Source organism: Coloeus monedula (genome assembly GCF_965178545.1).
Source record: "Coloeus monedula genome assembly, chromosome: 2".
Lineage (NCBI taxonomy): Eukaryota > Metazoa > Chordata > Aves > Passeriformes > Corvidae > Coloeus > Coloeus monedula.
In genome coordinates, this window is record NC_138782.1 from 47378119 (window position 1) to 47450207 (window position 72089).

General features: G+C 41.4%; 1 protein-coding gene across 1 annotated transcript; it reads left to right on the forward strand.

The window, feature by feature from the left end:
- Positions 1-22282: 22282 nt before the first annotated feature.
- Positions 22283-54552, forward strand: KCNK1 (potassium two pore domain channel subfamily K member 1; the record flags this gene model as incomplete). The annotated part of the gene is made up of 3 exons (XM_082276957.1): positions 22283-22637; positions 50983-51378; positions 54293-54552. The coding sequence occupies 3 exons, from the start codon at positions 22283-22285 to the stop codon at positions 54550-54552; spliced, it is 1011 nt and encodes a 336-aa protein (XP_082133083.1).
- Positions 54553-72089: the final 17537 nt, after the last annotated feature.

Consider the following 72089-nt stretch of genomic DNA (forward strand, 5'->3'; position numbering starts at 1 on the left):
CCTGGATCTACTCCATTCAGTCCTGCTCATTGTTCAGTTAAGAACTGAAATGGGAATGTGATCATTCAACCCAATACTGAGGGCCCTGAGGCACTTGATTTCTCTCCTCTCTGTCGTAATGGCAAGTCCCCGCATTTATTCCCCTGGTGCTTTGCTGTACTGCTCTGGTGAGAAAGTCATTACCCCTTTCAGGAAAAAGCTCCATGGCATGTAGTTGTCAAAGGCCTGAAAAGTCAGAAAGCTGTTACTTCTGAAACAAGAAAGAAAAAAAATGAAAGAAATCGAAAAACAGTTTTTGGAAGCAGCAGCAGTTTTCTCAAGGACAGCTGTAAATGGCACTTACTGCATACAAATAGGAGCCAGCAATGATGAAAAGAAAGCAACAAATAAACAAATCAATGACAATGCCAACAAAAAAGTGTTCAGCTGCCAAGAACATACTTTATCTCTCATTAGCATAATTATTGCTTAGAGTTTCAACTCCAAATGCCACAAACAATTAAAAAGTTATGTTATGCTTAAATATTTTGTCATTTCTTGGCAAGAAGGCAGGCTTAGGGAGAGGAGGGTATGAATTGCATCCCTGCCTTGTTCTATGAAGTTATCTCACTCTTTTGAGGAATTACACTCTTGCACTGATAAGCCAATGGCAGCCAAACCTGATAGAAGCCAACATGGCCCCCCTGGAGCAGAGAGAGTAGAGGGAGCTGCTGCCAAACTGCAGCAGCTCTTAGATTTTTAAGATGCTGGAAACAGAATCAAGAATTTTCCCCAAAGAATATTTCACACTTAACTTTTTACTCCTAGGGAAAGGTTGGGAGAGGCAAAGGGCTGAGATCGGGTGAAGGAAAGTTGTTTCAATTGTTTATCATGGATATTGCTTCAGCTACCTCTTTCCCCAAACCTTGGAGCCTATATAAACAGAGCCTAGGGACCCAGATGGGCAGTGAGCAGAAGTTTGGTGTCAGCTGGGAAGGAAGCAAAAGAGCAAGCAGTTGGGACTGCCTCCAGCCAGAGAAAGGAGACAGGATGGCATTTCCTAGTCCTCCTCAAAGCACTGCTTTTAACTGTGTATAAAATTAACACATATCCCTCGAAATGTAGCCTTATATTTAGGCAGTGAAAAACCTCCGTGAAGACAGTAATTTCTACTCAGACTAGTCCATTGCATTTAACTAGGAAAAGTTACTGGCGTTTTGAGAAGCAATGACCTTCTTGAGTCTTTTATGAACGGATAAATTTGAACTGCATATTTCTGCCTAAATACTGCGCTTTCTTGTCTCAAGGATGGTCCATACTGTTTCCAAAATAAATTTAAGGGAGCTTTGCTGGTAACTTCTCTGGGATTAAAGTCCTGAAGCTGAGTGAGTCATGTATAATGGATCCACCTCTGAGAAGTCCCATCAATTAAAAACCAGGTGTGCTGCAGGAAAAAGTGCTCTGGCAGCAAATCACCATCAGAAGGACCTTTCAGAGTCAAGTCCACCCTTGTTTTATTGCAGGGGCCTGCTGGGTCATTACCTTCGGAAATCAATTCTAAAGTGTGACAGATGCTTTCAGCTTGCAGAGCTATGCACTGTGGCAGGCACCAAAGAGCTGCAGTGCTGCTGTGGCTTTTGTGGAGTTTGTGGATAGCTGGTGGCTATAATTAGCAGAGCCCTTTATGCAACTGTCATGTCCCTGAGAGAAATCAATGCTGTAGCATTGTTTTACCTTCCTTGCCTTACCTAGACTGCTCTAAATTGAAGTACAAATGCAACCATGAGCTGCAGGCTTTGAACTGCATTTTAAAGAGCTTCACTAATGTATTACAATGTTTCAGCCATAGTATTAGGCGGTGCAGAATAAAGCTTTTGCTCATATAATTGCCTGGGGAGACCTCAGGGCTGGGAATCTTTAACAGGTTGGACAGATGTTTATCAGGTATGACACAGTATCATTTATCCAGTTGGTTGGTTTAGAAGCCCCCCAGAGGTCCCTGTTTTCTTTTCTGTACGTGTAGGATGATTGGGTTTCTTACAAATTGGTTGGCAAACTGGAAGACCAATAAAGCTTAATTACGCTCCTGTGTGAATTCCCTTACATTTAATAATGTGGATGGTGTTTACATTTCTTTCAGGAAAAGCATGTACAGAAAATTTTCCCTCCACAGAGTTTTCTGTTGTTGTAAATCTTACAGGACCAGAATACCTCTGAGACCTCCAAAGCTTTGACTGAAACTGGCTGGTTAATACAGTAGTTATTAGACAAGTGCTGACACATCTACATGCGAGCAAGCACAGAAAGTGATAGTGAGAGCCCTGTTACACCATGAAATCAGGTTGAAATGTGAAGCTGATGCAGGAGCCTTATGAAGCAATTTAACAAATGACCACTCTGCGGGGGAAACAGGAGGAGGTACATAAGGTTTTAATTACACTGGTTATGGAGTGGATTTTTAGTGCATTGCAGCCATAATTTTGTGGTAATAAGGAAATTCAAAGCCATCAGATGCTCTTCTTAAAATTTTCTCATTTATTTTGTGTCACTGGTAAAGGAACCTGGGTGTACCAGTGTATCTGATTCCTTTATAGTAGTCATCACTGGTAAAACACTAAGGACTGTAATATGCACTAAGGGCACATTAAGTGGGATTAAAACAAAGCACAGATTAATAGCATGAATTTTATGTGGAATTTTATTTTCATATGCTTCAATGCCACCTCCTCCTGAAGGCAGAATAAGAGTTGCAGGTGATGAACTCATGCATGAGTTTAGTCCATGATTTTTACTTACAGAAGGTAAAGCTTTGGGGTTGTATTTGACTACCTGTGTACCATCGCAGGAGTGTATCGACCCTAACATCTCTCAGAAAACCACAGGAGAACGTACCAAGGAATGTTAGTTAGCTGTGTGTTTTCATAAAACTCACTCTCTCTTAATAGTGATGAACAAATGGGGGAACTCCTTTGAATCTCAGAGATTGTTGCAGATGATCATTAAAAGTGTGGGTTGGAACACTGAGGACATGGAAGAGGGAGCACATCAAGGAACAGCATCCTCATTAGGGCAGAGAGTGATGCATTCCACACCCACTGGAGGTAGAAACGATGCCTTTGTTTCCCTACCTGCTGCTGACACAAGAGGGGATAAGTAAAGTCAAAGGAATCACAGAGACCAGGTCAGAGGAGCTAATGAAAAACGGTGTGGATCTATCTAAAGAAGTACAGGGTATTAAAACAAAACTGACCAAGGAATTCAAATTTAACTTTCTGCTGTGGTCCTTGCTTTTCCCAGTTTGTGCACTGCTTGCTTTCTCAGTGTGCATTTTTACAGTTTCATGCAAATTTATCCCCAGGGTTTCCAAACAAGAAATGGCAGAATCGGATGGAAATATTTTGCTCATCTTTCATTTACCTGCAGTAGCTCTTCCCTTCTGACTAAATACCAAATACTGCCTGTAAAATAACAAATGGGATGCACTGGAGTTCAAGACTGCAAACAGGCTAAGGAAAAAATGTGCCATTAATGGATGCAACAGGCTAATGCTGTTAAAAATGCCACTCAAGCTTCTCCTGCCTTCCTCCGCACACATGCATTAAGAGGAATCATCCAGGGGAAGCCACTAGAATTTGATGAACCTAGCCTTATTCCAGCTGATTTGATGGGCAGGGTGGAGGCCAGTGGGAGCAAGCCCTGGAAGCACAAGTCAAAACAGATTATTTGTCCATTCTGTGGCTTGGGGTCTTCTGCTGTCAGGTCTTACCCACTGATGGCTTTTGCTGGTCTCTGAGATGGAGCGTGATGAGGGTCTATGCCTGTTTCCAGACTGCACTGGGAGTTTGAGACCTCTACCCTTATTCCAGGTCAAAATGGTGAGTGAAACATGCTGCCAGTGTGTTGCCATCCCTCTGTCCTCTCTAGGATGTTTATGCAGAGCTGGAAAGGTGGACACAGCATACTACTGCAAATGGCAGCATGCAGACAGCTCTGTCCCAGTCAGACTGCTCAGGAGGGGTAGGCTAGCAAAGAAAATATGTTGTTTTGTGGGGTTTTTTTTGCTTGGTGTTTGGGGGTTTTTTTGGGTTTTGTTTTGTTGTTGTTGTTTGTTTTGATTTGGGCTTTTTTGATATACTTGTTTTTAATTAGCAGCCTACAGGAAAAGAATCAGTATATGCAAAATAGTTTTTCCCTTGGTTTCTTAAACTCCCTGGTGCCACCAGTTTGTAGTGCATGGTGTACTAATGCTGGATACAAGAGTCCAGCAGCTGGGGTAGGTAACATTTTAATAATTCATACATGGTCTGCTTGTCAGAGCTGTTTTCTCTCTTTTCACACCAGCACACCAGCACTTTCCTTATGTGACAACTGGAAAGTTCCCTCCAGACTACTGCTGTGCACAGTCACTCCACACTGCTTTCAGAGCCCAGGCAGCAGATGATCAAGGATGCATAAATCTTCAGCAGAAGACAAGGCTGGTACGCAATGAAAAGATGAACCACTGATCTCTGGATATCTTCCTGTCTTATCCTGCTGCTGCTTATTTTAGCAATTTCAGCAGCTTTTTGAGGTATACCAACTCTACAGTTCACTGCTGGTTCTTATTAACAAAGATTCTTGCCAGGGATCATTTCTGATTAAAGGATTAAAGCACAAGGATGAAATTGAGAGAGAATCGATTTTGATTTCCAAGTCTTTAGATGCATGAAAGATGTTTTCTTAGCTCTGGAGTCAGAAAAACTGTATCTGTGCTGATATGTGTTATGTTTGCTTCATCCAGCTGCTGAAGAAAAGAGGCTTCACTCCCTTTGAAGTTTACCCTTCTGAGCTTAGTGCTGGTACAAGTAACTGAAGTGGCAGCTTTGCCCTTTGAAGATGACTCATTTCTGTCTCAGAGTTTCCTTCATTTTTTCCTTTGGAAGCTGATGGAGTTAAGGGAATACAGAGCCAGTGTGAACTCAATATCAGTAAGGCTCTAAAGTCCTGGTAATAAGAAGTGTAATAAGCCAAGTGAAGCAGTAGCATTATCATCATCAGATTTCATTACATCTAGCCCTGCCAGAAAACTCTTTATTTGTTCTGGTCTCTCCATGGAGTGTTGTGGTGTTGGAAGTGGCTCCCTCACCATGACTACAGAGGGGTGAGTCTTGTAACTTAGCACTGCCATTAGGTACATTAACCCAGTTGAAGCAAACACTCTACAGCACCCCATCAAATCCATTCACACACCACAATTCCTCTAGCTCCTCAGAGATATGTAGTACTCGACCCATTTCATCATATATTTTACATTTTCCATTTAATTTTTCTATGTTCTTAACTAGCAATTAATTTTACAGCATCATTCTGTCTTCTTGATTATTCAAACTTCTTTTCTTTATGTAATATACTATAGACAGATTAAAAAAAAAAAGTTAAAAAGTTCAACCTCTCCCAGCCATTTTCATTATTAATTTAATCCATTTCTCATTTTTAATTGCCATGTTATCTCTCTAGCTCCCTTCCCACTCCAATATGTTAGGGAGAAAAAACCCATCCAGACCAACCTTCTGGTTTGTCCTAGCCCCTTTGGCTAACAGTAACTCATTCTAGGGTTTTAATTGCATTTTTAATTAAGGCTGCTACAGCTATTGGCTTTGAGCCTTTCATCATGCACAGTATTTTTTAGCATGCAAAGCAGTGCACACTGTTCAACAGGGACAGCCTCTGACAGAGGCAGAGATACAAAGTGGAGCATGTTATGTTGTCTGCTTTAAGAGCCTGGGCAGGGAATACGGAGCTGTTATTAATTTCTTAGCTGTCTCACATGTTTGGGTTTAATTTAGTCACCTCATCACTGTCTCAGTTCTCTGCTTGTAAAATATCCTCTCTCTTCCCAGCTAGTGGCACAACTACTCAGAAATAACTCAGCCTCCTTCTGCCTCAATCATCCTACCATTAACCAGCAAGTTCCTTGGCACACGCCCTCACACAGGTACCAAATAGCCCCTGCCTCAGTACCATTATTTCTGGCATATGCAGGGTGCCAGGATGGCTGCCTTCTCTCACATGTGTGCCAAACCCCTGCATCAGCTATTTTCTCATATATGAAACTCTTATCTACTGCACAGAGCCCAAGAATGAATAGAGTGATGTGGCTGCCTGTCCCTACCTAAACCTTGCTCTTCCTCTGCACATTTGCACATCCTTTGTGTGATCCAGGATAGGAGTGCATGCTCTCTGCTGTGGACAGAGAGAAAATCCATCCTGTCCCTGCTGAGTGCTGCAGTTGTGCCACCTTAAGCAGAGCGGTCACACCCCATTAATGCCCAGCTAGTGTAGAGGACGCTCACCTAGCTGTGGGTTCAGTGATCTGCTGTTACTGCACTGTGTATGACTCATCTCTCTGACCTTGTGTTAACATAAAATCCAGACTGGTGCTAATGGGAGTCGTGTTTAAACAGTTGTAAGGGAACACCCTTGACACTGCAGTCATTAAAAATGGCATTATTTCATTTCCAAGAGTGCACTGATTTTAGTTTCCACATCCTAGCCAAATTCTAACTGAGTATTTATTTTTTGCATCTCAGAGTGGTTTCTGTCATTTTTTCTAGCAACCACAGTTTTGCTTCCTACCCTAAACCCTATTAGATAGCTCATGTACTGTATATAGTGCCACACAGAATGAAGCTGTTAGAGTACTTGTATATTGGAAAACATTCTGAGAAGAAAACATATAACATTCAAACATAAGAATGTATCTTATTAGTAATTGATACATTCTTCAAACTGTTCTGAGTGTTCATAAAATGCTCTGAGTTTCTCTGATGCAATGTGAGCTGTGAGAACAGTCATTGCTTACACAATGCTTACACAAAACAGTGACACACTGTGTAATCACAAATGAACCTGAGGTGTCATAATTGCTCTGCCTCCAGATTCAGCAGATTTCACAGTGCACTACAAAAGCATAACCAGTAATAAGACTGCAGGGTAATTAGTTCAGTAAAAGCAGGGTGGACTTCCTGTAAAACAAGCTAACATACCTCATTTATTTCAGCTTCTTCAGGAAAATCTCTTCAGGCTTCTGATAACCACTGAGCCAGGAGCTGACTCAAGCACAATGTTTAAGGAACTGGTATCAGATCAGCCTGTCCCATGATGAACCCCCCTGGCTAGGTTCTGAGGAACGACTGGTCAGGTTGGAGAGCACAGATTCCCCTGCCCAGTGGGGACAATCCCAACAATGAGAAATGGAGCAGCTGCACAGAATAATTCTAGGAATAATTCATTTATAACTTTCAAAAATTACTTGCATTTTAAAGTTAGTTTCCAGAAAAAAACCTACTCACTCTTGTATGGCACCCAGAAAGGTTTATTCCTATGGCTTCAGCTGTCAGAAGATGTTTGTCCAACTGAAGTGTCAGGTATTAGACGAGTCCCAAATACCAATTTTTCAGTGATTGTTGTTATTCCTTGGAGCCAGTCATACTCATCGGCATTCCCATGAACAGAGGGACATTTTTCCCAGACAGAAAGAGTTTCAAAGCCCAAACTTCCTTCCAAATGAAGAATTTCTTCTAGGCAGCAGAATATCAGGATACAAAATGTGAGTGAGGCTTATCTATTCATCACAGCTACTTTTCCTCAGATTGTGTACAGAGTAGGGTGCACTGTCACTGGAAACGAAGCACAGCTCTATGCTGAACCATGAATAAGGCTCAGTGACTACAAAGAGACAGATGCTCACCATGTTTTGGCTGTTCAGACTTGACGCTGCAGAACAGCATCCTATGGGTTGAGCTGGTCACAGGGAGACTTAATTGACAGTTCATTTGAAGGTCTTACAGGGTCAGATACAAAAGTCCTCTAAAAATCACTACACCGATTCCACACCCAAGCTTAACAATTACCTACATTCTGTTCAGTGGGAATCACAAATCACCAAGAATTACAAATCAGTCCTTGTGATGCTCTTCCAGATGGCAAATCCAGATGACAAGCAAAGAGGTGTTGTTCTGGATGTAAAGAATATTCCTATCTTCTGAGCTGCTGGGGCAGGTACATGACAGTGGTACTTGTAAGTAAAATTTGGGAGGTAGTTGAAACAGTCAGGCTTAGTGATATTTCTTAGAATTCCACCAAGTCACTTTTAGAAGCTTTTAATGTGTAATTATTTGTAGATCCCTGCTAGTGATTCATTAATGTAAATAATTTCTTTACGAATCCTTGAGTTTCACTATATTCGCACATACTCAGTTTTTTAAGCTGTCTCCTTTCTACTTTTCCTTGATAGTCAAAACCTTGTTTTCTAAGTGTTTTTTCTTTTTTTGTTTTTCATTACTTTTTCTTTTGAGAGTTTTAAAATAAATGTTTAATACAATGCTGTTTATTAGAAAATTGTAACCCTTGCAGGCTTTTGAAGCACTCTGTGGAGTTTAAAGGAAAATTGTATCTTCTGTAGAATGTTAGAAGAAGCCTCAAGAGTATCACCAAAAGATGCGTTTAACAGTTCAGAGGTTTTGATAGCAATTTTCAGTAGGACCTTTTGAATTTGTCCATAATTCTCCTGCAACTTTAATAAGATCTCTTGGTACAATCTCAGCTCACTATTTGTTGATGGATTTGCTGTACACCATTTCCTTGAAAGTTCATGGCCTGAAGGCTGAATTGTTACACATCCAAGACCCTTCCCTTTGCCTTATTTGGGCACTATCAATGGGCCTTAGTAGGAGCGTATAAGCAAAAATGGGAATTAGCTGCTATCTCTTTGTGCTTGGGAAGACACAAGTGATGTGTCTGAGAAGACTTTCAAAGTCACAGGAAGGAACCGCTCCTCTGATTTCAGTGGGTGTTGAGCTAGATGGTTTCCAGAAGGGGAGTTTCCTTGCAATTTTTCAGCCTTTCAGTAATCTCTGCAAACCTCTCTTGGCTGCTTCATGTGCTTTGCATTTTCTTTGTTCATCTATTTTTAAATAACCAGACAGACACACTATTATAGTTTGATTTATTCTTCAATATTGATTTTTTAGGGTGGCATAGGATTTGCTGCCATGACTGTTTGCAGTGACAGATCTTTGGAGTCAGGAGTTTTTGATAAAAGAAATTGCACTGTTTCACCAGCCACATGGTCTGTAAGCAAGGAGAGCCAGGCAGGCTGGATCACCTGAGCTGCTCACACTGGAAATCATGGCTGTACTTACATGACAAGTTAGTGAAAGTCCATGTATATGTCCTAATTAGATTTGAAATACCTGAACTCAACATTGTGTGGTACAAAAGGTGCCAAAATGGGACATGCTACCTTGCCTACATAATGTAAAAATTGTTCCTTTTTTCTTTTTATGCCAGCATTTAAAGTTCACAGTTTAATTAGGTTAAAGTTTCAAGTACAGTCAGAATTCATGTGGGCTGAAGCATGATTTTTACAGTTCATTTCTGGCTAACAAGGGGAACTATTTCTTCTGAAAATCAGAGGTCCCAAATGGAAAATATTTCCACTGCATTATACTTCAATTGATTTAAACACAAATCCAGCAGTGGCTGAACACCTAAGAACAAGGTGTACCTGGTAGAGGAGGGGATCAACTCTGCTTTTCTCAAGGATGGAGGCATCCACATCAGAATTGCAGGTGTGACAAACCATCTACATTGGTCTTGTTTACTCTGCTCAGTGCACCTTTACTTCCCATTCCCCTCACCCTGTCACTGCTCCGAGACTGATTTGGGAGGCATATGTGAGCTGGTCAAATGTTCAAAGTGAACTGGAAGACAAGGAGGGAAGGATCATGGAGGCTTGCAGCAGTGCAGCAGCTACTACATGAGTGCACATCACCAGGACACACAGCAGAGCTGTGAGGCGGCCAGGGGACACCACAGGTTTCTTGTGTGTCGTCCTCCTCTCTCCATCTCTCCACCCTATACATATCCTATGTACTGTAGGATATGTACCCAGAAGACACTAAAGCACAGCAATGTCTTGATAGCCACATGAACCAGTAATATGGTGTCAACAGTTTCTTTAGGAGTCACTTTTTATCTTCAGAATATTTTTCAGAAAATATGTCTCAATTTGGAAACACGGGTGGATGAGTAAAAAACCTAACCTAATAACTGATGGCGTTATTGTAGGCAATAAAAAAACCCAACAAGAGCTGGTCAGTTGGCATCTTTTCTACAAAAGGACAGCTACATAAATATCTTTCATACTAATAACTTCTTTTTCTTTATTTATATAGTAAGATCGCAGAATAAGAAAAAATATTACAATTGCTGAAATTCCACTGCTCTTTATGTAGAGTAAATAGCACTTCATATACACAAGCATCACTTGTAAAATACAAAATAGAGACATTTATAGTAAAATTCTGTACTATCCTTAGCTACAGATGAATAATTTTCCTCACAATCTTACAACACACAATACATAGAGAAAAGCAAATGAAAACAAATTATGCCACAGGAATGAGACTGAATCAACTATTAGATTATCTTTTACAGCTGATATAAAGAAATACTCTCCTAAAAGCAAGCCACAGGGTCATAATTTTCAAAAGGGGAAGGCTATACTCTGGAACTATATACTTCATAAGGACGACGGTCTGCAGAAATGCTGAAAGGCACTGAAAGGAGTGACATTTAAACCTAATTATAGACAGATTTTCTAACTCAGCAGACAATATAATTTCCTCTATAGTTTAGTGAAGCTATTTTAAAAATAGCTTTCCTGATTATTCTATTTTCATAACCAGAACCATTACAATATAAAATGATGAGGTGAAAATGCAGTTTTCTGCTCTAACATGAAGCAGAAGAAATATGTCTTAGGGAGTTCATTTGGGGGGCTGGAGGGGAGATCTTTTCTTGCTGCAAAGCATCACACCATTTGTCATCAATTTAATGTATAAAAGAAGTGCCTTGGGAGCAAAGTCACAAAAGTATATTGCACAATTGTACGTGAAATGCTGTGATATATATTTTTCATAAATATTTAATCTTTTAGGGTCGTTACATCCAGATTATCTTTCAGTCTGAACTTCCCAGAAGACAGGGAGGATTTATATGCTCCTGTGGTAATAGCCCATTTTGTTCCCCCAAAATAATGTCTATCTATCACAGAATATGAATGGGAATGTCTAAGCAGAAAGAAGCCTGTGGCTAAAAATTTTGGAGTGTCTATCTTCATGTTTCAGAATTGGCATTTAGGGAACGAACCACAAGACTCTTGGCTTTCCTGAGCTGTTAGAGGTTCTTTTGTGCAATGGTCCTTCAGGCCTGTTGTCCCCTTTGCCAGTGGAAAACCATACATGAGCCACATAATGCCACATGAAGGAGAAGGCAGCAAGCAGTAGCTGCAGTGTCCCTGGCACATGTCACACATTTCCACCACAGCCTGGACACCATGGGAAGTCACTCAGGCCAGCTCTGCCTGAGGTGCTACGCTGGAAGGTAAGGGCTGCACACCAGTAGGATTCTTCATCCATTGACATTTAAACTGGAAACAACTGTTGTTCTTTAGTGGGGAGTAATGTTTGTTGAATCTTTAGCAGGGAAGGGTGTCAAGTAGAAAGGGCTGATGGTGACTGGCATCAGAGTGGTTGGGACATGGATGAGTTTTGGACATGCCTGCATGCATACAAACATCCAGAAAATCCTGCAGGAATTACTGACAGGTAAAGAGTGTGGCCCAGAGAAGGAGCAAGGTAAGACCCTGCCAGGGAACTAAACCTTCTGGCAGAGGCCAGCTTGGAAATCAGACATCCCTTCCACATGCTGTGGAAAAATACTCTTTCCCTGTACTTTGCACACAGACTTATTTGCTGGCAGCAAGCAACTGATTCCATCATTGCTTTCTCCTCCTTGCCGTGACTCCAGTCACTGGGGATTAGATGTTTAGGAGGCAGGCAAGTCCTTCATGAGACTGCAAAAAATGTACTGCTATCAACTGTACATGTCAACTCCTAATGATGTCAGTAGGGGTTTGCTGGCATTCCTGACTATGTTATTAAATGCCTCTCCCTATCTCATGGTGACTGGCTTTCAGAAACAGGTCTTCTGTTTCTATGGCTCTGTTTTTCAGATATAAAATGAGAAAACCAGAATTTCCTCACTCAGAGCCTGTCAGGAGATTAAAAGCACAGAAACTTTCTCTCTTTTCAGTACTCAAAATTATTAAGCTGTTCAGTAATTATGGCACAGTAATATCTTATATTTGATAAATTTTGTGGCTGAATAGATAATAGCATGAGGATATAAATATTCAATAAGATTGAGGTTCGTTGCAACCCTGGACCAAATTGCTATGATTTTGGATAGTAGGAATAACCATCACCAATTTCTTCATCAATATAATCCCATACAACCTCACAAGTATGATTCTTGTAACTATTATTACCTGATAAATAGTACTTCCCTTCTAGTTGCCTTAAAGATGCCTAAACTCCACAAGATCCTTTCATTGATCTTGGCTAGGGGACACTTGTCCTTGCTGAAATTCTGACAGGAGCTCATTCAGCCTCTAGCCGCTTGCTGCATATCCTGCTTGAGTTCTCGTGCTTGCTTCCCTTGTGGAACGGGACTGAGAATCCTCTGAGGACTAAGGGGTCTATTCAGCACTAACCTAAATGCTTGGTATCAGTGAAACTTAATGTTAAATATGTATTACCATGCACTAGTCTCACAAAAATCTTGCTGAAATGTTCTTTTATCACAGCCTAATTCTTCTGGTTTCGCTCCTTAGAACATACTACGCCTTATATTGAATTATTGTAATCAAAGCTCAGATTAACTAAAGAAGAGTATACAGCCCCTAAGTTACTTCTCTCTTAACAATAATTTCCTTTTGAATTCAGTAATAGGTTTTGGATGTACTGCATTTCATCAGCAGATTTATTTTTGTTCACCAACAGTGCTTTGTACTGTTGCAGGTAAATTGCACTCGATTAATAATGCTTTTCAAAAAGAAACATTTAATGTGGTGTGGTAGGCACACAACATATGAAAGCCTTTGTATTTTATAGTGAACCTCGACATGGTAAGAATTTACCTATAGTGAAATAGAAGACATCAGTACAATGTGAAAACTATTCATTTGTCCCTTTGACTAGTGATATTAAAAGTTACTCTTACCTCCAATAATATTAGGGTTTCTCTTTTGTCTTTGCTTCTCTGTGCACTGCCTAGAAAAACACTTCCCTTTACTTAATAAACACAAAATAAAAGTAACTGTCATTTTGGCAATACATCTGATTACTATTAGTTATAACTTTATATTAATCCTTAATATTTTGATTGGTTTTATGTTGATGAGGTGTATGTTGTTGACTTGGAAACAGAGGTTCATCCAAAGCATAAAACCTGTTAGGAAGTTTGTTCTAACACTAAGCTGTATATCTACTTGTAGATACAAAAATGCTGCTAGCAAGGATTTTCTTGCTATTTTCTAAGTCCGTGAGAGACTTTTCTCTCTCACAGAAGAGGTAGCAGAGTTATGTAAACAACCAAACACCTGCAGCCTTGAGAAGCCTTGTTTATGGTACAGTAGAAAAATATTTTGACAATGGATGTTTTAGGATTTTAGCCAATCACCCCAAGGGGTGGCTGATCCTTTGTCCAATTAGACTATGAAGAAAAAAGTCTAAAGAGTTCGTAAAATAATTAAATAAATCAATCTTGCTGCACAATTCCTGCCTGCTGGATCTTCTTTCCTCCTCCTCCCTATGGCTGCAGGACACAGTGATATACCCTAGGGCTGTGGTAATACCTACTGTCCCAAAATTAATATAACACCAGTTAATTCCAGTTTCACTGGAAAACCTATGCTAATGGTCAGTTCTGCAGCCTGGTTTAAGATTTGATCATTAGTTGTTTGCACTGAGGTAATGCTTAGGTTCGGGCTTCATTCATGAAAGGATAGCTTGAAAAATATACATAGTGTTAATTTTATTTCATTTTTATGTTTATGAAAATACAGTCCTAAATTCATTTTATGGGATGTGTAGAAGAGGACTTTAGGAGCAAGAAGAGGCACAGGTAGGACTAGTTTAAACAAAGAAGTGGGGGAGGTAGAGATAATCACAATGCAGCATAAAAAGAAAATCTACAGTTGGTAATGTTCAAAAGGGCTGTGAATGTTAGGTCCCAAGCTAACATCTTCTCAACTTTTTTGTAGATCTGTCTTAAAATCAGGTGTGAGATATCAGGGACAAATGGTGGCACAGTGAGAAATGTGGGGTTTTTTCCCTGGAAACTGGGGTATTTCAGTCTTTTATTCTTTATTCCTGGCCAGGCTGAAGACTTTTTGAAGGATAGCAGGCTGGATTCTGGGAAAGAGATTTTAAGAGGAAGGAAGGAATGATCTTCTAGCATGTGTTGTAGTTGTTTCCTATATATGTCTCATGAGTCAGACAGAATAGGATCAGGTCACTGATACTTGTTTTACTGTAACAACAAGAAAAACAGATTTTGGTGATAGGAGTGGTGGTGAGGTGTTGTTTCTAAATTGCTTCATGCATTTTTGAAAGTACAGGGGAAAAAACTGTCTTGCTATTAACAGAGGTTCTTCTGCCTAGACCTACATTTTAAGTCATTTCTTTAACAGCCTGTAGGCCAAATATCTTTTATATTTCTATACCTGGTAAATGTCATAAGAGTGTACAGTGCACTCTGATGGAAGTGGATAAATCAATGCTACTATTGTATTATATTTAAAATTAAGCAACCTAATAGTATAAAAGCTCATATTAAAGTTGTCTTACTTCACAGAAGTTTTTCTCTTTGTCCTGTGATGTTCTTTCTAAGGTGTATCTTTCTAAGGAAGAGTGTAGACTTTGGCCTTGCCGAAATTGTATTTTTTGTAAACTTTGTAATGTCTCACATGGCTCAAGATTTGTAAAGGTATAGGGCTGAGTGACAAAACCTTTCTTTTGTACTTCTGATTGGTTTGTAGGTTGATTGAAAGTCAGTGGGTGATAATAAGATTCAGCCTCAGTTTTGATTGATGAGTCAGATGACACAGTTGAGAAAAAGTAGGACACTGTAGCTTGTGCTCCCTCTAAGTCGATAAAAATAAAGGACTAAATTTTCAAAAGATTCAGGTCACTAAAATAGGCTTTGGTGTTCATTATAGCAGGTGCATGTGGCAATAGTACCCATGGGCTGTTCCAGACATTGGTTCAGTGAGGCAATGAATAGCACTTATTAAAATTTAACACTGCTGAGGCAGAAGGGTTGCCTGGAAAACAGACCTGTCCAAATAGCATGGCGAGGTGGGAGTATCACAAATTAGATGGTTTTGCCTGTGTTTCCTCATCAGCGAGTAGTAATTCCTGCTGACTTCATTGTGGTAATGTGGGCCTTCAGCTACAAGGAATAAATGTCATGGCTGAGGGTTTCTGGTACAGTGTGTTGGTTTGTTCTGCACTCCCAGAGAGGAACTATTAGGCCTCTGAGCTATCAGGACCAACCACAGAAACACACGGATTTGCCCTGCAGGAATGGTGAGAGAAGGGTGCTCACCCCTGCCAGGTGCTGGCTGTAAACCCTGTGCCCAGAGAAGAAATTGCCTGGGTTCTCCATCCTGCTAGGACATTTTCAGGGAAGCATTGAAATTTATGCCACCCTACAGTTAAACATTAAGCTCCTTTGAACTGCAGGATCCAATCAGCACAGGAAATACCCAAGGTCGTCTCAAGTGTTGTTTTCAGGTATGCCTGAGTATCTGGGTTAGAATGTATTTTACATACTAGAGGCTGAAAAGATGGGCTTCTCATCAGGATTGCTCTCTAGGAGTCTAGAGCCCTGAAAAGCCAAGCTGCAGTACACCCTAGCTATCAGCTATGGATGCAGCAGGAAACAGAGATCCTTTCCCAGATCTGCAACCCGACTTCTTCCACAGTTGATTACTTCTTGGGCAGCATCTAGGCAGCATCTGAAACTCATTGTAAGAACCTGCCCTGTATGATCCACATACAGGCAGCCACATCCAGCACCAGACTTCCCTACTTCAACGAAGTATCTTGGCCTGGAGGTGATGTGCACTATCCACTAGGTCTATGGGCTGGAACTGCTGTGTTGCAGGCATCCAGACATTCACTGCTACAAATGATAACAGCTTCAGAAACATCTCCAGTCCCCGGAGCCCAGCTGCCTAAGGCAGAGTCAAAGAGTATCAGTGTCCAGACCAGGCTCCAGCACACCGGCCCCAGTACATCCAGTCCAAGCGTGCACATGCTGTTCCGTCCAAACTCACAGCCCAGGGCAAGGAGGCCTTGGAGAGCAGTGCTGGGCTGTGTACACATGCTGGGGCCCAGGAACACAGAGTCAAATGGAGCTGAAGCTGAAAGCTGTTTTGACAAGTTAATGTGACCTTTCCATGAATGGGTAAGAGGGTGCGTGAGCTGTCAGAGAGAACGTCACCACTGCTGGGTCCAAGATTTTGTCTGCCACTGTAATACAAGCTCAACTCAGCCTGTTGCATAAAATTGATTAAACAAGTACAAAAATTCTACAGCAATGCAAACTGAATTAAAACAGGCAAAAGGATTTGCCTGATATTCACCAACAGCACCACTAAACTAAGACTGGGACTGGGCCTCAGTTAACCAAAATCAGAAACCATGAAAATATAGCCTACTAAAGTAGCCTAACTACTTTTTTACTAAAAAAAGTAATTATAGACAGACCATTTAGTGTGCAATTCTTTCTGGGGCTGTGTGTTTCGAAATTGACCCAGAGAAAGCTGGTGGCCTTTGCTGACACTATCATTTCCTGGGTGCCCAAGAACTGGTACAACATCTTCAAGAGAAAACCAAAATCAGTCCCAGAACTGGTAAGATCAGGATGGAGGGCTGGACACCCACAGTTGTGTGAGCCCACTTCAGCTACTTCATTCTTTTATTTCCCACTAAAACCACCTCTAAGAGCAGACTGACAACCTGGGGGAAGAAGGATAAAACATTCTACAGAGTAGATGGGAGAGATATAAAGTATTTTGTGACTTGAACCCTTATTTTTCAGTATGAAGTATTAAGTATAATAACAATTTTTTTTCTTTTCAACATCTTGAACAAGAGATTAAAAAGACCAATTCTGCTGGGTGACTGCCACAGGACTTAGGAGGACAAGGTCACTTTATTAAAAACACTGAATTTTATTTAATGTAATTCTCTAATAAGGTCATGTTGACATCCTGAATTCTCTGAGCTAGTACACTTCTTTAGTGTTAACACATTCCTACAAATAACAGGTAATTACCTTTCTACAAAGATGTGGCACAACTTAGAATATAATAGTGAGGAGTTTGAGGAGGCATGCTATAGATATAATTATATCAAATCATATATGTATATACATGGATGCATGTATTTATGTACATATATGCAGCTCTCATCCCCATTGGACCTATACCTCTTGGAGAAACCAAGCTGCTTTCTGGATAATGTCACTGGGTAAATCTGATGGGAAATACACATGACATTACTTTTTCCATTACATGAAATGCTTATCTTTATAAAACAGTTATCTATCAGTTATTCTACCTGGACACCAAGATCATTGCTTAAATATGAATACTTACTGAAACTCTAAGGAAAATTACATTTATGCTAAACAAGGATGACTCACTCAAGAAAGAAATTGTGCCTGACCATGCATATAAACTTCCTTGATTCTAAGCACTACTACTTCATGATGTAAAACTTCCCCTAAAAATAGCTCCAAACTAGGCACATTCATTCCTTTGCTATCACACATCAGTGGTCTTAATCTTTGTGGACAGTGTTGCACCATTAAGTAAACAGCACAAAGTGGTCTTTTTTTGAGGAAATCACTAAATCTCAAGCCTTCTCCCTTCCCTCTCAAGTAGAATTTAGCCAGGCAGGTTTTGCATGAACACAGACAGAGGTTTCGCTGACTCTTTTTCTTCCATGGCAATATTTCTACTGTCACCAGTATGGCTGCTGATAAATTTTAAAGACCTAAGTACATCTGTACTCTCTTATTCCATCGTCCTGCCAAACTAAGATGGGAAGGCATCCCCTCTTCACAGATTACTTTCTCTCCTAAAAAGTCAGGCTCTGTTTGTTTCAACTTTTATAAGTTTTACTTTATTTGACCCAAATCTAGATGATTCTGTTTAGCCAAAATAGAAGACCTTACCCATTGGAAACAGAACACATGGCAACCCATCTGACTGTTTCTCAACTTAACTACTTTTGTGTTAGTGCCTGTGAGGATGTGATTCTTATAAATTCACATCCTGCCTGCCCACAGGGCCATGACATTCAATCAGAGCCACTAGCCAACCTTGTATTAACTTCTGCAAAAGCTCGCAGATTATTTAGAAACAATCGCTCAGAAATACTTTCTTCTATAAAAGAAATGTATTATTATGTTCCAGCCTTCACTTAACAGATTGATCAAATTGTAAATGATTCTACTTCTCAGTTTCATTTAAGAAATATATTAGGGGCAGAATCGTTAATAGAAGTGAATTCAGAGAATCTTACATTTATGGCAACCTTTCTTCATGTACTCATAATTCAGGACTGATCAGTCAGTCTTTAAACTTGCTATAACTGCTGAATTTATACCCATGCCAAATTTGCAGAACAGTCCTGAGGGACAAATCAGTTCCCTGTTGCTATCCAATATTCAGCTGTCAGGGTGACACAGCTTTGATACTGCCTCATGTTCTCCCCACGTACATGTTTATTGCCTCCCACACTGTCCTGGTTCATCCCACCGTTCCTCACCACCACCTCCTCTGTTCCCTGTACTGTGAGGTCATGATGTAGGTATGCCAGAGCAGAACAGGTTTGGCAGGATAAGTATTGCCTGGTAACTAATTTTATTTACCCAGCTTCTGGGACTTAAGGTTCTTCAACACAATGAGAGGAAGGGCTTTTTCTTCCAAGACTGATTTAAAAGTTTTGTGATCTGGCCATGAGACTACTCTTTTGGGGGGAAAAAAAAGGAAACAATCCTTTCAGTCAGCCTGAAGCTTTCTGTGCCTCTGAGTAATTTTCAGTTTTCTTTTTGGAGTTGAAAATATTTTATAGTCTTGATATTATTAACAGTGCCAAACATGGGCAGTTCCCTTTCCCCAGACACCTTCCTGCTCACAGGATTACAGCAGCAGGGCCCTAGTGTCAAAGCTCCTCTTTGGCTTATGCCACCCACCACAGACCAGGCTCTGGGCACTGGAGCACTGCTGTGAGCTATTCTTGCTTGTCACTGAAGCTACTATTTTTATCTATTGTCATTTTCATTCACTGGACAAACGACTAAAGTATGGTGATCCCCCTCTCTGGTTACTGTCTGCCACCAGGCTGTCTTCCTCTAGCCACCTTCTCCTTGTCTTCTGGTGTTTCAAGCACTTCAGCATTTCATTGGAAATGTTTCAGTAATTAAAGATTATTCTAGTTAACCAAAAATCTTGGAGAAAAACAGACTGCCATTAACACAAAGCCTCTTTACTTCTCCCAACAGAAAATGTCAGTGATTCATACAGCTCTGAGAGGGCCTTACACTTCTTATGGACATGAGAGGATTTTCTCACCCTCTGGACTATGCTATGGACTACTAGCACAGAGATGTGATAGGGGAGTTGTCCTACCTCCCCAAGCAGCAGAGTTAGAGACTAGTAACTTTCTCTGTGGTTTTCTAGCACCCCAGGAAACACCTGTGGTTTCTGTCTCAGTTCCATGGTGGATTAGCATGTCTGCCTTCTTTTCTGCCCATGTAGACAGGCAGCTTGTATTTGCATTTTCTGTAGCTCAGAGGGAGTTTTGTGCAATGGAGAGCACCAGTGTCTACCAATAGTGGGTTTCTTCACTCTGCTTGCAGCTGGGCCTCTCCAGCAGTAAGGAGCCCAGCCACCACAGAGCATAGCTGGTGGACAAGCGATGTGATGATGTGGTACACTTTATTAACTGGATTCATGTTTTATTAAGAGGAATGATCACAGTAGAATGAAACTTCTGCTGGGTAAAGGCTGTTCTGTAACAGCCTGCTCCCCAATTTCAGTCACTCCCTGCTGAAGCACGTTGTGACATCCTGTTATACAGGACATAACACAGAATTCAGTACACTGAATCCTTGACTGGCCTAGTCCTTGACTAGCAAAACAATATGAAAATGGATATAGCATGCTGTGGAATGAAGCTGGAGTGCCATAACTGCATTCACATGTGATACTATCACAGTAAGTACAACCACTCAAGATCAGATGAATATGAAGACACCTTTCCATCCCAAAGAAATCTGTAATTAAGGTATCAGTTATGTTAAGCGCTTTGAGTTAAGCCATGAACATCAATAACAGTGGCTAAAACTCAGACTGTCCAGATGTTTGCTTTGGAAGCAAGAACTGAACACTTTGGTGACACACTGTGACGCTCTGCCTTTGTTCCCCTCAGTCTATGCCTCCAAGAAGCTTAGGGGAAAAAATTTCAATTAGAAGAGTATTGCAGGCTCTGTTCAGCAGAGTCCTCCTTTTCTCTTTAGCCCAGCAAGCCTCCAAGTGTGAGAGGCTTCTAAAAATGGAGAATGACTGATTCATAAAAATGGAAAACTGAAGGAGGCTGGTAAATAAAACTGTTCAGCTACCCAGACACAGTTTCCTATAACTGAAGAGAGGTGTGTTCTTAGGCAAACATTTTCTAACCTTTAAACAAATATTTGGTTTGAAGGTTGGGAAAATACTGCTTTATAGCAAAGACATGACCACTGCCTATCATGAATACCACACGTGTGCTCCTGGCACATCATCGAGAGTCTGCCTGCTTGGCCTGTCTCCTGTGTACCTCCCACATCCCCCAAGCACTCTACTGACCAACCATTCAAGCAGCTGCTGTTTGCATGTATGAGCACATTTACATTTTAGTCATGAAACAAGGGGGTGGGGGATGCGCTGAAGCCCCTGGAACGACCCAGCTGTGGCTGGCAGTGGGGAATAGATCAGGAACTGGACGAGCTGTTCTGTCAGGCCAGATTAATCCCATAGTTTCATGCAGCTGTTGTATAAAAGGAAATGTTGATATATTGTTTTAAGTTTCTAGACTGAAAAATTGTTTTGTCCCTTTCATTTTTCTATTCTTTTCCCACAGTAGTCCTTAAAGCTTAGAGGGGTACCTAACAACTTAAGATAGGCTGCTGGGTTTTATTTACCCTGTCCAAACTCCCTGGCTCAGTCCTAGTAAGTTTCTAAATTGCAAGCTACTACTTTGTGTCTGTATAAATTGCCATCAGCTGAGAGGTGAATGGCAGAACTTTGTGACCAGGGAATCTTCTCTCTCTCCTTTACCACAAGCTGTCTTTATTCACCCTAAGGGACACTTTGGGAAGCTATAATTTTTACTGCTCTTTTCATCTGGTGGGGAACCTCTCATCTGGCAAATTTACTGTGTGGTTGCTGGTTGGAGTTTGAGATGGATGAAGAAAGAAGCATTCAGAGTGAAACTTGTGAAGATCGCTGGCTGGGACTGCACAGCGGGCTGGATGCACAGCGCATTTGTATTCACTGTGGATGCTGCCCTGAGCACTAGCCAGGCACTCCACACCATTAAAAAGTGTCTGCAGGAGCCCTGCACAGGAGCAAAGACTCTTTTAGCTTGTCTGGGGAGCTGCTGGAGGTCAGCTGGTTCAAACTGCACCCCCAAACAGGCCCCATTTTGAAGTTACAGACCTGAGGGAGGACTTCAACGCCTTACATCTGGGTTTCTCCTTGAACTCATCACATTCTGCACTGAGTGAAATTCAGCCTCCTGCTTCACACTGCGTCACGTTATTCCGCGTTGAAACGTGAACGAATGAATAAATAAGTAAATCATAACAAAAAAACAATAGTGATAGGAATTGCTGTTTTGGGGGGTTCTCACTGCAGGGGGCGGGGAGCAGCGGGGCAAGGAAATCTCCAGAGACTTTTGTGTGGAAAGGGGAATAAAGCTCCGACGCAGCGCGCGGCGGGGGGGAGGCTCTCGCTCGGCTTCTCTGAGCGCCAGCGGGGGATTCCACGCGTTACTCGGAGACAAGGAACTGCAACGAGAGAAAGCGCCGGCGTCCCAGCCGGCGTCCGAGGCGGCGGGAGCAGCAGCGGCAGCGGCAGCAGGAGGGGGAGGCCCTTCCTCCCTGCGTCCCTCCCTCCGCCGCGGTACCTGCGCCGCGCCGCCACGTGAGCGCCACATCAGCGCCGCTCCGCGCCCTCAAAGTCAGCCAGCGGCTGCAGAGGGGGCAGGCGGCGGCCGCGCTCCCCTTCCCTCTTTCCCTCAGCCCCCACTCCCCTCGGCGGCCCGGCCCGGGGCTCAGGCGGCCCCGGCTCGGGAAGATGCTGCAGTCGCTGGCGGGCAGCTCCTGCGTGCGGCTGGTGGAGCAGCACCGCTCCGCCTGGTGCTTCGCGCTGCTGGTGCTGGGTTACCTGCTCTACCTGGTGTTCGGCGCCGTGGTCTTCTCCTCGGTGGAGCTGCCCTACGAAGACCTGCTGCGCCAAGAGCTGGGCAAGCTGAAGCAGCGCTTCCTGGAGGAGCACGCTTGCCTCTCGGAACAGCAGCTGGAGCAATTCCTGATGCGGGTGCTGGAGGCCAGCAACTACGGCGTCTCGGTGCTCAGCAACGCCTCGGGAAACTGGAACTGGGACTTCACCTCCTCCCTCTTCTTCGCCAGCACCGTCCTCTCCACCACGGGTAAGGCAAAAGGCGGTTCGCCCGCCGCCGGAGGCCTTCCGGGGAGGCCCGGACCCCTGAGGGCCCCGCGGCGGCGGCGGGGCCGGTGTGGGGCAGCCGGGGCTGTGGGCACGGGCCGGGGCCGCCGCACGCCCAGGACCGGGGGCACGGAGCGACCGCCGGCCCCGCACCGGCCCCGCTGCCCTGGGCGTGAGGGGGCCTCCGAAGGGAGCGGTGCTTCCCAAACTCTCCCGTGCGACAGGCATGTTTTGTGTAGGATGCATCACCCATGTTTGAAAGCCCCCCGAATGCAGCGCCAAGAGCCCGGTTGCCAAGTACCCCACCTTGAAATCGTTGGCGGTTTCGAAAATCCGGCGAGGTGCCCATCTCTTTCTTTGAACTTTTAAATGCTTCTAGGGGTGTCTTCTTAAGCTCTTGGTCTTCTTTGCTTTCTCCTTTGTTTTTTTTTTTTCCCCAGGCTGATTTTTTGCAGTGGGAGGGGGAGGGGGGACACACACGGATGGACGGGGACGGGCTGCTAACCTGGTTGTAATGAAGTTAAATTTCATTTTCATATTTTACTGTCAAGTTCCATTTAACATTTGCATGTAAGTGACTGAAAGACAGTGCTTCTTTTCTTCCAAGTAGTGATTTGCATTGGTGTTTTGAAAAGCTCGAGGAAACGTTCCTCTGACCATAGTTTTTACAAGCACTTATTTTTACAGTAGTTGCATTTCTCATACGATCATAGTGGACAGCTTTCTCTTAAAGGATGAGTGCAAGCATTTGTGCTGGGAAGTTGGGCTCTGGTGATTTGAATGCAGGTCACTGCCATAAATAATAAGGGCTTATCAAATAAGAAAAGGTTTAAAAAAAAAATCACCCTGACATTTGTACAACCAGAAAGGGCTTTGTGTCTTGGCAGTATATTGATATTACTATAAAAGAGGCACTGTTCCTTTTTTCTTTTTTTCTTCCTTCCCCTGCCCCCAAGTTAGCACAACTGATATTAATAATGACATTTAATAATTTGCTTACCTGATCATATGTTAGTGCTTCCTGACTGATCTCAAACAGGCAATGCTTGTCCTATAAGTAGTTGTCATTGAGTATACAGGTTAGAGTCATCAGGAAGTGTGTTTTTAAAAAGTGAAACAGCCACAGCACCTTCCCTCCCCAGTTCTTAGTTACTAGCGTTAGAGTTTGTAAGAAGAGAGAAAGTGACACACTTGTGGCAGTTAAATGCTTTCAGTGAAGAAATTTCTATGCATTAATCAACATATAATAATAGTCCTGGTGAAGAAAAGCATGGAATTGTGATAGTACTTCAGCACTCAATTTTTTTTCTTTCCTTTTTTTTTTTTTCTTTTTTATTCAGTGAAACTATAAAGCACTTAAAGCTTAAGGAGTTCAATTGACCTTATAATGCTTGTTTTTATTCCTAATCAGTTACACTGTTAGGTATTTTGTCCAAGAGCTATTTTTATATTCAAATGAGTTTTTCTGTAATGTAATAACCCACATTTAAAAAAAAAAATATTGAAAAAAGTCCTGTTTGGTTGGTTTTTGTGTTGTTGTTGGTTTGGTTTTTGGGTTTTTGTTTGTTTGTTTGTTTGTTTTGGATTTTGGTTGCAGTTTTTTTTGATGAATCAGTCAAAAAGTGTTCACAGTTGGGACAGAGGGGGTGGGGCTGAGTTGGTAACCCCTTAACGCTTCCTGCTGATACACAGCTACTGGATGTTTGGATTCACTAGTACAGCTCAGGCAGGGACATCTCTTTCCCACTGCATGTCTGCTGAAGGGCAAGCTATAACCTGGCCCTGTGTGTTCAGCTGGCTTGATCATCGAGGCCTTACAAGGGAAGAAGACCCAAGGTACCATGTCCAAACGGAAAACCTTTTGGAAAATGCCACTTACATGGCATATGCTTAGAAAACCCAGAGGTCTGACATGCGTGAGTTTTCATTATTTCTGTCACCTTCATAAACTGAAGTCATCCAGTCATCATTGATGTAATAGACCAGGCATCAAGTGGTGGTTCTTCCTTTTGTGTCTGATAGTCCTTTGAGTTGGGCCCTTTTTAACCAAATTTGTCTCTTTCTTGTTTTATGCAGTGGCCTTTAGCTGTACCTAATTCCTGTTTAATATAAATTAGAGTTTGTACAAGTAGACAAGATAAAATGTAAATCCAGACCAATAAGGTGTGTCAAATGCGTGTTTGAATTCTCCCCAGAGCGCACATATTTCTGATGAGGTGCATTTTTTTCCCCTCAATTAACTCTGCGTCTGTGCAAGAAATCTTTCAAGTCTCTTGAAATGGTCATTAAAATGAAAGGCAGAAGAACTCACCTGGCCACCTCAAGCAGTTGTTCAGAAGTGTTTGAACATTCAAAATATGCTGTATTGTTATAAACTGTACACCTGAAATGCCCTCTCTTTGCCAAAAGGCAAAAGCAGAAAAGAGCAAAAGCAGAAAAGAGAGCCCTGGTATTGCTGGGTTGTTTCTGTGTGTAAGTGAAATTACAGGGAGCACCCGGATGTTCCTTATGTTCAGCTGACTGAATTTGTCTCTCATATGTAAATAAATACACACCTACCCCTTGTGCAGAGGACAAGGCTTCTTTCATAGCCTTTCAGTTTTCTATATAAAGCATGTAGGGAAAGTGTTTAAATTTGGCAACCCTGACTTGACTTCTTGTTCCCTCCCGTCCTTATTATAGTCTTTGGCTTCTTACTCACTAGAGAAAATCCTTGAAGAAAATGATAAAGCCAGTTAAGACTTTGAAAAAAAAATCTTAAATGAAAGGAGATTGCAGAATAAGGCAAATTGCTACTTGAAAGCAATTAATATTGCTGTGCACATGGGCTGTCACAGGACTGTCACAAGCTGCCTGAAGGACGGGCAAACAAAGGGCAGTGAAATGGACTGGTGGTGAGGCTTCAGCAGATTGGAGCAGTGACTGGCAGCAGGTTTCTCTTTTGACTTTATTCTTCCCTATGCAACTTAAGCAGTTGTGCAGAATGCCATATGAGCTATGTGTAAGATGAAGCAATTTGGTCATTAATAATTGACAGCATAAACACTAAGAATATACAGTTGTGTGCATTTAAATAGTGTCTGTCTTGGAAACTCCCTGTAATTAATACCTGACACACATCTGTGGTCTTTGCTTGTCTCAGTGCTAGATGCCATCAAATCATCATACTGAAGCAGTTCTTTCTGGTTGGCTTTGTTGTGGTGCCATCTGTACTAAAGTCTTTTATTTCTAACAATAAAAATGAAGTAATTTTTTGCACTTGCCCTTCCAGGTGGTGTTTTCGCTTGTCTTGGCATGCTGTCAGTGTCTAACATCTTATCCCATATTGGCACAATATGGGAAAACTGCTTTACACAAGTTGTAAGCAGAATGAAGCAACCAAAGAAATTGATGCTGGTTGTGTTGACAGGTACGAAGAGTACACTGACTTCCGCTTGTTGAAGGAAAATAGGTAGGGAAGGAAAGGAGCTGCTGTTTTAGGAACTTGGGTCCTGTAGTTTTATGTTTGTTTCTGGAAAGACTCTTCTCAGTGTGTGGATATCCCATGGCATTTTATACGAATGGACTGTAAGTCTTATTCTGACTGTCCAGCTTTGAGTATTTTTCCCTTCTTCTACAAGCCTTGCTATCTACAGGCATGACTGGAGATTTCACATAACACTTAGATAGCAGAGGGCTGCTGAGAAAGAGCTTCTTTGGATCCTTATCCTTCTCTGCCATGATAGGGTTGGCAAGACACCCATTAGAAGGAAGTGAAGATCTCCTTTGCAAATCTCTAAATCGGGACAAGGCCAAGTGAGGAGAAGTTGCCTTGTCTACAACGGCAATGCATGTTTTAAATTTTTTGATGAACGTCAGCTGGCCTCTCATTTGAACCACAGGAGTTCAGACAATACAAGAGGAGAGGACTGTTAGTATTCAACCACTTTGAATCCTGTAACATGGTTGATGGCAAAGTGCTTTGTGAAAGCAGCATCTCCGCAATCCAGCCTGTACCAGTCTCATTGTAGGTGCTGAGGATGGGTATTGTGCTGCATTCAGGGAATGGCACCCAAGATCCGTAATGTACTGAGTCTGGGTTTCTGCTTGCTGTACTCTGAATGGAGTAAGGAACAGTAGTGATTCAGTAGTTGCAGATAAAGGCTGACAGAGGCTGTTACTTTGAAAGTGCTTGGTTGAAGTGCTAGTAAAGATACAATACGGCTTTCAGGGACAGTTTTGCATTCAAGTTATTTAACTGCCAAGCTGTATGAGGAGTTAATGCATATATAATTTGATTTGTAAGGGTGTTCTCTTACAAAAGGGTGTTCACTCTCTCTGTTAGGCCTGACTCTCATAAGCATTGCTACTGATGACTTAGAAGAGAAACTAAACTATGCCTTTATTTATGAAAAGTAACAGGCTGTGAGTCTCTGCTGGAGTTGGTGCTACAAAAGAAAGTACTGCAAAGGAAAGTGCATTCCTTATGAAGAGACCAGGGAGAGAGAAGCCTGGCAGTCTGCATCATTTTCTCCATGTTCTTCTCACAAGTGCTTTATTTTCTTGCCTTTCTTTCCCCCCAGGGGAACAGGCCCCACATCCAGTGCTTATTCAGTGTGCATTACAGATCTTAACAAATTCATAGAACATGAGAGAGTGCCATGAAAGCATCACAGTGGAGCATTACAAAGACGTCATAAGATTTGTAGGCTCTTACAGTAGAGCCTTCAGGTGGAAGAGACTACTAGGGTCTCTCATATCTTATAGAAAAATGTGAATATAACTTAAATAGATAGCATAATAAATAAGAGGATAGTTCACTTTAGAGGCTTTAGAGAAAACAAAGGGTTTTGTCCTATGCTTGAATTCAATGTAAAATGCATATGTCACTTCTGCTGCTGTCAGAATATGTGGGCTGTGTCCCTGGTGATGCCTGTATTATCTCATTAATACACACCAAATAAATGTGTTTCATAATTTATACCAAATATTTGTCTAGAGACCTGACATACGATTTTTTGTTGCCTCTTACCTGAAAATATACAAACTTGTGATGGATTAAAGTCAGATCTGTCTCGCTGGTAGTCACCCCTGACTCCAGCAGAACACTGAAGCTTCATTGTGCTGTTGCTCTGACTGCAGCACTCATAGATTATTTAAATTGGTGTGATGAATTGCAGCTATTCATCTGCCATTGAGTGAGAATGCCAAACGTTGGGAATTTTGTTTCTCTTTTGAGTTGTTTGTTACTTGGAAACAACATGTACAGGAAAAGATAATTTGCTGTGGATAATCTGGAAAGCAAAGGGAGGTTGTGCTGTGCTCTGCAACAGAGTGGTTTTTTTACAGGAGAGCTTCTAAGAACGGCAAAGGAAATGATAAGGTAGGTTGAGAAGGATGCCAAAGGAGAAGGATTACATTCAGTAAGCCAACTGGTAGGATCTGAAGCCAAGTGGTTGAAGCCTACAGGGTTTTCTGGAACAGGGTAATCACAGCTACTGGCTCCAAGGCTGCTGGCCTCCAGATCAATAGACTGTCCTGGAACCAGGCACCCTGAATATTGCATGAAGCGGTATAAACACGAAGTCAAAGAGTCATTCTGTCTGCCTGTGCCTGCTTTCTTCTCAGGGGAAGTTCCTTCATTTTATGCTCATGGAGCAGTTCCAGACTTGCTGCTGTCATATTTTATTCTGGCCCTGGGGTTAAGGTGCTGTTGCTCCTGGGATGTGGGAGGTTTCAGTTGAGTTCAGCTTAATGTTATTCTCAGGACAAGGATTTGAACTAGGGTTTTCTAGAACTCCTTAGGAAGAAGAGACAAAAAGACCATCAGCTAGGGAAGCTGTGAAAGAAGTTGAGTATGTATGGACTAATGCTGAGAAAGTATCTTGAATGTTTCTGATATCTCTGCCTTACAACACAAAATCATGGGAATGTTCGATGAAATAGTAAAAAATAAAAAAATTCTCACATTTAAGACTAGAAAAGAAAGGACTTGACAAGTTAAAAAACCCAAGCAAATAAAAAATCCCACAAAACAAAACCAAGCAACCCTGCCAGAACACACAAACCAAAAATGTGTTGTGTGAATATCTCCAAAACCCCTGTATTTTTTTCAAAATCAATGATAATAACCATTTTTGAGAAAGATATTAGGCTCTGGACTTCAGGACAGAATGCACTGACTGATAAGAGATGAGTAACGGAGATGAGTTACAGCTGGCAGATTGGTCACATTATCTCTTGTGTGCCCAGGACAGATGTCTTGTTTTCTCTACTGAAGTAAGCAGTATCAGGGAGGAAATCTGGGTCTGTCCCTGTCTTGTGTTCCAGGCAGGGTGGTAGTTCCTGGTTTCTCATGGGATTACACAGCAATCAGCTGTGCCAAAATCCTGCTTGTGCTTGCTGAAAGAAAGGGTGTCAAAAGTCGCTCTAAACCAATATTTGGCCTGCTTTACAGGCCAGTGAGTAATAAAAAACCATCTCCTGACAGAAACTGGAGAAGCCATGGATTAGCAGGACTGTATTGTTGTTTGGAGCAGTGCTGGCTGCTGATGGATGGAATGTGTTTCTTACAAACTCTGTCCTCACTTCTCCATCCTCCAGTTCCACTTGCTTTGCTAAATTCCCAATGATAAGGAGCCACCCCAGCAGCTCTCAGCAGGTGCAGGACTGCAACTGCTGCCTCTGTAGTCCTTTTATGTTTGCCCTAGGGTCATTATTCCTGTCTGAAACACAAACAGTTGAAAAGCAAGAGAGTAATCTCCTCCAAAATCGCCTTTCATTAAACATTTTCTATTTTTTAACCCTTTTGTAAAGCTGGAATTTTTATTATTATTCTACTGACATCTCCAAATCAAATCCTAAGCTAAAAATCATGTATGCTTTCAGAACAGGACTTCTGAAACTTAACAACCAAATCCTGCAGTTCCTGACCATTACATGGCAGGATTTTCACTTTTATCTGAATGTAATTTAAAAAAGGTCTTTTAAATCTGTAGTTTCTCCTGTTTTCATTTATTTGTTGGCTGTTTTGGTTCTTTCCTTGTTTCACTTTGGCCCACTGCATCGTCATTTTAATAATCTGTGAGGTTTTTTGGATAGAGGAACATCATAATCTATGGACGAATGTCTATTTTAGTCACTGCTTCAGGTTAATTATAAAGTAGGTTACAAGCTACTTAGCCATATGAAGACCAAAATATTTCTTGGCCTGCGAAGAAGTGGAAGTTTAGCCTTTTGCGGAAAAATTAGGATTCCTATGAGAGTTTTGATGTCTTCAGGATTAAAGAACAGTAATAAAAAGTTTCTTGGGAATTAGCTATCTAAATCCCTACTGTTTCTGGGTCTGACCTGAGCTGCTTGAGAGTCACGACATTTGTGCAAAATTCAACTGAAGACCTGCAGTAGTTACTGATGGTGACCCAGAAGATCAAAGAGAAATGTACCAGTTGTCTTTTTTACTGAAGAACCTTGCCTAAACCTTAAACAGATTGTTTCTTGTGAGGACAAAACAGCAATGTGGTCCTGGTTAAGAGCAGGACTGAAAGGAATGAATGGAGCAAAGCTTTTCAAGTGTCTGTGCTTCACAAAAGTATCAAAGTGCCTCTTGGAAGAACATACGGATTTCCTTTTCCTTGGAAAGGAAAAGATACGCATCTCTGAAAACAGTCTGCTAGCGCCCTTGTAGGAGAAGCACTTATGAATCCAAGTGGTACACCAGCTGTCACCAGACTCCAAGCATTTACTGTCTGATGCTTCCTAAGAATTACCATAGTCCGTACTCTAAACGGATTCTGTGCCAGTCACTTGAGCAGTTTCAGAAGTTATCACATCATTTTTGAGGAGCCAGGGAAATGCCAGTTGCAGGTTAGGCTGGGAAACAGGTTTTGCCAGTGGAACAAGCCAGCCCAGTGTTCCAAATACTCTTTGCTTGTGTGTGAGAAATTGAGTCTGTGCCCTCTGACAAAGTTGCATAGTATTTACTGCTAGAAACTTTAACAGCAGAATTCCATCCTTCTCCTGAAAATTGTGAGTCCAGACTGTTACGATAACAGCAAGTAGAGGCTTTCTGCATCTTTCCTGCTGTCCTCTACTACAAATTGAAAACTTCTGGCATGACCAGAATTTCTGTATAGAATGTTTTCAAGCATAATTTATTATCATTGCAAATGCAGCTTTTGAGAGCACTGGTACTATGAGAGTAGGGTTTTGTCATATATTTTGCTCCTTGTGCATTTCATGTCCGACACACTGAATGTTTATTCTGAGTATGTTAGAAATAACTCAAAACTAAAATGAAAAGGTTAAAATGCACCTCTGAATTTCATTCTACTTTAGTATGAGTACCTCCTTCAGTGTCTTTCAATTATTTAAAGACTGTTTAAACTGACTCAGCTGAATAACCTTAAATTCTCTAATAGTAGCTTCTTCACAGAAGGTTTCTAAGACTAGATGTATAAGTTAGTTTAAGGTAAAAGAGGGACCAACCAGAATTAGATATTGAAATGATATGGTTAAGACACATCATTGTTCACTTTCTTTTTTTTCAATAAGCAGAATGAGAGATGAATGTAGTTTCAGAATTGTGGCTTTTGCAAAAGAAAATACATTTCAGGCGGTGCTTAGATTTTGTGACTTATTTTCTTTGTTGTTGTATGTTATATTTCTAGTTGTTGTATGTTGAAATGACTGTAGAAGTAGTCCTTTTCTCAGCTTTATTGAAAATGTTTATGGGAGTACCTCTCCTATGAGAAAAGGCTGAGAGAATTGGGATTGTTCAGCCTGGAGAAGAGAAGATTCTGGAATGATCTAATTGTGTCCTTCCAGTACCTGAAGGAAACCCACAAGAAAGCTGGAGAGGGACCTTTTACAAGGGCATGTAGTGATAGGACAATGGGAAATGGCTTAAAACTGAAAGAGAGTAGGTTTAGTTTGCATATTAGGAGGAAATTCTTTACTGTGAGGGTGGTGAGGCACTTGCAGAGGTTGCACAGTGAAGATAGATGCCTCATCCCTGGAAATGTTTAATGCCACATTGGATGGGGTTCTGAGCAACCTGATCTTGTGAACGGTGTCCTGCCCATGGCAGGGGGGTTGGAACAAGATGATCTTTAAGGTCTCTTCCAACCCAAATCATTCTATGATTCTATGAAATACATACTAAAACTATCATTATTTCCAAGTGTGGGAAGATTTCTCAGTATTAAGAGGCAAAAGTAATCCTTCAGAAAATCTCAAACGGTGCAGCAATGACTGAAATGGGACTTACGTAGGATTTTATTTTAAAGTCTGTATTGCATTTTCTCTTCCGTGACACTTGGTCTTCTACTTTTTTGTCCTTTTAAAACTACATGGCACACTATGAGCACATATTTTGCTTGGTTGAGTTTTTAAAATGTGATTGGCAGTCTTAGACATTGCAACATGCAGTAGTAGTGCCAAGGTCCGGAGGCACGTTAGAGTAGGTATCCTCTTTTGTTTACAATATAGTTTGAAAAGGAGATGTTACTTTAGAGTCACCAAGTGCAAACACAGAGCAAAAATCTGATTTCACCTCTTCCCCAGTAGGCTGAGACTGTACTGTATGTGGCTTTAAAGTGGGGGAAAAAACCCTTCAGAAAGTAGCAACATGTCCAGAGATCTGCTAAAAATTAAATAGCTTGGATGTTTAACTCTTGGGGACTTCATTATAGAAGTCTGTACATCTCCCTCCACAAAAGGGAGAAGAGCCTTAAAAGTTGATCATTGTATTTAAGATTAATATGGGAAGGCCTCGGAACCTCTGCTTAGTATATTTTTTTAAGTAGCTATTTTCCCAGCTGTATGCTGTACAAGAATGGCATAGACCTTTTCCTTTGAAGTCTACAGCCTAAAGGAAATGAGAAAACTCTAAAGCAAACCAGAGAACTTCCATCTCTTGTAGAGTTTCAGAAGTTGTAGGCTGTATGATGTACTAATAGGCAATTAAATTTTAAACACTCCACAGGAGGTCTTGTTACTTATTTATACATATTATATAGTTTGATGGTTAGACTTGGTGATGCTAGAGGGTTTTTCCAACTTTGACAGTTCTATGATCAGTGATTTCCATGGCTCTGTTTTTGGTTAGTGTTGGAATGCTGACTCAACAGTATAGCAAAAATGGACAGGGCTCAAAGAAGTGTCATTGTGTTCCTGTTTTAAAATCCCAGCTACTGTAAACTGTAAGTGGTGCACAGAAATTAACACAAAATGCTGTAAATAATTTGAGTGATTAGTACTTAGCAATGAATTTCTCTAATGTGAGGATTGTTTAATTTACCTCTGTGCATTTACACATTTGTTGAGAAATCCAGGACTCCAGCCTGGCTCCTGGTCCACTGCTGCAACTCCGGTTGGGCAACCAAAGAACCATGAACACTGCAGGATGTTACACTGTGTAAATCAACAATTCATGTTGATAAGAAAAAGGTAAATCTGAGACTTATCTCAGGCCTTAGATTTAGGCCTTAGTTTATTATTGGATTTGTTATGCATTTACATTCTGCCTACCTACAGTGCAAAGATACATCTTTAGTTTTCAGTTGTATCTTTTAGTGCAGCTCTGTTTACTTAGTGAAGCCACTTGAATGTTCAGGTCAGGTTTTCTAGCTGCCACCTGAGAGTATTTTGTATGCTGCTTTGAGGAAATTGTCATTTATCCTAGTAGTTATTGGTAGCCATGAATCTCAATCAAAGCAAAAGATGAAAGCTCTCTCAACATCTCGAACAGAAGTTTGAACCCCAGGTCTTAACCTTGCATTATACCATGTCCTTGGATGTCATGAGGGAGATGGGGATAATCTTTCACATTTCTGAATAATGTTTTATCAGTAGATCTTGAAGCACATGCATACCAGGAACTGCTTTGCTGATTAGTGCCCTACTGTTATGCTCTGCATCTTGAGAGATTACCGTGACATTTCTGTATGTATTTTGCTAAAGGATGAACTAAGACAAAGGAAAAACAGTCATGAAAAACCATGTATGAGCCATTAGTATGGTTGAAAATAGGAGCCTGTGTATTTTGTCTTGCAGTTCTCCATTTCTGCTGCTAGGCTGTGTTCCCATACAGTAAGCTGATTTCCCATCCTGTGGATGCACTTCAGCATGCTTTTATTTTCTTGTATTTGATGTTGGTTTTTTTCCTTTAGTAATAGTTTTTCTGCTCAGTAATATTAGAGGAAATTACAGCTACTTGAAAAAGGTTTTACCTAGAAGCCATATCAAAGTGTGCAATGCACATTTCTGTATCTTTCCTTCAGTGGAGAACCCAAAAATACTGCTTCTCCTTTCTAGGGAATTGCTCAGTTGTGTACTATGTGTAGAAAACAAACTACACACCAGACAATGCTGCCCACATAACTGACCAAATGCCTGAGTAGCCTTTGTGAGAAGGTGGCAGTATTTTCTCTGCTTTAGCACGCTGGATGCCTCTCTTTACCTAGTAAAGGGTTTGCTCCGGGTGTTGCAAAACAAAATGGGCTGGGCCTACCTAACAGCTTTGCCAGCAGTAGGAAGATGGCTTGGATCCCCGATTCTCACCCTGGGGTCCAACCCTGTGCTGGGTGTGTTGCCAACAGGACCACAGCAGTAAGCCAAGTCAGTTTATTGGACTGGAAGAAACATACTCCTTTCCTGCTGGATTAGTTTGCTCTGAGTTATTACATTTGAGTAAACTGCAACCAATACAAGAGCAGCCAGAACCAACAGCAACTTTTTTCCTAGCGGTAACTCTGGAATTAGTTAGGCATTTCATGTAGCAGTGTGGTAAAAGAAAGAATCAAAAAAGCACAGTCAAATTGTCAACAGATATATAAGAAAGGCATTGGCAACCTAAGGAAGTGTTTCCTGTAATGCTAATGTATCTGACAATTGCTGGCTGTCCCTTGTAAAGGAGCATTATTTCAAGCAGGATTAAAATGTCAGCAAGCAAAGCTGAAAGAATTTTAACTGGACTCCTTTTTGTTAATTCAGATGCCACCATTAAAATATTCCTATCCCGTGTATCTCAGGTACACGTATCTCCAGGGGAACTTCATTTTCTCCTGCTGGGTAGCTACTGTTATGTGCTAAACTGCATTGTCTTTGAAGTTAGTAAGGAAGCAATGCAGTCATGCCATTGTAACCAGTTTACAAATTCTTATCATTGACAATTGACAAGACATTGATGTTGACAATTACAAGAAACCGGTTGCGTTCCTAGGACCAGATGCTTGCAAAGAAATCTCTCCCTTGTAAAGATGTGTTAACTATCAATTTACTCATTGCTGTTCAGGCTCTTCAGTGCTAGGCCTTTATTTTGGAATTACCAACAATTTTACATTCCCCTCCCCTTTATGCTGAGGTCTGAGAGATGCCATGTAAGCATCCTTCTTTCCTTACAGAGTCACAGGTTGTGTCAATCCACACATTTCATGTTGGTCACTGTTTGCAAATGCAGGTGCTGGCAGGAGGGCGCTGAACATGAAACCTTCAGACTGGATGATTGCTAAGCATTTCTGATACGTGTGCTACCTTACCGGAAAGGGATTTAAGGAAATGGGTCTCAAAGTCATTGGTCAGTGTCGATGGTCTTTGACTGACTTGGTGAGTCCAGAGTTGTGATTGGGCAACTGGAGTATTTTTTGATGAATTGTCATACTGATTTAATGTTGCCTGCTTTCATCGTATGCAGGGCTATCTTAGGGCTATTCTGGCCCTGAGAGGTTGGAATGATGTATTTCCACTAGGAAAGTCATCCTATAGTTGTAAGAATTTCTGGAATCGTCAGCTATCCCACCAAGAGACATTTTTGTAGCTAAGTGAAGTGCATTGTTTTACAACAAATTGCCGTTAGTCTAAACAGACAATATATATAAGGTTTGAAAACCACAGAGTATTTAAGTTGCTCTGTGTCTTTACATTGCTGGCTAAATGTCTTGTGTATGTAGTTTACGTGTCTAAATGCTACATCCCTATTTATTTCTAAATACTTTCTTCTAGATGAGCAAAAACCTCTACATTTCATTTCCTTGTGAACATAAATAGTATGTTCAACTACAGTTCTTTTCCTTTCTCTTTATATGCTGATAGGACATACAGTTGTGATTACCCTGGGTGTCCTTATTCCAGTGTAACTAATCAAATTTGTTTCCCACAATTCTTGTTTGCTATGTGGGATGCCCTAAACATGTGAATAATTGAATAGGACTAGTGTATCTATAAAATCAGTTTATGGTTCAGTAAACCAGTTCTCACAACAGTTAAAGTATTTTCCCATTGAGATTTGCAAATTCGTGTTCTATTTTGAGCTTGATGAAATGGTGGATATATTCAGCTAGACTGTATTCAAATGAGAAAGTATCATCGAGTATCATATTTAGGACTGTGATTTAGAGTTTTGAATAAGTAATCTCTTGTAAAAGTATCTCACTTTGGTCCTTATGTAAATATTGTCTCATAATTTATCTTTATTATTCTAGATGGAATGTGCTTGCATGAAAGTGGAGTGTGATGCACTTCAGATCTGTGTGGTTTTGCTAGTTGCTTTAGTGATTTTTTCTCTATTTGTGTTAAATTGTTTTGCTTCTGTTTGGCTTTATGCATTGTTGAATTCTTCATGTTTCTGAGAAATAGCTATTAAAACAGAAGATAGTAATAGGATTTATTCATATGGAGATACATTATGGTGACTGACTGACTTATATATGAAATATTGAAATGCCTTACAAAAATAGGCAAGGACTATGTGTATTCCTCTGCCAAACAACAGAGCTGATGCTCGTAATTTCCCTGAGTTCCACATGTCAAATCAGTAACAAGATTAGAAGTAAATATTCCTATTCCCCTGCTGTATCTGGTAGATAATGCTTTCTTCTACGTGAGGTTGCATTTTAATGCAAAGATGCTGCTTACAGATTTGATTTTAACTCCACAGCGTGAAATGGCTTAATTTTTTAATGTTGTGTGATAATTCCTTACTGCCCACAATACTGCTTTCCTTCACTGTTTTCGTGCTCTGTTCTTTCTGATGGTGCAATAAAGCAATTTTTGTTTCAAAGTGGAGGTGGAAAGCATACTAATTTGCAGCTGGTTGTTTCTTTTTATTTCCAGATGGTAGGAAGAAAAGCTGTGGTTCATTTCAATGCAAGAAATTATTAAGTTAGCAAGACTAGATAGGTATTCTTCAGTGATTGGATGTGTGATTAAAACACTTCAGTAAGTGCCACTGCAATGCATTCAAAGCTTTTGACACAACCCAGGGTGCATTTGGGATGGTAACAGGTGTGAATAATAAATTTTTAGAAATCTCTTTTCCAGTGAACTGTACCTGGCTTCAAGCAGAGCACCACAGTGCACAGGTGCTGGGTTCAGCAGTGGCAGCTGGCACATCCCTGGGGTATACTGTGCATACTCAAGGGCTTACAAGTGGTGGAAAGGTGAAGTAACTGATAGGACTCTAAAACCTGTTATGTGAAAATTAGAGCCTGTGGAAAGACAAAGTTGCAGCATGAAATGAATCCATGGTTCCAGACCTTTTCTGGTAAGAAAAAGCTCCTTCTTCTATCAGTCTCTTCAGAAAGTATGTGTCCTCTGAGCTTCACTGCCAGTTAGATCCTATATGCATCTTAGCTGCTAAAAGGAGTTTTTCCATAGGTGCAGACTGTTGGAATTAAAGACAGAATCTGGATGTGTAAAATCTATTGTGTGAGATACACCACTTCATGCTGCAGTCAAGGTGAAAGTCTCATCGTGTTTTTTTACCAAATCAACATAAGAAGATCAGTATCGTGGGCAAGCTATTGGCTAAGTCTAGTAAATAATGACACTTCTTCTCTGCCAAAACATTGTCCATGTTTAGGTTTTTTTCCTACTTTGAATATTTCAGGATGTGAATCTGAGGAAGAACTAGAAAGGCTTGTACCCTGCCCTGGTTTCAACTGGGACAGAGTTAATTTTCTTCTTAGTAGCTGGTACAGTGCTCTGTTCTGTATTGAGTGTGAGTAATATTGATAACACACTGAAATTTTAGTTGTAGCTCAGTAGAGCTTACCCCAAGTCAAGGACTTTTCAGCTTCCCATGATCTGCCAGGGAGCTGGTACACAGAAACTGTGAGGGCTCATGACCAGAACACCTGGCCTAAACTGGCCAAAGGGATATTCCATGCCACAGAACATCATGCCCACTGTATGAACTGGGGGAAGTTGGCTGGTAGAGGCTAGTTGCTGCATGGGGATGGGATGAACATCAATCAGCACGTGATGAGCACTTCTGTGTGCATCTCCTGTCTGTCTTGGATTTTATTCCTTTCATTCTCCTTTTCATTATTACTATTATTATTGTTATTATTATAATTATTATTGTATTTGACTTTGTTTCAGTTACTAACTTTTATTATCGCAACCCATAAGTTTTACTTTTTATTTCTAATTCTCCTCCCCATCATGAGGGAGGAGTGAGCAAACAGCCATATGGTGCTTAGTTGCCATCTGGGGTTAAACCACAACAACCCCTTTCGATACCTTGAAGTTGGTGTTGAAGGTCTTAGGAAGGCTTTTAAATAACCTATTTCTTTGATTGCTTGTTAATCTTGATGATCAGTGGCTTTAAAAATACATTATTATGGGAATGCTGTTGCACACGTTGCTGCACATTCCGGTGCAAAAACCTCATCTTGTTTTCCAGTGTTTCAGAGGACGACAAGTAAAACTTTCCTAATAAAACTCGTTCACATTTCTCTTTTATCAAATTTAAGTTTCTGAGACTTACGTAGTTTGTTCTATTAGGAAACCTTCATAATAAAGTAGTCTGTTGGAGCCCCTACTTTGATACAGATTTTTGACCATCTGTTGCCTAGCGGGCAAGTAAACCAATAAAAGAATAATTGGAATTTTGCCAGCTGAATTCTCAGAGGAGCCCTCAGGAAGTCTCACCTTACTTTTGACCTGTTGGTTGAGTTTTATTCAACAGACTTTTGTAATTTTTACTTCTTTCTCCATTGGAAAATGAATCTGAGATAACAGAAAATAACTGTTGAAACAAGAGTTTTTTTATTTATGCTAAATCTTTGCTAGAGGCAGATCTAAAGATGTTATGTTTGTATTTTGGATAGGTATTTCTAGAAATGTGCTGTTACTGGGAGTTCTATGGGGGAAAAACAGCCTAACACCGGATGGATCCTGGTTTGATTGCAGTTAAACTCTTATAGGGTGCTAAATCCAGGATGACACTAAGAGGAACTGATTTCCAGTATAAAGACTTTAGACTTAAAAAAAAAAAAAGTGCTGTTAGCTTTTAAAAAAACAAGAACAAACACAAGCCCAAAGGGCAAACCCAGAAATTCATGTACACCTCTTGACTATCATTTGTGATGGAAGTAAGGCCTGAATGCTTTGGCACAGAGATTTAGCAGACCTCTGCCTGCTGAAGTCAACGTTTAGTCTCTGCTCCTGTCCTGTGAAGCACACAGAGGACAGGAAATCTTTAATGACACATCCAAAAAGCATGACTGAAGTTGTCAGGGCACTGTGGGAGTATGGGTCCAGCCCACACAGACTGCATGACAGGCTGGAAGTTTAGCATGGCCCAAGAAAAAGGAGTTTCTCAACAGGCAGTCTGATAGGAGCCATGTAGCTGACAGGGTTTGAAAAAATTTGCTCTTGCAGGGTAAGTGGGAAAGCTTTGCCTGCTGTCTGAGTGCCTGGAGAACATAAACTCTTCCTGCAGGGAACATGTTCTTTCTAAAGGAATATTTACTAGCCCTGGAATGGTGAATATGCCTCACCTAGAGCCCTGCCACCCTGTGTCACGCATGGTAGGTATCTTTCTGGTGGCAAGGAACGTGTGTTTTCAAGTAGACTCTGCTGGGAGGGTGTAACAGTTCCCTTGGGTTGATAATACCTGTTTTGGTCATACGTAATCTATCCGGGCAGGATTAGCAAGATCTGGTGTTGGGTGGTGGCAGGAAAGAGTGCTATTATTTTCAAGTTAAAGTTACTATATTTTGAGCTGTATTTCCCACTGATACTATTGTTGAGAAGAGATAATATTGCATCAAACACTCATAATAATCATCTCAGGTGTTGGGGGGAGATAATGATTTCTGTACTTAATCTTATGTCTGTGTTTGGTTCCTGTGCAGTGGATTCCATCTGCTGTTGTGCTGCTCTAGTAACAACTACTTCCTTGTGCACACCCCCCACATCTTAACTGCTGATATGGGAATGACTTCATTGTTAGCATCACTGCTGTGGGGTTGTAATGTTTTTCACTTACTCACTTGCTCTGGGTAAATACTGTCTAAAACAGCAGTGACTAGATGGACAAAATGTTACTGCTTGCTGCCATTTGGAATTCCCATCAGACTGTAGGTGTGCCTTGCCTTGCATGGTGATGTGAGAGAGACGTGGATGATCTTTGTGATGACAGGAAATGTAGAATATTGTCATCAGAATTAGGCGATACTAGCATTTGTTGGGTTTGGCTCAGAGTTATATTTAGTTTCCCTTCAATTAATAGAGCATCCTTGTATATTATCAAGTGACCTGAGGTTCAGGTAGGCTCACAGACTTTTAATACTGTTGTCATTCATCTTATTGAACTATGATGGCAATTCAGAAACAATAAATGGAAGTTTTTCCTTCCAAAAATCGGGAGCCAATCAGGGAAGTATGGGGAGCTGTGATATTAAGCCAGTCTGGCACAACTCTGCTGTGGAATACCAGTGGAGGAGCTGATGCTAGGGAAGCAAAGAATTCAACTTCAAAATCTGAAGGCAGCTGAAGTCTGCCAGATTTCTTGGCCCTGTAGTTCTGTTTGGTTTCAGATCAAGAGTGCACTACAGTTCATTCAGACTTCCTGCTTTGGTTCACACTTGTGGAGCAGTTTTGGAGCATGTAGACTGGACTTCTTTCCAATTAAACAGCCTGAAGCAGTGGAGAGTACCTCAGCTATTACTGGGCATCCAGTCTTTGTGAACAGAGTAGAGCAAATCTGAAGCAAACCCTGGCTTCCCTAAATGCAATCTTGAATTCAGGTACATGCTACCAAGTATTCCACACTATGGATCAACACTCACTGTGCTGTAATGCTAATGTAAACAAGGTGGCCATGCAATTCTTTTCATTCTGTTTGGTTTTTTCCTGTAGCTATAGTTTGCGTTCCAATGGTCAAAAGAATTGATTTTGGGCAGGAATTGGCAGATACCCGATCCCTTAAGTAATATTATCAAATACTGCTTTTTTCATGACATTCAGATATAAGATCTAAGCTCCTGTTGCAACCAACCTATTTTAATGTTTTAAAGTTTTGCTCACAAGCCCAACACAAAAACATTTTCTGCATCTTGCAGTTTCTCCTGCTGCATTGGTGGTATGTGGAGAGTGTCAAAAATTATCATGTTTTGAATAGTAAATTACCATCTATAAATATGTAGTGTCCAGGGATCCCCCTGCACTGACTGCAGCTTTTTTCTTCTTTTTCCTTGCTGATTGAAATGACAAGGTATTTGTACTACTTAATGTTTTTCCACTTGAATTTGATTAAAAAATGTCTTTAACTTGCATTTTTATATTAGTATTTGTGGATCATGAGAGCAGCTAACTCAAAGGTGAAGCAGAGCAAAGCTATTTTTTGTCAGTCTTCAAGAATGTGGAGTTTTTTCTGGCTTAAAAGTCATGTTTATATTTTAATCTCTACATGACAGAAATGTATAATAATAATAAGTCACAATCATTTATACAAAAGTATGTCAGAATTTCAAGAAAGAAATAAAAGTTATTTGTGCTTTATTGTTACTTGTCCTGAATACTTAAGGTGACAACAGTTTCTTCTGCTGCATTATCAGTACAGAAAAAATGTGGAATTGGAAAGACGTGCCCAGGTCACAACATCAATATTCCCACCTTCTATACTTGTATATGTTTATATACAAAGGTGCACAGTAACCTTATATAGATTACAGGGTACAGAAATTTCTCCCTGAACAGCTAATTCTCCAGCATCTGCAGCTGTGTTGGAACAAAGGCAATAACCATCTTAACGCATTTCCTAGCTGGGAAGAAAATATTCCCTGGAGATCATGGAAACTGGTTAGTGGTAACCATAAATAATGTAAGAATTTCTGTGCCATAATTTTGGAATTATGAAATGTTTTTTGGAACTTGAGAGTTCACAGGAACACTAAGCTGCAGAAGGGGATGGCATATATCTCTCTAGAAAAATGTAAATGGTCTTAACAATAGCAAAAAAGATACAGAACTTCTTGTTGTAAATAAGTGGTTCTGTAATTTTTCTCTCATTAAGAAAATTAATAGATACGTAACGTATCTATCTAATGGCTTTACTCTGATCCTGCTTGTTTGACTCATTTGAAAAGACTTAAAGCACTTTCAGTTTTCCTTGAGTAATTAAGGGCTGAAGGAGAGGCAGCAGCAGGCCCAGGTGGTAGAGAGGGCTCATGGTATGCTGGGTTCCACTGCGAGTCCTGCCAGCAGGCTGGGGGAGATGATCCTTCCCCTCTACTGAGCACTGGTGAGGCCACACCTGGAGTGCTGGGTCCAGTTCTGCACTCCCCAGTGCAAAAAACCACCATGGAGCTATTGGAGAGAGTCCATCCAAGAGCTACCAAGGTGGTGAAGGGACTGGAGCATCTCTCCTGTGAGGGCTGGGAGAGACTGAAGCCATTGAGCCTGGAGAAGAGAGGTTTTGTGGGGAGCTCATCAGTGTATATGAATACTGAAAGGGAGACTGGGTTAGGGGGTGATGGTGCAGGTGGCATATGAATGCTGCTGTGTTGCACATTGCCCCTGTCAGATCGTTCTTTTCCACCTTTCCATTCATGTTCACTGAATGGCTTGTATTTTTTACTTAAGCTGTACATTTTGAAGGCAAGGAAATATTTTTATTCTGCTTTGGTAGCACAGTAAGTGTGAAATAACTGAAAAGAACATAGCCAGTAATGATAATTATTATGGGATACATAAAACGTTTTCACATTAGTTTTAGTTTAGTTTTAAATATTTATATTTCAAGTTCTAAGGGCTTATTACATTTAGCTAAAAATAATATGTACACAAATTATTTGTTAAATACTAAATTTTTAATGTATTTTTGTATGGATAATTATTTTCCACCAGAAGTGCCACTCTGTTCAAATGTCCCAGTCAATAAGAGCCTTTGCTGTCTCTTTGTGCAGGACTCCCAGAGAAGACATAGAGTTGGGATGGGCTTATTGTAGGAAGGCTTCTTACAGGACTAAGAACATACCCAGTAGGAAATTAGAAGCATTACTGCTTCTGCTACCAGGATATGTTGGATTTTTAAATTTTTTTATTTTTCTAAATTAATGACCACCACGATTTCTGAATGAGGATGTGTTGCAAGTCCATACACAGTAAACCCACTTTCACACAGGTTATTTAAACTGACCCAGAATATATAAGAATAGGAAGTGAACATCAGTGTTTTGCTAGCACTGGTACAAATCCATGGGCTGTTTAAACAATACCAAATATAAGAGCGTAGAGCAAGCTGTTCTTCTTCACATAAATATGAATAAAGTGTGAAAGTATCCCTTGTCCTCATACGAGCCTTTTCCCCAGTTTGATTCATTAGCATCCCTTTTCCCAGCAGCTGTGGATACAGTTTCTTTGGGCAGGTGAAATATTTCTTCCTGTGCAGGAACAGACAAGGCAGATTTTGTATGCTTTGCAAGATATAAATGTTCTGATATACAGCTGTTCTGGTAGAAACTGATTTTGAAACTGGCTTTGACCACAGAAGTGAATGTATCCATGCCTCATTTCTTTGGTTCCGGTATTTCTGACAGTAAGCCAAATTACTCATACAAGTATTTATTTATTATTTAGTATTAATTACTAAACTGACCGTGTTAAAAGCCATTTCATCTTTTCTTAGTGCAGCAGATGACATTCGTGAGCTGATCATATGAACACGATCCTTTCCAGGGCAAGTCCAACCCTAGCTGGCAGGACATTGATTCTGAGGAATTAGCAGTCTTTCTCTTTGATAACTAGTGGCAGCAAAGAGCAGGCTCAGAAGGAATCAAAACTGCGTACCATTAGGAAATGCATGTAAATCAGTGCATTGGACTCTCTTTGGAGTTTTAGTTGGTTGGTTGGTACTTTTGGAAGAAGTCCCCTGACTCTAGAAATTGGCAAAACAAAACAGTTCTGTTCTGAGAAGTGATTAGGTGAGATATTGCTATGAAGAAGATGTAATATTCATGGTTAAATTAATTTAAATATTGTTTTACTACTTTTATTCCAGTGAGGTTTGAGGGGTATATTATTACTGAGGAGAGCTGGATCAGCACCATACTAAATCATGTCATCTTGAAGTCTAAACCGCTTCTAAATCACCTTTTACTGGTGCTGTGTGAGAATGAACCTAATGAATATTTTCTTTAGTGGCAAAACTGGTTTAAGAGGTTTCTGCCACTCCCTTCATCACGTCTCTAATTGTGCCAGTGCAAGTCTTTGAGGACTGCATAGTAAGCTTTTATTAGTGAAGTGAACTAGGTTTCAGACAAATCTCATCATCATTTTCCCTCTTTTTTTTTTTTTCTTTAAGCAGATTATTTCATCAATTTAGTTTACAGGACCTCTTCCTCTTCCTTCTTCTAATGAACACAAAATCAGTTCCATTAACTCAACTGTAGGAGTTGAGGAGGTAGTAAAATGTAATTTCCAAATGGATTTCCTCTGCTTAAAAATGCCTGTCATAGTGACATGTTTCCTCCTCCTTTCTGCAATATAGGTTAGTGTATCTCAGCCTGGCTGGAAAGCAAAGTTCTCTGATTTGTTTAGCAAAACTGTGTTGAGGAACTTTTCCAAAGTATTTAACAGTGAAATACACCTTTTTTTGTAAAACTAGGTCTCAAACGATTCTTTTCTATTGCAAGGAAGAGCATAGCAGCAACCAGAGTGATCTCTCTTACTGTGCAGATCTACCATCACCTGACATTTCCTTTTCACCTTGGAAGATAATAGACCAGTTATGAAGAAGGATGTATTTCACTGTTAAACATAGTATAAAATGTCAAAGGCTTATAAAAATAAAAGTCTAGAAATTATGTAAATATTATCATTGACCATCTTCATCATACTCCAGTGAGTCATGTTATGCTTGGGATGAATTAAAGATTTTTGCATAACTTAAAAATACATAGTACATGATGTACCTAATTTATTGGGGCAGTTTGAGATTATGAGCTGACTTAAAGGTCTGATGTCTCTTCAAGGACGCTGACTCAGACCAGCAAAGGGATGAGCACACTTGTGTTATGCTGCCACATTGCACAGTGTGATTCTGCCATTTCAATGAGTGTGTTGGGGAGGACACTGGATGTGCTGAATAGAACCCTCTCCACACCCTGAGAAACGCAGCGGTGCTACCCAGGGCTGGTGGTGTTGCAACAGGTCACCTGGGGCCAGAGGGAGCTGTGGCTTGACAAAATCGGTAGCAGAAGAAAAGGAGAAGAGCACCTGGCAGAAGAAAACAGACAACACAAAACCATTGATGGTATAATTCATGAAGGGAGAGGAGTGAGCTTTTTTGCTGCGGACAGTGTCCCCCATTCATGTGAGCAGCCTGTGAGAGCAGGCGTGGATGGCTGATGCCCTGGGAGCATAACAGAGGGGTGAGGGAGGCAGTGCTGCAGCCTGGTACACACCTGCCAGGCTTCGTCACCAGAGCCTGGGAGAGGCTGGCTGGGGAAAGCTTCCCGAGGGCTGTAGCACTGCTGTTCGCCTGTTACTTGCCTCACCTGGTGACAGATCCATCTCCACCATTCAAACGTCCCCTCTTTGGGCATCATCTGGGGACTTGTGTGGAAGTCTAGCTGGGTTGTTATGACACAACTGTGGCACCTCTGCACTCTGGCACTAAATACTCAATTCAGGGTCCTGAAAGACCTGTAAGGCAGCTACTGCCTCTTAACACAGAGAAGAACTCAGTAATGAGCTACAGGAGGGACTGAACTATGGAGAGACAAAGCAGTGATGATACACAACCACTTAGATTGGTCAGAGCGGTGTCTGAGAAGGATGAAAGGAGTAAACACCCAGTCCCAGCAAGTGCCAAGCTAACAGAGGGTGGAAAAGCGTGAAATGTTCATAGGCAATGCTGGGTTTGACGCAGGCTATTATGAACTGGACATTGTTGGAAGCTACCTAGAGATTCTGGAAAACAAAGTGTGATGATGTATATAAAAATGGAGAGAGAAAATATATCTTAACTGGAATATAATGGCCAGATCTGTGTATTTATCTACAAAGTGATCTAACAGGAGCAATTAGTCACAGGTAAGACAGAAGAGAAAATAACTGGAAGAGGAACTTGCACAAGAGGGATACAACCCACTGGGAAGTGTAGAGAAGTCATGACTAAGCCTTTTTAGAAAGATGTAGGAACAGAAGACTAACTTGAAGTACAGCAAGTGGAAATTTTTTTACTGAACACATCATTGACCTGTGTAACTCATCACCAAAGTAAATATAAAAAGGTTGAAGTATTTTAAATTATTTCTAAAAATAAACACTTTTGTATGTTGTCACTTTTGTGGCAACATTTAGAATTACATCAGAACAGATTTATATGAGCATGTAATAGCAGAAATCCTCCAAGTCATAAGAGAGTAAGTGACCTTTAAGGAAAAAATCCCTGCATGTGAACAGAACTGAAACACAACTCTCATCATCTTATGGGGTTTTACTCTTTGTGTAATCAATCCAGTATGGTCTATCTCAAGACATTGAGCTAGATGGATCATTGATCTTATTCCATTTGGTAAATTCTGCTGGTGTTGGATGTATTCTTTTCCATTATTTCTTTTTTTAAAGGAAAAACACCTCTAAACTATGAATAGACAATGGAAGGGATTATTTGTAATATCCTTTATCTCTAGTGTCAGCGTGAGTAGCAGTGCTTGGGCAGGTTATCTGAGGGTTTGATTTTTTGAAGGTCAGTGCTTTTAAATGGGTGATTGTTATCTGATGTTTTCATTATACAATATAAAAATACAGTGTTCAAAAAATCTTGTTTTTCTTCATAATTTGTAACACAGTTATCAGACATGCTGCATTGCTGATTTAATTCTGGTCACCCATAGCAAATGTTCTTGATAGAATAAAAAAAAGTCTTCATAAGTAGTCTGTGGTGGCTGGTGAACTTAGGTTACACGGGACAGAGAGTTTTCAGTAAGACAAGTCCCTAGTACCACAAGAACCTCTTTAGGTTTGGGTGACCAGAAAGGCTTCTCCCAGGATGCTTGTTCTGTTAAGTTAATCTATCCCAATTTGGCTTCTCCAGTTGGCTGTCAGCCTTGACCCCCCCCTTGTCACTCCCTCAGAGCTTCCCTATTGGTCCCCATTCCCTAGTCCCACCATTTCCCTGCCCCTGGATAAAACCTCTGAGTTCAGCATTGTTCTCCTCTTTGTCTCAGTGACCTTTGACAGTGCAGAAGCAAGAAATGCTCCTGTTGGAACATAAACAAAGACCCTTCCTGCCTCTTTTGCCACCGACTTTGTACTGAAGCTAGCCGTGCGTTTCTGCGTGTGAGCCACAGAGCCAGACTGAGACAGTAATAGTAGTCCCCTTTTGGTGAGCATCATTTTTTCATAGCAAAAATAACACCTTAGGGTTGCAACTGTAATGCTTCTGATCATGGTGGTTTCCACTGAAACAGGCAAATGGGCACACACACCTCCCTGAAGAGGACACAGTACAAAGAAGTACAAACAGGTGCAGGAGCAGTGATGGGAGGCAAGAGAGCACAAGTGTCTGAAAGGAGACAATGAAGTATCTTGTGCCTTTGAACCATAATTCTTTTAAAGTATGGCTGTGTTGGTTTGGGATGTTTTAATGACTTTTGTACAGTGATAACTAAGATTATAGGCATTGTCAAGAAAAGTTACATAAAAGCTCTTGCATAGTGGGAAAAAATAGGAATCCTTTTCTTTCTCACTTGCCATAGCCTCATAAATTGTGACTGTTTCAGCTCAAGATTTTCCATATTATTATTCCCAAGCAGTTCCTCTCTTTCCCAAACACTGATCACTCATACATTGCTTTTAGATGTCATCTTACTGCTGCTGGTTGAAAGTAAATTCTCTCCTCAGTCTGAAACTGTCAATGCTCTTTAGTATGATAGTTCCTGTAATTGGTAGGAGCTGGGGAGCAGAGTGTTCCTCCAGACTCACTTCCTCAGAGCTTAGGTACATAGTGTGTAGCAGTAATTTCTGTCCTTCAAAAGGAATCATGAGAGAAGTATCAGAGAAGTAACAGAATCCCTCATCCAATCCAAGAAATGAGCCTATTGCTGCCTGGGTCAGCGCAGAGGTTGGGATTAAACCACCATTAAGCTGCTTTGTGTGAAATGATCCAACAAATGTGTCAGATACTGTTGTTGGTATGCATGCTACAGGTGTTTGTGTTCAAATTAATGAAAGCTTGGATTCATTGTACAGTGTGAACATATGTTCAATTTAGGAGCCAGGAGTTTGCAAGGGACTTTCTAGGTCTGCAAGCTCAACTTCTGCTTGTCATGTGTAGCTTCGTGTTCCTGCACCATCTATAAAGTTACCAAGCTTCATCAGGCTTCATTTTAACACAGGCATTTGGGGCTTTTTTTTTCCCAGTTCTGGAAATGGATGGCTGCTCCAAAACTCTTCTCTGAAGCTTATAAACCTTCTTCTAATTTCTAAACTAGAAATGTGTTTATGTTATATCAAAGCTTTTTTTTTTTTTTTTTTTTTTGCTGGCACTATTATTATTCTGCATCTAAAGCATTTCTTTTTGCTGGTGCTCGTATGCTGATGCATTAACAGGCAGATACTCTATCACTTTTCAACCTCCAGTCAGTTGTGCCAAGAAAGTCAGCCATTTTATCTTCCTTTTAGAAAAAAGTCTCTATTCTTGTGCTGGTTTCAGTAACCCTTTTCTGCTCTTCTTCCAATGTGCTTGCATTCTTTAAGCATGGATATACAGAACGAGGTAGATTATTCCAAATGAGGTCTGATCTGCAGCTTACTCAAATAACATACCCATAGCTCTGCTTTACTGAAGAGATGGAGAAGTGCAGCTGCTTTTTTTGGTGTTTGTGTCACATGGATCAGTTTTAATTACCCTGTGATATACTCACAACACTCTTCTCTGCCAAACTTGCAGTTGATTCTCTCACAAAATATTTTTAGGGAAACTAAGTAACTGGGACTGGTCTGGATGGATGTGAGATAGGGAAAGATAGCAAACAGAGTAGGAGAAGTGGTTAGTTCTTGAAGGAATGGTTAGTTCATTCCCCTAGGGAATGTCACAAATGGTGTTACTTGTAGATCTGTGTTGGGCTTGTGCTGTTCAACTTATTCCTAAATGACCTGGCAGAGGGAAGTTTACTAAAGATATAACATTAATTAAGGCAGTAAGGATGGTGGAAGAGGCCCAGGGCAACTGGGCAGTAAAGTGTCACTTGAAAATGAGTGTGGATAAAACGTTAAGTCATGCTCAGTTTCATGTATGAAGTGATGGGATAGGCCCTGGTGGATACAAAGATCCAAGGGATCTAATAGACAGGGCCAAGAAAGCGACAGCTTGGTGTTAATCAGAAATGCCAGTCAAATCTCCAGCACCATTATTAGGCACAGAGTAGAACACTTCTCTGCAACTTCATAAATCTGATTGAACTGCTCAGTGGAGTTCTGATCCTCTTATCTCAAAGCGGATAAAGCAAGCAGAAGGTGAGTAGGAAAAAAAGCCATTAATTAATACGATTTTCCAGGGCTCAAAAGACTGAGCTTGGGTAAATTATTCATAATGTCATTAAAATTCAAGTACAACTGAAATTTCCTGTCGGGTTAGCTCACACAGAGGAGTTACACCTCATGTGCTTCTTCTACAAGACTTTGTACATTATAGTGATAAGACATTTTGCCTGCCTCTCATTGTCTGGAAGTGTCTCTGTGCATATTAAGAAAAGGAAATGTTATTTTTTTATTTACTCCTCTGGAAAACTTAAAAAGCAATGATTCTATTATTAAATCATCAAAGTAGAGAAGAAATCTCTTGTGTTCATATAAAACTTGAAGGGACTTGCAGAACAGCCAGTTTCACAGGAGAGCAGGCAGAGGGTTCCCAGGAGGCCTCATGGAATGTCTGCCTGGTCTAGTGCTGCACTGGGCAGACTGGGGAGGTGCAGAGTGAGTCCAGTTCAGAAATCAGAAGCAGCATAACCCTGAATTCACTGTGTGTTCTGCCTGGACTGCTCAAGATAGCTCGTTGCAGTAGCTCTGGAAAATGCCTTGCTGTACAGCAGTAATGCAACCCAAATGATGTGGCTGATCTGGGGCTGCAGAATTGGCAGGGCCTGTCTGCACTTGATGGGTTTGATATCAGTGTAAAGGCTGCCCAGACTAAATTTCAAGAGATTGCCTTTTCCTTGCTGCAATGAAAAGAAAATACTCTTTTATTTTCTTTTTGGTTGGCAAACAGAAGAAAGCATTCCTGGTTTATGCTGGATTTACTGTTCCTTTCTGTGCTGACTTACGTTTAGAACTGAGTGCTTTCTGTCAGAGTGTGCTTTGGCAGCATAGCCACCTGCACTGGGTACAAGTAAATTGCACAGGTTTGTGACATTGGGATTGCTGGCTGTGATCAGCCTCTTGTACACCAGGGGATCCATTCCTGTACTCTGAACACATCATTGTTGATCCTCCTGGTGTGTAAATGGCAAGGCAAAAATCTAGCCACAGTGGCTAGATCCTATGAGTTTTGATGTGAAAAATGTTTGTTCTGCTTTTAGATGCCTTTGATGGATTATCATTTGTGGAAGCATGGAATTAGATAGTTTGGAATGTTGGCTATAGTACTTCTACGTAATTTAATTGATTTTTACAACAGGCGTTAGAGTGTGTTACTACAAAGTAGATGTAGGAATATTTTTGTGAAGTATTATCCCAGTTTACTGGATGGGTAGAAGAAGTTACATCACTTTGTAAAACTAAATAAAAAGTTCAGCAGGAAAACCCAGAATTAAATACAAATCTCCTGGCATAAACTTCCACTCCTGACTAGGCCTTTCTTCCTTCTCTGAAGTAAGCATTTATACAATGATGTTCACAATTTTGAAATATAAAAATATTTGGGTTTACTTGCTCATAGCTAGTACTGAGTTTTGTTTGCCTGCTTAAAACAGACCTTTGAACAGCATTTGTCAAGAATAGTGGAATTCAGAATTGGCAATAGTGCAGCTTGTTCTTCTCTCTCAATTTAGCTGATATCAGACTGGTACCTGAGCTCCTACGTTTAACTCCGTGCCTCCTCTGCTTTGTTCCAGGTTATGGACACACAGTGCCTTTATCTGATGGAGGAAAGGCCTTCTGCATCATCTACTCAGTCATCGGGATCCCGTTCACGCTGCTGTTCCTGACGGCGGTGGTGCAGCGCATCATTGTGTACGTCACCAGGCGGCCGGTGCTGTACTTCCACATTCGCTGGGGCTTCTCCAAGCAGGTCGTCGCAATCATCCATGCCATGATCCTTGGGTTCATCACTGTCTCCTGCTTCTTCTTAATCCCAGCAGCAATATTTTCTGTCCTGGAAGATGACTGGAATTTTTTGGAGTCCTTTTATTTTTGTTTCATTTCCCTGAGCACCATTGGCCTTGGAGACTATGTGCCAGGAGAAGGCTACAATCAAAAATTCCGAGAGCTGTATAAAATTGGAATTACATGTAAGTGTCAAACTAACCAGCTAAGTAGAAGGCATTTTATATTTAAAAAAAAAAAAAAATGAACATCAAACTGGCAATCAGACTTCTCCTCTCCACTCTGTGGATAATGACCGTTTGTGAACTGTCAGCTAGCAAACTGGGCACTAATTTAGGTAGCTCCGTAAAGAGGAAACTGTTAAGTAAGGTCAGTTTTCTTAGTTAAGAATGAAAAAGCTAGAACTAGAATGCCATTATTCTTCATATTCTTAATATGCCATAGCTACTTCCTCTCTTATTAATAGTAGGAAAAAAATGCTGTTATGAAAATGGTTAAGAGCATCTTGGGCTACCATTTCAGTGCATCACGGAACCAAGAACGTGATCCGTGTAACCTAAGGTCATCTCATAAGGTGAGATGACAGGTGGACAGAGACGAATCAAGAAGCAGTGGAAAATGAGGCAGAATAGCAAAGTTTCTGACTCCAGTTGTAACAGAAGGTAGCTGAAGCTTGCACTGGTACATACCAGCTGTCAAAGACAGACAAGTAGACTGAGATGATAGCAAAGCAAGACCATGAATGCTAAATTTAAATTGTTTGATTATATTTGACACAAAAGAAATCATGGTGATCAGTGATTCTAAGAAAGTGAAGCTAAGAAAATTACCTTTGTGTTGGTATTCTGAGTAAGTGTATGCTGAGGGCAATATTTTCCAGTGACAGTGTTTTGAAGCATTGCAGTTTCTGGTATAGCTTCAGTCTGAGCAGTCTTTGGGTCATCAGAGGCACCAGTTAAAAGATCTGAACAGCCAAAGCAAACCTTTCCTGTCAGGTCCATTTCTTAGGCTGGTCTGCATTTGACTCTGCTTATGTGCATGATCCAGCAATTGTAATGTAGGCAAAGAGTCTGTTAACTTGGTTTTGTGTTTTACCTGAGAAGAGAGGTTTTCTCATTCCTTGAAGCAGGGCCTTGAACTAGCCAACAGAACATTTTGTTTTATTATCCTGCTAGGCCTCTTGCCATTGCAGATTTCCTCTTCTCCCCGTCATTTTTATCTTATGAATGGTAGCTTTTAATTATTAACCTGCTGCTCTGCAGAGTTGATTTGGGGATGCTAAATGATGAAGTGAATGGAAACTCACACATGGCAAAGGTCTTGTTACAGGCATGCTGTTCTGAAAACTCAAAATCTGAAGAAAACATTAGGGCTCAGATTAAAGCTTTTTCAAGCTGTAGAACAATTAGGAAATAAATTGTAGGAAATGCTAAAAGGAAAAAGTAGCTTTTAGGCAAAGTTATGACCTTAGAATATCTAATTTCAATAGGTTTTAAGGTTATAACTTTTAAATTATTCTTTTCTTTTCACGTGAACAATTCAAGGAGCCAAATAAAATGTTTTCTCCTGAACCTAAATTTTCTAGAAGACATTTTGGACTTCTACATCAGAAGATGCTTAATGAGTACTACAGGCTTTTCAAGAATTTTTGGGAGAACACAAGTCCCGTTCTAAATCAAGTGGCAATCAACTGGACTGAGTTTTGGAGATAATTATAAATTCTCGGTGCAGATTTATAGATGCTTTTCATTTGGTATAGCGTTGTCAGTTCTTCCTTGTGTTAATGCATAGCTCCCATTTGATGTTATGATATAAAGCTTAAAAACAATTCATAAATTTTAGCTGTAGTGCTGATTGAGATCAGTATCCAGTATTAAAATTTGATTAATGGTACTCCTGGAAGGAAAAGGAGAGCGTTACTGCCAGTGAATAATCTGTAACTACAGGTGAAATATTTATGCCTTTAGGTAATGGAACAGTGACCATATGGAAATTATAATCGTTACTCTCTGTTGGTTTTTCAGCACATTTTATGTTCAGCCCTTGGACGAGTGCGTTCTGCTAATAGTTATACGCTTAGCTTCTGCTCGATTTACTTCATTGAAATGATAAAATAACTAAGTAGTCATGCTCCTCATTGAATTGTAATGATCAGAAGTAGGGATCTAATGAAACACTGAAATTAATCAATATTCATTTTAACACCTTCCTTTAAACTATACATGCGTATGTTCGCTTAGGAAAGAAAAAAGAGCACGGTGTGCTGCTGGTCATGGGGATCTTCATTTCTGAAAGTCTCAGTCTATCAGAGCTGGCTATTGCCTCTAAAAATAAGTCAGTCAGTACATGGCTAAAGTCATTGGTAATATATTTTAAATAAATCACTTCCAAGTTTTGGGTAATCTATATTCCTTAGTAAAACATTGCAAACATCCCCAAAAGACGGAGTAACTGTGTCAGGTTTTTCAAATTCCAGGAGTAATTTTACAGTAATTTTTCATTTTGGTTTTATCGGGCTTGTACACGTTTCTAGTTGCTCTGTTTTTCCAGGTATTTCAGGGTGTTGTATGTCTAATAATTTTAGAGGAAAATAATTCCAAAATTTTCATTAAATAGTAAGTGATTTGTCCTGCTAAACTGATAGAAATAACCAATGACCATAATTAGCTCCCATATTTTTACTTGTAATATGTAGGAATATTGTGGGAATTTTGTTGAAATTCTGTTTTTGATCTTTTGATCAAAATCTTTTGAAGGGTACTTAATAATGAAAGTCATAAGTAAGTAGGGGAGCGTGCATGTGGTAAATCTTAGTATTCTGTTTCTTTAATACCGTTACACGTTTTTTTCTCGTACAATTGTAATAGAATTGAAGCCTCTAGTATTACTTTTTCTGTTTATGTGGGGTCTTGTTGGTTGTAGAATTAAAAATGAAAAAACAAGGATATCACAGTCCAAAGCTCTGAAATTATGCCATAAAGAAAATTAACATACTAGTCAGAGATGACAGGGGTGAGAAAAGTCAGGCTCAAAACTGTTCCAGCCCTACTTGGTTTGCTAATAATTAATTTTTTTCTTTTTTTTTTTTTTTTCACTCAGGTTATCTGTTGATGGGCCTTATCGCAATGTTGGTGGTTCTTGAGACTTTCTGTGAACTTCATGAGCTCAAAAAGTTTAGGAAGTTGTTTTATGTGAAGAAGGACAAGGAAGAGGACCAGGTGCATATAATGGAACACGACCAGCTCTCCTTCTCTTCCATCTCAGACCAAGCAGCCTCCATGAAGGACGATCAGAAGGCAAACGAGCCTTTTGTGAATTCCCAGTCCCCAACTTCCAATGACAGCTCTCTAAACAATTAATACATGGGTATCCATACCTGTGTTTTGGTGCATTTATGCTACTTACCATAAGAAATAGAAAGCCTCATAATTTTTTTCTCAAAATATAAAAGCTGGAAGACTGTGCTACTTTAACAAGGATTCATCACTTCTGACATAGAAAAGACTTTTGGGAACAATGTGGGAGCCACCCTGGGAAAAGGGAATAAATGTAAGATGTGGCTGGGAACATAAGGCCATTTTGGTTGAGGGATAAGGATTTAGGTGTACCACTTTCAGAGATTCCAGAGAGAAAGGCTTGCACAAGCAACTTTGTTGAACATCTTTAGGAGACTAGGCCTTCACTGACATCCAGCTCATTGAGTTGCACACCCCATCTTGTAACTGCTTGACAGCAGATTTTGGGATGTACACTTTCGACAGTCGTAGTTTTAATCCAATAGGTAGCATTTTAATCTGGAAAACATTTTCAGAGCAGTATCTCGAGATCTGGTGGAAGGGGAATATCTAGGTCATCCCTCTATTACCCAGTAACTTGCAGGTGCAAACAATAATTCTAGGAAAAAAAAAACAAGACAGTCCCTCCTTTGCCCATGCCATTTACATTTAAATTTCCTACTTCCTTAAAAGGTCCTCTGATCACAAGAAAAGTTGTCCTGAAGAGAGTGTGCCTTGAGTCTTCCACGCTGTTTGTTTTTTTGTATGAAATACTTTTCTGAGAGATGGCAAAAACAATTCAAAGCTCTGGATGAGATGAGATGGTAGGGAGGGAATACAGATGCATTTCAGTCTTCTGAAATGGGCAGGAGTGGGTATTTAGCTGCATGGAATGGAATCAGCACATGCCACATATGACTGGCACAGTCATGTGCTTATGGCTTTCTCCTAACAGAAGGTTGAAATCTGTTCAGCAGAGGGACTCGGTGCTGTTCCTCTGACCATCCAGCCCAGCATGTGCTCTGCTGAGCTGGTGGGTACAAGGAGGAACAGAAACAGCATCACCTTTGAACGTAGCTCCTATTTCTTTTGCTTCTCTTGCTGGTACTCGGAGCACTTTGGAGGTGAAAGGAATGTTTCAGGGCAAAACAATTTTTCAGTTTTTCATATGGCAAGAAAAAAGGAAAAATGTCACATTTGGTTCGGATGGAACCGAATTTTTTTCCCCTTGGGAAAAGTCACTAAAAAGTCAAGATCTCGCTCAACTTCTGAAGCTGGAACCTCTTTGGCTGTAATAGGAGAGGTGTTTTAGTCCAGCTACCAGTCACTGTGCTGAATGCAGGGGCCTCAGAGTGAATTTCGGTGAGCATGAGATGAGACTCAAGTGGTTGTAGTACTTCTCTTCGGGCCTTAAGAATCTTAAGATAGGGGAATCTTGATAATGCTTTGCAATGAACAGAAGATCTGGAGCACAAATAGCCATATTAGGACAGCCTCCCACATAGGAACAGTGTAGAGGAGAGCCTTTTACCTGCAGTGCAAGCATGCCAGATTGCCTGTAATTTGGCTTTTAGTGTTTAGAGCTGAATAATATTTTACTGTAAAAGAAAAAAAAAAATGCAGTGTGTCTAGATTTAGCGCACATGGGAAAAATACTTGAAAGTAAATAACCCAAAATATACTGTGTTTCAGCTTAATGATAGCTAGCATCAAACAGATTTTTATATCTTTACTGGAAAAACTTACTTTATGGTTAAATCAGCTGAAAGTCTTCAACTGAAATTTATATTTCTAGAAAATCAGAGCTAAAGGTTTTGGTTGTTTTGAATTTTATAGATTAGGTGAGAGCATATTGCATTTGCATGTTCCCAGGAAAGTGGCTATTTTTATACTGCTTAAGTTAACACAGTTCTATTTATAATGAATGTTAACCAATATATATGTACATATATACATAAATATATTTATATACTGTACATATATCATAAATCACCAGAGTTTAACAGATGTAGGAATGACATTTTAGATAATTTTTCCCCTAGTCTTCTCTTTATACAGTCAATATTTGAAAACTATGGCATTAAAATGACACTGATATAAAATAAGGAGTACTGTACTACAGGAAACATTTATACAGTTTTTTTCAGTGGAACTTTATTGATTTTTTTTGGTACCTTAAAATTCAAACTTTCTTTCAATTTCTGTATAACATTAAGCTCTAAAGGATATGCACAGATGTTAAATGATATACAAAGTTACTTCTGCAGCGTGTACACAAATGCGAAATGTAGACACGTGAAATGAAAGCACAGAATTCAAAGCAGAAGCGATAAACTAAGCAGTATACTGTGATTGTAGGTGAATATTTGTTATTTTAAACTTCAATAAAAAGTCTGGCTTTTGCCTGCCTGCACTCTGAAGTGGGATTATTTTCTTTAGTGGCATGTGTGCATTGAGGAAATCCTGTCTGTGTTTGTGCATCCTTTACTTAGCCTTCTTCAGCTCAAGGAGGCTCTGTTACTGCCAGTGTTGTACCTGACCTTGATATTAATTGTGGCTTAGTATTGCGCTGGTTATTCCTTAAAAAAAAGAAGACCAATCCAAGGTATGTTCCTTTTTGTTTCAGATGCTGACTGATTGTAGCAAATAAAAGTAACATAGCATTTATCATGTCCTTATGAACCAACTGCTCCAATATTTGAGAAAATCTGAAAAACTGTCATTGGAGGTTATCAGTACCACTGATGAAGTAATGGCCTTCATTTCCTACAGCTTTTACATCTTCACTTGAAGCCAGCATATAAGATGAGTTAAAACTGGAATCCAGATCAGGAGAAAGATTATCATGCAAGACCCTCAGTATAAAGTGCATCCCTTACCTATAGGCAAACTATGAAGCAGGGGCATGTAAACCCAAATGGAGCATGGATCATAAAGCACTGGTGCTGAAAAAAAGTTGCAAGAGAGAGTTAGAAATGCAAGCAAATTACTTGTATACATGAAAGAATTGCCTGGGTTCTGTCCTCACTCTCCTGTCTTCAATTGTTCCAGGCATATATCCCATTTATAATTTTATTCCTGTGCTACAGCTGACATTTGCCATCTTCTCTTTGTCTGTCAGTCATTAAATATAAACCTGTTTTATTGTTATTTCAAAGGAAAGAGCTGGCAAGGTATTCATTGTGTTGGATGAAAGAAAATAGAAAAACCCACTTGAGTTTTGATTTTGAAGCTGAGTGACAGCCATGTCCCTTAAAGAGCATGTTCTCTTCCTGAAGTTTCTTCCCAAGGTTCACCAGTGGCACCTTGTGTGGGTGCTGAAGACTTGCTGGAGGTTGAAATGAGTTATTTTCTAAGTAGGTAACCCCAGAGACTGGGGCAGTTTGCAGCTTTAATGTCAGTACTGCAAAACCTCCCTAGCTGGGTGCTTATGTCAGAGGAGTTGCATAAGACCAGCAGTTCTGGATTGCATTAAACGTTTGTCTAGCACAGAGTTTTGTCTCTGGCAATGGCCAGAAGCAACACGTGAACTTGTGTAAGGAAAGGGCAGGTGTGTAGCAACCATTCCCCAGGATGTTAGTGCTCCCAGCAGTGTGCAGCTCTGGACCATGACAGTATCTAGGAGGGATGGAAAGTCACCGTAGGTGTGGTGTGTGCAGGATATTTTACACTGAGGTGCCTGCTCTCTGCTTTGGTCAGTGAGAGACTGTCCTGCATGTGATCAAGTGGAGATTTCCCACAAAGCTGTTGCAAGTTAGGTGCTGTGCAGTTAGCAGGGAACTTACATGGGATGGGCTCTTGAAAAAGGGAAGAAAGGCAGGGGAAAGCCTTTTATGTTGGACAGTGCTGTCCTCCAGCTAGGTAGGAACTTGCACAGAACCTGTTTGCTAATGCTGAATCTTGAATCTCCATGTTACAATTTGCTTTGTAAACAGTAGCAGGAAACGTAGTGAGATGAACCGTAAGTTGCTAAGAATACTACTGCCCTAATGTTATTTCCATTATTATTCATTCTTCTAGATTCTGCTTCCTACTGAAGCAAAACAAAGTTACTATGGTGGGAAGCAGTGTTATTCCAAATGTGCACCAGTACAAGAGAATGGGGCTTCTTTTGTCTGCATTAGTAACTATCAGTATTGTAGCATCTATCAAAAAGCTCCTAGATAGCCAAAAAATGTTCTTGTTGCTTGTTTCAAATGGAAACCAGATTTTTGAGATCCTAGAGGCTACCTCTGCAAAGCTGCATGCTTGCTTAATGCAGTTTGGCTACTTGGTGTGTGTAATTTTAATGCCTATCATGTTGGTTTCATCGCTTCCTAAGTTACCATTCTACTTGCTTTTTATCACGGAGTTCTTATCACAGTTATCTTCAAAGGTCATTGTGTTGCCACCGAGTATGAGGACTGTGATGCAGTTATTTTGCTGGTGATGATGCAGGTTTGCCAGAGCCATGGCCTTGGCTGATAACGAGGTGATCTCACGCGTAGCAGTTGGGGCCAAACGACAGATTTAGGTAATGAGGAGGGACAGTGTGGCTGGGAGCAGGTGCACGGGCTGACGGCCAATGTCAGGGAAGAAGCATCCTGGCAAACTGCTAAGTGACCACACCGTTTTCACTGGGCTTCATTGCCTGTCACTAGGAGTTAGAGGAAGGAAGAGCGAGGACATTGCCAAAAGTCATCTGAAATGAACTAAGTTTTCACCATTTATCTACAGTCTGCAGCTCTCTGTTACTTCAGTTGCACCATATATCCTGTGAACCAGGATAATGGTTTGGCATTTCCCCAGTGTTCCCCAGTGATGGTTCCTGTGGCCCCTGAGGCAAGTTACGCTTGTTACCCTAACAAGTTTTTTCTGTGTGAAGTTTACTGAGTGTTCAGACCCATGAGCAGGAGTGTAGATCAGTGTCACTGCTGAAACTTTCCAAGGGCAAATGTGGCTCAAGGCACTGCCTGGCCTTGGGTCAGCCTTTCATTTTAGTGCCCAGACTGTCTGGAAAGACAGGCGTGAACTCTCTACCTTAAAAAGTGAGAAACCCACTCTTCTGGGAGGCTCAAACCTCCCCAAATCCATTTGGTGCTGATCACAGGGGTTTCATAGCCTTGTGTGTATAGTGCATAAGTGCAAGTACCTGGAGTAGCACACAGAAATGTCACTTCTTTTCTCTATGCCTGATGTTTTTTGAGACTGACTGACCACCTTAACCTTCTGAATTTATGTCCCCCATTTAGGAACGTGGCTCACAGTATTCTCTGACTGTCGTTAAGCTCTCACTAGTACCTGGCTGGGCCATATCAGTAGGTGGCAAGGTGAGATTCAGAGAGTAGAAGGGGACTTCACTGCCTGCGCTAATGATGGGGACCAGGTGAGGGGACAGGAGAGCCCCATTCCTGCCCATTAGCTTTAGCTGCAGCCACCACTTCATTTCTAAAACCATTTCCAGTGTCTGGCACGTAAGGACTGTATGGTTCACTCATCTGCACTGTGCATGTCAGCCAGTGCCCATGCTGCTGCTAACATAATAACATAAAAACTAATAGCTCATCTAGAAGAATTAAATTGTTGTATTTTTCTTTTTGAGTGCATCGCTGTTGTGCTTATGAGCATTAGACTGATGGTATTCTGGCCTGCAATATTATATCTGGACATACTATCCTACAATTGTAAAGCTTCCATCTCAGCCCCACGTGGGCAAAAATTAATTAGCATGTTTGCATAAACAGAAGACAGCAAACTGTAGTGTCCATTTAAATAGAAATTAGCAAATCCTAATTCTGCATTTCTGGGCTGGTTACCTGATTATGGGCGAAGATCTGTTAAATTTGTTTAGTGATTGCCAGCTGTGATTTGAGGCATGCTTTCTGAACAGAGATGCAAAAAATATCATTGCCCAGTAATGAACTGCAACATCACCTTTGGGATAAAGTCCCTCAAACGTTTAATAGGCTCCTTTTTCAGGTTAATGCTATTTGCATGGGATAATGAAGCCCTGTTTGAAATTTATTATGCAAAAATGAAAATCCACACTCCATTTAACTCCAATTCCTACTGCTTGTTCAGTGAAGAGAAAAATCAATACAAAAGGGCTCATTTTGTAGCCCTTCTTCTGGGGAGCTTGACCCTGGTATTGCTGCCCCTGTTGTGAGCTGAGAAAACCCCCTGGCTTTCCTGACCCGTGCAGAGCCTGGAGTCAGGCAGTGTGCTCTGGGAAGGTTTGCAAGCAACATCATCAGCCTCGAGAAGGTGGAGTGGTCCAGGGAGAGCAGCTTCCATGGACACAAGAGGAGATACCACAGCTGCTCTGAGGCCAAAGGTAGGTAGCAAAGCTGGCCATGAAGGGGGGCCATGGCGGGGCCTGGAGGGTCAGGGGCAGTCAGCCTGCTCCAGCCCAGCCCCTGGGGAGGGGCCAGTGCCCAAGGCAGTGTGAAGAGACAAGTGGAATAATTTGATAGCAGGATTATCAAAGAAGCAGTGTCACTAGTATGAAACTAGTGAATCTGTTCCAAGTAGGAGGTGTGGAGGGAAAAGATTAATTTCTGTCTTTTAAAGGCAGAAAGGACCCTTTTGATGCATTTCCCTGGCCTCTTAGAGGAACCACGACACATCTGCAGTATTAGAGCAGATAGGATTTCCAGGTCTGACAGAACTGTCCCAGCTCTCATCCTCTGTCCCTGATGCTAATTACTTTCCCTGTTAAAAATTCCTGTTTCCTTTGGCTCACTGCACAATTCTAATTAATTGTTCCAAAAGCAGCATTGCAACAGGACTTTGTTAAGTGTTTGTCTGCTAGGTGACAGACCCCGTTATGTTAGCTAGCAGCTTGCCCTGAAAAGATGAGCGTCCTTGAAATGTCCTCTTTAATAGGTGAAGTAGGCCATGCTCCTCTGAGTGCTGAACATGAGCATCTTGTCATAAGCTCAGCTCTGTCCTGATCCAGTTTTTCAACATGCGTTTTTCAGCGCAGCACTGAAACCAGGGTGCCACACTCCTGCCAGTACCCAGGGTGGTAGCTCTGGAGAAGGGCTGTGCCATGGCCATGGAGTGGAAAAGAGAGATGGCGTTAGCCACCATGCCCCTACCACCATGCTTTCTGTCTTTTTGGGGACCCCAGGTTTCACTTCATCCCTCTCCTCACCCATGGAGCACACCTGAAACTTGCCCCTACTCCTACTAACCTGGGGGACATGCATGGGGGACAGGAGAGTCTGTGGCAGCATCTCTGCCCTAGATGGTCCTAAGTGTCTGACACAGAGACTCTGATTTTAAACACAGTCTGCAGCACCATGTAAGAGCCAGGAGCTTTGCAAATGCCTCTTAGTCCATCGGCCCAGCCTGCTGTGCAGAAGCTGTTTGTCTCTTATGTAGCCCCTCAGGATGCAAGAGGTTGTCAGAGCTCAGAAGGAACGTGGGCAGACCTGCCAGAAGGGTCAGTTGCACATTTACCCTCAGAGCACTCACTTTGGGCAATCAGGCTATCTCATCAGTCCTCCTGCCCTCCTGGCTGCACCTCAGGCATCAACAAGGTGCTGAGCACAAATATGAATGTATAAATGCACTCTTGGTCAGGAGTGAAGCCCTTTGCAGGGAGGGCATTGCACAGAGAAGGAAGATGTATTTTTATTAACTTCAGGGTACAGCTCAAAAAAAAATATTATGTCCCTCCTGGAGCTGCTCCAGGGCTGTAACATCCCTCTGTGATAGACAGTGCCCCTGTGATGCTCATGGGGACACTCATGCTGCAACCCCCTTGGTGAGGTCTGGTTGTGATTAAAATGCAACTGAGGCTGCAATTTCCTGTTAGAGATGAGGCAAGAGACGTAACTCCAAGGTACCGAGTGAGTAAGGCAATGTCCTGGGTCAGGCAGTGAAGTCCCACCTCTAAACAATCCAAAACCCTGTATCTGCCAAGCTACTGATAATTTTGATGGTGCAAGTATTGCTACCTCATCTTCCCATGAAAGAGGCTAATAAGAGTTGCAGTTTTTGATTTGTAAGTCATGCATTGAACCATAAACCAATCTCAATGTGAAAACAGTTTCTTGGGAAGTTTTAGTCCTGAATGCCCTTAGATGTGAGCTTGGTGACTAAACAGAATAACATATTGATTGGTACACAGACAGGAGACTGACACTGAATGCTTGAACAAAAATAGATCCCCGGGGCAAATGGTTACCCAGAGCTTTTTTTCCCAGCTGCAAAATACAAGCCTGGGTGAAACTCCCAGAGGTGGTAGCTGGAGCAGAGAAGCAGGGATAAATGGAAAGCACACAAACCTGGTTCATCAAGACCCCCAATAAGATAATTTCATTGCATTCCAAGAAAGAAGAGGATGTGTGTGCACCAAACTGACCTAGAGGTTAGCAAACAGAACAATTCGCTACTGCTGGTTTTCTACCTTGATGGCACTATCACTCTTTGCAGTCATCCTGTAACCCAGAAAGTGTCACCCTTCCTGAATGCAATTCAGGCTTGGTTTTAAATGTTTTTAGAGGTGTTTCATCAGCAGCATGATGGTGTGCTGATGCTATCATGTTGGCAGCTCCTTGAGGCATTCCCTGAGGTTATGTGGTCAATCTGGCATTTTAATTGCATCTCATCCTTTAACCTCACGTCTTGTTAGATGTGAGATATAAAAGCAGTAGAAAACCAATGTGTAAAGTATTGCAAGGAATTACCACTCCAATTTCAGCCTGTATTTTTGCACCTCTCTCAGAAAGAACCCAGTTTATCTTGTTTGATGATTTTATAAACCCTTCTGCTTGATAGACCATGGCTCTATGGCACTTTAAAAATGCAACCAGATTCTGTCCCCTTCCTGTTTGTGCTACTGTTTTACCACAGATTAAAGCACTGACACAAACAGTTTATCCAAGAATCAGATGTATGAGACCTGGAGCTTCTCCCTCAATCTCAAGAGCCCAAATTCATCTCTGTAATGACAAACTGGTCTCTGAAGGACTATGAGGAAGCAAGAACAAGCAATGAGATCAGAGCTGATTTTCAGTTCCTGTCTTGCTTATATTCCATTCATATTCTCTCCCTGATGCAGCAGCCACAGTGCATGTTGCCATGGACATTTAGCAAATTTAACATAAATTTGGCCTACTTTGCCTCCAAGCTTCAAGGCCATGCACAAACCAGAACATTAACAGCTATTCTTCTCTGTGGTATTGTTTAGCCTCAGACCCAGCTAATGGGATTACAGGAAGTTATTTCTGATGGGCTGGGAGGTGCTGGCTAAATATTTATCATCTAGAGGGACAAATTCAAAACAAACAGAGACTTGGGCTTCATACCAGCTGCAGGTATGTATTTAAGCCATGGCAGAAAATATGTTTTTAACAGGTTGAAGTCTTACTCAGTTATCAGTCCTCTGAGAGGTGCTGCTGTCAAGTGGTTTAGTCTAAGTACATCCAGCATGTTCAAGGGCTGCCAAGACTGGTTCTGAAGGAGATTTTGGCTGAACAGTGTTCCTGCTGAGGAAAGAGGACTTCATGCCCATTTACATTACAGATTAGCAGCTGGGAAATATTCCTAGGTTAAAAATGTGCACTTTAAATAACAGCTCTGTTGGTTATGTGTAAATGGGTTGTACTTTTCAGGTATTTATATTCAATGTTTTCTACTTGTTGTCACTTAATAGGATTTTGTTCTCCCATTCTAATAAAATAAGAAAACCTGGATGAGTGTTCAGCTTGGGAAGGGTACAGACTGAAAGCCCTACTTCACAAATAGTCATGGTTTCTGTAGGCAAATTTTCCCCAAAATGAGAGGATCTCTCCCAGCCCAGATCTACTGATGTGTGGAAATCTTTGTAGGACTGGACTCAGTTCAGGTCAGAGGAAAAAGCCTCTCAGTTGCAAGGACATCTCAATTGCAAATGGCAATGCCTTTCTTCATCTTATTCTTTTTCAGTTTCATGCACAGTCAGCTGCTAAACATGAGAGTCTTCCCCCATTTTATATAGTGCCACTTAAAATTTCATGGAAAAGAGCAATCAAAATTGCTTGCTGGACTGCTCTGAGGTCAGGGGAGGACATAAACTGGTGGGCTGCCTAAAAGTTGTCCCTGTGCCACTGAGGCATCCATGCACCTGGACCAACATCTAGATGCTTGCTGAAAAAGCTGTAGTGCCCTAAAGAAGAGTAAAGTTCAAACCCAAAACAAACAGCATCAAGCAAGGAAGAGAAAATCTGTCCGGCACCAGGGGATAACCAGGAACCTGGCCTAGTGTGAGATCTAACAGCTAAATCTAGTGTCACAAACACATGTGACAAAGTCTCCTTTCAACTGGAATTCTGAATAATACTAAAGCAATTGAAACCCTGCATCTCACACCATCATTTCCAAACCCAAGAACCATCCCTGTGTTCACACAATCTCTTCTGTAACTTAATCCGACGTTATCTTGTAACAGTCAAGTACCTTCTCCCAGCATCCCTGTTCAAAGGCTGCTCTGGCATTTTATTTCTGGAAGTTACATTTATTCTTCTTTCTAAGCCAAATTCTTTCAGGGTCAGTGTACACCTGCTTAATCTTGTAGTAGCTTTTATCTAAATTGAAATAATTCCTCTCTCTTCCTGAATTTATTGCTCAAATATAACCCAACCCTCTCTCAATCCTCTGTTAACACAGCTACACAAGACAGGCTATTTGATCTACCCTTCAGAAACAGAAATTCAACTCATGTTTCTGAGTAGCCCTTTTCCCTTTGTCTGTTTAAAATCATCTTTTTGAAAGACATCTGATGAGAAAAGTGCACACTGACAGCTCAATTCGTGGTGCCTTAGCCAGTGCCAGGACCTTCCATGACACCATGGAAAACTTCTCTCATGACACTTCCTGGATCTACTGTCACGTCTTTCCTGGCTGTGCATTTAGGCTAAGCAGTAGTGTACGGTTTTGCAGTGTAACCAGATCCTCCTCCTCCCCATCATCCCTTGAAAATCTCAGCACAAGGCAACAGACCTTCTTCTTTGACCCCAGGTGAATTATGCCACACTTTTTTTCCCATCACATTCCATAATTTTACTAGCTCCAGGAGTACTTAGTTCTTCCTATGACAGAATCCAGTCATCCATTATAAACACAGGCCTTGTCTTGCACCATGGGCATGAAGGGAGATGGGCTAATTTGTGATTTGAGATACCTCTGTGGGCTGGTAACACCCCTACCAATTGATCTTTTCATACTGTCCTGCAGGTGATAGGGGATACACATCATAAAGTCACCCCAAGACATTGTACACATCCTTATGCTGTTTGTAATTCTTGTAGTACATCCCAACTTTGCAAACAAATCCTTGTGAGCCACTGTACTAAACTCTTCTGTAGAGATGCGGCTGACCAACCTGTGCCATTTTCATGGCACTACCCATCTGTATGCATTTGTGTGCAACACCCAGGTATTTCTGTGATCATGTATTCTTTTCAGGGAGCATGATGGGCTTTGTTGTCTTCCAGCTTTACTCCTGCTCGTTGATAAAATGTAAAAAAGGAGGTGAAAAATACTTGCCATGTGTGCTTGAAAGAAAAAGGAAGCATCTTGTGTCTTGAAGGACAAAAGCACTGGCAGTACATGTGAAATAAAAGACCTAATATGGTTTAGTCTGTTGGGTGTTTCTGCTCGATATCCTTCCCTGTCTCCCAGTAAGAGGCGGTCACAGAGAGCCCAGATCTGCCTCTGATCAGGAGAACAGTGCCTTTTATTTGCACAATTTCCAGCAGGTCCCCAAGTGCTCAAGAGTTAAATGAGATTCCCTGCATGTGAGAAGTGGGGAGAAGCCTGTCTCACCTTCTCTTGCCTGTGAGGAGGAATATTGGCCAGGGCCTGGGCTGGCTGGTGCCTTCCCATTGCTTGGCAGGCAGGATGGCAGATGGTCCGGAAATCAAACCTCCTTCTGTGCCGGCTCATCTCCCTGCCATGGTCATTAATAAAGGTGCTTATGCTGGTTTTCTCAGAAAGGTCAAACATATGCTGGCTAACAGCTCTCACCAATTCCTTTTCCCCAGAAATGTAGAGTTGCCATTTGTGGGTTTTCCTGGTCTGCGGGCTTGCCACAGAATCTGCTTCCCACAGAAGAGGGCTGCACTCCATGTTCACACAGCTTTAATAATTCCTCCTTGGGGCAAGGGTTGGTTGGTTTGTTTGTTTGTTTGTTTGTTTGTTTAATCATCTCCTGCTCTGTTGTGCCGAGCTCTTTCTCAGTGCCTCACACTCCCCCACTCTGTTCAGTGCCTGCTGTTATTTCTTGGCACCCAAATCAATGCTAACTGGTATATAATCAGCCTGTGTTTTACCAACCAACATTTGTTCCACTGTCAGCTTTCATTTCAGCTTCTGCTCTGATGCCAGTTACTGTTCTGCTCTCTGGTGTGGAGCTCTGATTGCTCTGTGGGGTGCTGTGCACCACTCTTTGGGCCTCCTCTCATCACGTCCTTGTCTGCAGCAAGGAAGCTTGTTGTCCAGTGTCCCACCCTCACTTCTTCCTACTTGGTCCACTTCTACTCTATGCCTGCGTGTTCTGTCCTCTTGTATTTGCAGGTTCGTGTGATTGCAATTCTGAACAGAGTATTTCTTAATTTTAAGCCTAATATGATAAAATATTAAATAAATGGCCCTTGATAGGCACACATCGATTATGAGATAACTCTTTTGGTGTTGTGGTATAGAGCTACTTTATTACGTTCTGCCTGTGATAATGGAAATGCTAAAATCCTATTTTACTTGATCCCCCCTCTTCCAAATTTGTATTTTATTGATCACTGGATGCATGCGTTCTGCTGAACCAGTAGAAATGTAGCTACCTAGACATTTATCTATATATTGTCCATGCTGTGTGCGACTAGATTGTATAGATCAGACTTTGGTTTTTATAAGAGGCCACAATTAAAATTAAGGAAATTGTTGTACACAGGAAATGGCCATGGTGTTTGGGCTGGTGGGGAAGGGCACGGTGACCAGGACATGAGACCTGTGGTTAATGAAGCACAAGAAGTGGAATAATGCAGACAGAACAGGTGGGCTCGTGTGTCACCTATTCTAGACTCCAGGAGTCTTTCTTCTCCAGCATCACATAGCTGATAAGTTCCTGGCAAACTGCAAGGAGGACACACAGCGTTTCATCATCCAGAATGTGAGAAAAGTCTGCTGGAAAGAGCTGAGCAGCCAGGAAGGGCACTCACACCAGAGAGCCAGAATATAAAGGGAAGATTAATATAAATTCTTTTTTTAAAAAGTTTCCTCAATTTAAGAAGCAATGAGGTAAAACACCAATAACCAAATAAAAAGAATCACAATTCTTTACTTCTAATATTTTGAATAAGGAAGAGATAGAAGGGCGAACAGGGGATAAAATATTCTGATAAAGATAAGATGTGGCAGTTCATTTTAAAATAATTAAAGATGACAGCCTGGATCCCAAGATAAGGAAAACGATGATACAAAAAGGAATCATCAGCTCAGTAAGAGTCTGGAAGCTCTTTTGTGTGGCCTGATATGTTTACAAAATTAGACAATACTGTCTGTTGGGCAAATACCAACAGAGAGTAAACAAAGCTGTACTTTTTTTCAACAGATAAAGTAGATATTACCTTAAAGGGGGAGTTAATATTCCTCAATAGACCAAATCCTGCCCTCAAATCATACTCAATGCTATCTTTAAGATGTTGTCATTTTCTTTTAGCTAAACATGTTTGCTAACTTTACTGGATTAATGTGAGTGTACAGACACAAAGTGATCTGCAGAGCTCCGTAAAGAAAAAAAGTGTGTCCTCTGGGGGTCAGGCAGCCCCACCTTTAACTGGCCTCAATGAGGCCAGGCAGCTGATGTAGCTGATGGCAATCAGTGGCTGAGTGGGGAGAGGTTGGTTTGAAGAGCGAGAGTTTCTCCTCTGTGGAGGGTCAGACTAGATGAAAAGGAATATCATGAAAATATAAGGAAAAAAACCCACCTGGTAAAACAAGTCCTGGTAGCTTTAGCTATGGAGTGAGGGCTTGCAGCAGAGAGTGATGGTGGCTCTTATCAGTGGTGGCAGGTGCAGGAGGTGTGAGCAGCCTTGCAGGCAGACTATCCAGGTCAGTGCATGCGCGTATGTTCAAAGGCTCTGGCCTTGCTCCTGGAAAAAGGTAAGACACAAGTGTGCATCTCTTGCTTACTGCACCTTTCCCCAGTTCAGAGCCAGAGCTGTGGAGCATCCTGGCCTGATCCAGGGGTTCCAGGGCTGTGAGGGGATGCATCTGGTGCTTGGGGTGGGTGCAGCTGTGAATGACTGAGGGTGATGTTGGGGAGTGAGTAGCTCAGACTAGAAAGAAATCAGAGGGCTGTGCTGGAAGCAAGTGTAAGGTAAAAGATCCATTTTCTTTTTAGATTCTCACAAGTGCTGTTTGGAGACCTAGAGAAAAAGGCTAAACTGACCTGGAACTAAAGGATGAGTTTCCTATCTGAGGGAAAATAGCAAGGCAAGGATAAAGCCCTTGTTATGAGAATAGCCAAATATATTCCTTTGATCTAGCTGGGTTTAAACCTCATCCATATGTTTATCAGCTTCCTCTTATCTGAGCCATATGCCTTCTCGGAGCTGCATTTCCCTTATCACACAGCAGTGGAAAACTCTCTAAATACCTAAAACGCATGTCACTCTTTCAAATGCTTTGTGAAATCCCAGCTGTCACCCATATCAATGTCATAAATCCCTAACTGCCTTAAGTCCTCCGTACTTTCCCCTTGATTTCCTTTCTCCTCCCAGTCTTCCCTTCACCCCTGTCCCCCTTCTCCTCTGACCACCTCCCGCTGAACCATCCCCTTCTGGGGATCCTTGGGCTCTTTCCTCTGTCTCAGTTCATCAAGTGAATGGCAGCTTTGACACCTATTGGAATGCAAAAGTGCCTTCATGGTGAGTCTCCGGCACCTTTACAAGCTCAGCAGCTCCAGACACTTCTCAGGAGAAGAAATCACCCCATTGTGAGGCCAAGTGGATACTGAAGAGCTGACTGTTGTGGGGTGTCAGACATTAGGGTTGAATGTTCATGAAGTTCCAAAAAATGAAGCAACCTTCAGCAAAATGTAGGCTGTCAGAGACTGGAAGACTGATATGTCCCTACTATGCTTATTTGGGAAAGATTTTTGCATGGGACATCCCCCCAAGCCTGTGGGAAGGGGGAGGTGTATGTTGATACCCTAAAGCACACCTGCAGTGATATGACCTCTGTCCAATCTCGTCCTAAGGGTGGCACTTGGCTGTGTTTAGGCTGAGTGAAATTTCACATAGAAAATATCTTCCCTGCATGCAACAACTCAAGTCACAACGTTCTGGCTGAGGGTGTTCTCCCAAGGCAAAGAACCAAGCCCAGGCTGTGGTGCTGCTCCTGGAGGCCCAACACAGGGCACAATGAAAAAGTCCACACAGAATAGGGGTTTGAGCCTTTTTGGAGGTGCCCTGCATGGAAGTAGTGTTCGGGCACCTGCAGTTGCAATTACAGGCCTCCACCTGCCTGTGGCCCTTCTCTAAGGATTGTTTTCCTCAAGGCAGGTGCATGCTGTACCTGCATCTCACACAGCCCCAGCTGAGGGAGCTGTGGCTTGCAGGAAGCCGTGATGTTGGTAGGGCTCTTCTCTGCCCACGAGGCTGGGATGCCCCGAGTGGCACCTCGCACCAAGCAACATGGCAGAGGAGTCGGGGGGGGGGGGGTTAGTTTTGTTTCATTTGGGTTTTTTTATTATTGCACCAAACTTCACTGATGGAATTGCCTGAGACATGCAGAATTGCAGCTTTTGTATGCTTGATTTGTCAAACCCCCCTGCATATGACTAGATTCACACTGGATGGCTGCAGTCTGCCAGAGCTCTTGCTTCTGAATTTATCTGTAGCTGGCTGTCAGCTACAAACACATCTATTTTATTGGGGTTTTTTTCCACTATAGGATTTTTTTCTCTCCCTAACTTTCTACATGGGGTAATTAGCAAAGTGACCCACTGTCTCCAGAAGAGACTTCACCCCCAGGATTTTTCTGTGTTGCTAAAATTTCACTACTGCTCTGCTAACCGGGGAAAATACTTGACAGGGAATAAAAGAGGAAGAGAACAAGGGCACACATACAAGACAGATGGACACAAGCTCCCGTGTACTACTTTACTGTGGTAAATAACTGCCCAGCTTTGCCAAGTCCCTCAATCTTCCCTGAGCAGTGTATTAATGATGGAAAACAAGTGGGACAGGGTGCAGGCAGAGTACTAAGGTGTGGCTGGAGCACAGAGAGCATTCTCACGGCTATGCTCGGCCAAGGACAACATGGCAGGAGAGTGTAAACAGGCTTGGACCAGTGTTCTGCATTAACAGAACTACTCCTAAACACTTTTTCTTGCACTAAATCTTCATTAAAACAAAAATAAATAACAGAGTTGGGTTCACGTTAGGAAGATTGCTTAGGACCCTTGATGTTAAGGTGGTGTTTGGTCCATCCTCCAACCCCATCCAGCCTGACATTTGAGGACACCCTCTTGCCCCACCCCGGCAAGGGAAGGAAGCCAGATGCACACACAGGGTTACAGCATCGGGTTTATTGTCCTGCCCCAGGCTGTGTTGATGAGCTGCATGGATGTTTGACAAGTAATCCACAGAGCCCAAATTACATGAGTTGTTTCACCTAGCAATCCCTTTTAACACCTTCCCTTTCCCAAATAACCAATCTGCCTCTATTTAATTTTCACCCACAGGGCTCAGTTTTGTTGATTTGACCTCAGTGACAGCCAATAAATTAGCATCTCCCTATCTCTTCCGGTTTCACCTAAAGGGAGTTTCCAATGCTCCGGTTTCACTTGCTGAAATGCCTGGTAGTTTTTTCCAGTTCCTGTTGGATTACTGCAGTCCCAGTTGTGGCTGGCCAGCTGCTTTCCCTCTTCTATCCTGTGCAATGTTTGGTGCTTTTCCACACTGTTCTGTTAGTTCAACCTTAGGGCCGCTCACCTGTGCACAAACCTTAACAGCTGATAGTTCCTTCTAAAGACTGAAGAGTATAAACCCATTACAGCTGCATTCCAGTTTGTTGCTTTCAAAAAATGGTGTTTTCAGTTCTCTATTCTACCAAAAAACTAAGGCTGAGTGAAAGGAAAAAAGGCAAAATACTGAATCCTGTGAACTCTTGTGTATGGAATGCCAGTCTCTCCCAAGCTGTTCAACTGGCATTAACAGTTCACCCAGCTTCAAGATTTCACACATTTGTAACTTTTTTTGGCTAAAATATACTGCCTTCAAACCCAGACCAGACTTCATAACAAATACCTGGTGTTCATTGGAAGAAGTAATGCTTTTTCAGACACTGTCAGCCCTTAGCTTTCATCACCTTAGCAGCTGGGCAATTTGCTTTTAATGCCCTCTATGGCCTCACTTGCTCTCTGTGCCCTGTGTTTGCTGGGGGACCAATTGTACATCACGACAGAGAGATCGCAAAGGCTCTTGGGCAGAAGAATCAATTGGTTTGTTTGTTGGTCTTGAAGACAGTAAAAGAGAAACCACTCTCTTTGGACTTTCTGCCCAAGCTTGTAGCAACCTGGAATGCTGATTTACTTTCTAATGTTTGGGCACAAGCACTGCATGAAGAGTTGGCAGAGCTGGATGAGGTCC